At 45.5% G+C, this 71,199-nt stretch overlaps 2 protein-coding genes, 1 long non-coding RNA gene and 1 pseudogene across 5 annotated transcripts in view; 2 read left to right on the forward strand and 2 right to left on the reverse strand.

Annotated features, from left to right (window-relative positions):
* Positions 1-490: 490 nt before the first annotated feature.
* SLC22A4 (solute carrier family 22 member 4) lies at positions 491-49,907 on the reverse strand. 2 transcript variants are annotated; one of them, XM_008014360.3, is made up of 10 exons: positions 48,687-49,907; positions 31,174-31,277; positions 29,671-29,825; positions 21,116-21,287; positions 16,052-16,178; positions 11,841-11,935; positions 8,730-8,944; positions 7,667-7,849; positions 3,996-4,131; positions 491-921 (listed from the first exon to the last, which is right to left on the reverse strand). In XM_008014360.3, exons 1-10 carry the CDS (start codon positions 49,077-49,079, stop codon positions 846-848), a joined length of 1,656 nt encoding a protein of 551 aa, XP_008012551.1. In that variant the 5' UTR covers positions 49,080-49,907; the 3' UTR covers positions 491-845. The 2 variants fall into 2 exon arrangements, with proteins under 2 accessions (XP_008012551.1, XP_008012552.1); XM_008014361.3 differs by lacking the exon at positions 491-921 and adding an exon at positions 4,757-4,886 and having other exon boundaries at positions 3,994-4,131.
* On the forward strand, positions 48,132-57,061 carry LOC140709975 (uncharacterized). The gene is made up of 2 exons (XR_012090862.1): positions 48,132-48,518; positions 55,988-57,061. It is a non-coding gene; the product is annotated as an uncharacterized lncRNA (long non-coding RNA).
* On the forward strand, positions 50,370-57,061 carry LOC140709974 (short transmembrane mitochondrial protein 1-like; annotated as a pseudogene).
* A 13,970-nt stretch (positions 57,062-71,031) lies between these two features.
* The window catches only part of PDLIM4 (PDZ and LIM domain 4), a 14,743-nt gene continuing 14,575 nt past the window's right edge, over positions 71,032-71,199 (reverse strand). For both annotated transcript variants that reach the window (XM_008014358.3, XM_008014357.3), the window contains one exon: positions 71,032-71,199. This exon is cut by the window's right edge and continues 140 nt beyond it. In XM_008014358.3, the coding sequence (XP_008012549.3) occupies positions 71,135-71,199 (65 nt within the window). In that variant the 3' untranslated portion in view covers positions 71,032-71,134.

Below are 71,199 nucleotides of genomic sequence, written 5' to 3' on the forward strand. Positions count from 1 at the left end.
GTTTAGCTGAATTTGGTGAGCCTTTCTAGCAAATTAATTGAACCCAAGAAGGGGGCTATAGAAACCCTGGTTTGTAGCTGGTAGGTCAGAGGTGTGTGTGGCTTGGATGTTCGAATGGCATCTGAAGAGGGACAGAGCACACACCTGTGGGATCTGATACTGTCTCCCGCAGATAGGGTCAGAGCTGAATTCCATTAGAGAGCACCCTGTTGGTATCTGCTGGAGAATTGCTTGGTGTGTGAGGAGCCCCCCACCACATCTGGTCACAGAAGTATTGCGGGTTGAGTGTGACAGTAGAGGGTAAAAAATGGTTTGTTTTTTCCTCTAACAGCCATCAATCCCTCTCAAAGGAGTTTGTAAGGTTTTCTGGATAGGAATGCTGTGTATAATTGTTTGGTTCACTTCAGAAACTACTATAATTTTGAATGTGCTGGTTTGCTTCCAAATGTACACACACACACATACACACACACATTGTTGTCACCTAATATTTGCATTAATACAATGATGTTATTTTTATTTGTATAGTATTTGTATAATTGGAAACGAGTGTTAATCTTTATATATATTTTACCAGTCCTTGACTAACATGTTTTCAAGACCTCTTACCAATCCATTTCATCAAATTAATGAGTAAGGAGACTCTCTAGAAATGGTTGGTTTGCAAAGCAAGGACATTATCTGGAAGAATTGTCCAGAGTTTACTGTATGATGAGCATTTCTTGATAGCAAGGTTCATTTTAGTGTCAATCGTTACAGTCAGTCCATTTCAGCGGGAACAACGGATTTCTCCACAGAGTCTTATTTATCTGTTTTTCACTTCACCAAATGGGGGAGATATTTTTTCAGAATGCAGTTATTAGAACCTTGGGATTTTCTTCTGTCTCCATTGAGTCTCTTGTTTTTTTCCCAGATCTGAACCTGAAAATAAAATAGATGCTAAAGAAAATTAAATATTCAAGACTTTCCTCCTCAAAATGCTCCAAACTGACATTGAAAAATATTTCTCCAATCAATGAACAAGTAACTCTTTGAACTCTAATGAGAACCTCATAGTGTAGATCTAGTATTTTATGCTTTTAAACATCTGAGGCCACTTTCTTAATTAAGTATAGAAGCCAGAATTTAAACTCTTTCACAGTTTTCCCAAGCAAATGATAGAGAGGGAGGCATGAAATTCTTGGCAATTAAAGTCACAGAAGTAGTTCTATCATTAGAACAAAACAACTTATCAAAAATGGGCACTTTTTTGCTGTAAATGTTCTGTCAGGGATCAGAATTAATTCGCATGCAGAGTTAACTTTATGAAGGCCAGGCACTGAGAACACTTTATATTTTATCACCTCAAAATAGCCATATGAAATATCCCATATAGCAGATGGGAATACTGAGGCTTAGTGAATATTAAGTGATATGCCCAAATGTTTGCAGTAGATTTGGGATTTAAAGTCAGGCAGTGTTACTCAAAACCCTAAACTTCTCCTAAATACCACTAATCTTTTAAATGTTGGCTGTGGTGTCATAAAAAGATACTGGTCTTTGCCCCTGGTTCCTGACATGGAGATCCTAAATCTCTTATAATTTCCGGAGTGATGGGGGTGATAAGAGCTTCTGTTGTTCTAATGAGGCAACCCTTGGCAGGGCCCTTAGATAGCTTCAGGGTGGGGGCTGGTCACCAGAAGACCAAGCCTTGATTAGAAACCTGGAACCTCTGGGGAGAGGAGAGAGGCTGGGGATAGACTTAATAATCCATCATGCCAACGTGACTAAACCTCCATGAAAACCTCTAAATGATGGGGTTTGGAGAGCTTCCGAGTTGGTGACCACATCCACGTGCCAGGAGGGCAGTGCACCTTACTTAACTCCAGAGGGACAGAACCTCTGCACTCAGGACCTTTCCAGACCTCTCCGTATGTACCTCTTCATCTGGCTGTTCATTTGTATCCTTTATAAGAAACCAGTGTTTCTTATAAAGTGATCAGTGTTCTGAGTGCTGTAAGTCATTCTAGCAAATAATCAAACCCGAGGAGGGGATTTGTTTGGAACCCCAGATTTGGTAGGAAAGTCAGAGAGAAATGTGGGTAACCTGGGGACCTGACACTTGCAAGTGGCGAGTGAAGCGAGGCAGTATTGTGGGACTGAGTCTTTACACCTATGGAGTCTGATGCTAACTTCAGGTATTGTCAAAATTGAACTGAATTATATAGGACACTCAATAGGTGTCAGAATTGGTTCGCGTCAAGAAGAAAAACCCTTGCACAATCTCATAAGCCAAAAAATTGAGGTTGAACTGTTTTATTTTTGCATTTCCTTATTAATGTGGACAAATAACTTTTTTCATGTGTATATTGGACCTTGAAGTGACTTCTTCTGTAAACTGTCTGTTCTTATCCTTTGCTGGTTTTCCTACCTTACTGTTTGTCTTTTTCTCACTGGTTGCTATGAGCTTTTTGTATATTAGGTATATTAGCCTTATGTCTAGATTTTGTGTAGCAAATATTTTCTCCTGGCTTATTGACTTTTGTCTTTGTGGGTGGTTTCCTTTTGCCTCGCCAATAATTTTAAAAATGTACAATCAGATATATCAATCTGTTCCTTTATGGTTCTTTGATTTTATGTTATGCTTGGTAAGATCTTCTCTAAGGTTATAAAAATGTTAGTTTCCTCCTAGTACATTTATGATTTTACATTTTTAGGCCTAAATTTTTTAACTGTCTGGATTTTATCTTGATGCTTTTTTTTTTTTGGAGACAGAGTCTTGCTCTGTCACCCAGACTGGAGTGCAGTGGCACGATCTTGGCTCACTGCAACCTCCGTCACCCTGGTTCAAGTGATTCTCCTGCCTCAGCCTCCTGAGTAGCTGGGATTACAGGGGTGCACCACCACGCCTGGCTAATTTTTGTATTTTTGGTAGAGATGGGGTTTCATGATGTTGGCCAGGCTGGTCTCGAACTCCTGACCTCAAGCAATCTGCCTGCTTCAATCTCCCTAAGTGCTGGGATTACAGGTGTGAGCCACTGTGCCCAGCCAATGCATTTTTTTAAGATCCAACTTTTTAATTTATTCAGAATGTCTAGCTGAATGTTCTAATACCTTTTACTAAATAACTATTCCCCCTTGACTTTGCTACTTTTTATTACATAGTGAATTTTTTATTTTCTTAGGTTTTATCCTAAACTCTGTCCCATTCCATTGGTTTGTATTCCTATACCATTGTCACACTGTTTTAATTACTATTGCTCAACAATATGCTTTATCATTATTATTATTTTTGAGACAGGGTCTCGCTCTGTTGCCCAGTCTGGAGTGCAGCGGCATGATCTTGGCTCACTGCAACCTCCACCTCCCGGGAGGTATTCAAGCAATTCTCCTGCCTCAGCCTCGTGAGTAGCTGGGACGGCAGGCATGCACCACCACACCCAGCTAATTTTTGTATTTCAGAGACAGAGTTTCACCGTGTTGGCCAGGATGGTCTCGATCTCTTGACCTCGTGACCTGCCCGCCTCGGCCTCCCAAAGTGTTGGGATTACAGGCATGTGCCACCGCGCCCAGCCTATTATTATTTTTATTATTTTTTTGAGATGGAGTTTCGCTCTTGTTGCCCAGGCTGGAGTGCAGTGGTGTGATCTCAGCTCACTGTAACCTCTGCCTCCTGGGTTCAAGCAGTTCTCCTGCCTCAGCGTCCTGAGTAGCTGGGATTACATGTGACTGCCACCACGCCCGGCTAATTTTTTGTATTTTCAGTACAGACGAGGTTTCACTATGTTGGCCAGGCTGGTCTCAAATTCCTGACCTCAGGTGATCCACCTGCCTCTGCCTCCCAAAGTGCTGAGATTACAGGTGTGAGCCACTGTGCCCAGTCAACAATATGCTTTATTATCTGATAGAGCTAGTCTCTGCTTATTACTCTTCTCTTTTAGAAACTTCCTAGCTATTCTTCCATGCATATTCTCCCTAAGGCATTTCGGTATCATTTTGTTAAAAGTTCTACTTACCATTTCACTTTCTGCATCTGCTCTAAGGTTTCGGGAAGAGTCATTCCCAAACTTTCAGGGAAAAAAAGGGTGAGAATTCCAATCAGGACTGTCAGACTACCCGTGACGATGTAGGGCAGCATTCTGTTGTAAGCACCTGTAAAGCACGGGACATAAGAACATCAGTCAGATACAATGACTCTCTGGGCACTCTTGAGCATCATTTTATGAAGGTGGTGAACAGTATAAGAGAATGGATTTAAATCTGAATATTTTCAGAGAAAAAAAGTAAGCAAAATATCAGTTTCTTTTTGGCAGATGACAATATGCATTTCTGTAATCCCTTTGCATTATCATAAGGCTTTTCATTCTCTCCTGTCAACTGGTATCCTCTAAGCTACTACTCAGTCATATGTGACAGATGTTCCTTTGGTAGAGTTCTTTGCTTACCAGAGTTATCTTCTTAAGGTAGAGGTAATTGGAAATGGGGGATAGGAGAACATCAAAGAGAAGGAGGTTAACCAGGATGTTTCAGGGATGGGTTTTGGCCATGATAAGTCTGGCGTGACCTCTGCTTTTGCCCAAACTAGTAGGCTGCAGTGGAAAGTTAGGTCCACAGAGCTATGAGACTCAAAAAAACCAAACCAAACCAAACCAAAACAAACAAAAAACAACAACTAAGTATTATGTTCACACCAGATTAACTCAGTAAACAATAAGTATCAGGCACATTCTGTAAAGGCACTGTGTGCCTGGATTTGGCTTCTTTTTGCAGCACTTACATGTCTTGGGTTAATATGTAATCTCTTCTTTATGAAGCTTTACTCATACAGGAGAACAACAGCTCCTCATCTTGCTTTGCCTCTGTATACATACAGAGCTTACAGAGGAACAGCACACCCATGGATTTCACTTGACCCAAAACATAAGGAAAATATTGTTATTGCAGCTTCTCTGAGGCCTCTGTGTCACTAACAGGAGTAGCTATGTGGAGTAAAAGGCTCTTGGACTCTATCTTATGTACCAGTGTCTGGCCACTGGACCATCTGAGCATAGTATGAAAGTACAGGGAAGGACAAAGGGAAAAATAACAGCACTCTGTATAATCTGCTATCTCAGGTGTGGCACAGGGCAACTGTGCAGAATATGTTTAAGTTAGGAAAATGTTTCTCTTTCTCTATAAGGATTTGGATTATACCTTTCCTGAGAATTCATATATGTTCTCAGGTGTGTGTGTGTGTGTGTGTGTGCATGTGTACCAGTAGTTAACCAATTGTCCAATTCATGAGGTGTGTCTGCATTTCTCACCAGTAGAGTCCTTAATGAGGACCAGGCATGGGGTGTCAGATCCTACATCAGATTGAACATGCTACTGAAACACCTGTGTAGTGTTATTTCAGATTGACACCTTTGAGTATATAAAAACCAAAGTTGTCTTCATTACAAAGATATCATAAAGTCAAAATACAAATGGTAAACTAGAAAAAATATTTACAACATATATACAAAGGGCTAATTTCTTCCATTGCAAAGAGTTTGTACAAATCAAAAAGAAAAAGATGAATACACCATTAAAGAATGGGCAAAGAAGGCCGGGCGCAGTGGTTCGTGTCTGTAATCCCAGCACTTTGGGAGGTCAAGGTGGGTGGATCTCCTGAGGTCAGGGGTTCGAGACCAGTCTGACCAATATGGTGAAACCCCGTCTCTAATAAAAATACAACAACAACAACAAAAAATTAGCCAGGCATAGTGGCATGTGCCTGTAGTCTACTCAGGAGGTTGTAGCTACTCAGGAGGTTGAGACAAGAGAATTGCTTGAACCCGGGCGGCGGAGGTTGCAGTGAGCCAAGATTGTGCCACTGCATTCCAGCCTGGGTGACAGAGTAAGACTTTGTCTCAAACAAAAAAAAAAAAAAAAAAAAAAAAAAGGGCAAAAAACATGAGCAGTCAGTTCACTGAAAAATAAATAGAATGGCCAAAAAATACACAAAAACATGCTCAACCTCATTCATAATTAATAAATAGGAATGAAAGTAACAATGATATCCATTTTTCACATAACAGATAACCAATGATTAAAAAATTCGGTAGGCCAGGTGCTGTGGCTCAAGCCTGTAATCCCAGCACTTTGGGAGGTTGAGGCGGGTGGATCACTTGAGCCCAGGAGTTCAAAACCAGCCTGAGCAACCTGACAAAATCCCATCTCTACCAGAAAAAAAAAAAAAAAAAAAAAATTAGCTGGGCTTGATGATGTGCATGCCTATAGTCTCAGCTAGTTGGGAGGCTGAGGTGGGAAGATCTCTTGAGCCTGGGAGATTGAGGCTGCAGTCAGCTGGGAATCTAGGATGGCACCACTACACTTCAGAGTGAGACCCTGTCTCAATAAAAAAAAAAAAAAAAAAAAATTAGGTAATCTTTATTGTTGGTGAGATTATTGAAAACAACCACTCTTACTTATTAATAATTAAATTATAATTTGGTACAATATGTAGAGTTCAATTTGGGAATATCTATGAAATTTTTAACTGCACTCTTTGCTGCAGGAATTTTACTTCTATGAATCTATCTGTAAATCCAAATATACGTAAGTGAATTCACAAAGGGTGTAGGAGCATAGGAGAATGTTCGTTGTAATGTTATTTGTAATAGCAAAAACCTGGAAATGACCTACATGTCCTCCATTCATTGGAGCCTGGTTAAATAAATTATGTGTTTCAGTATAAAAGTAAGATTTTCATCGTGAAAACGTCAAATAGCATAGAATGTACTGGAAAAAAGTACAAATTCACCTCTCCTCTCCCAGGAAGAACCCTAGAAAACCAACATGAACTGTTTGGTGAGTTGTGCTACAGACATTTTGTTTTGCACATCATGTACACACGTGTGTGTATATATATATACATAAAATTTTTTAATGGCACTCTTTGCTCCAGGAGTTTTACTTGTATGAATCTATCTGTAGATTATACTTAGGTATACTTATTTTAAAATGTACTTATATACATTTTTAAAAGGAGGTACCTATTAAAAAGAAGGTAAAGGAGCAATATGTAACCATTTGGAAGGATATTCTGATACAATGTTAAGTTTAAAAAGTTTCAACATATATAATGTTATTTATGTGTTTATTGTTTTTATTTATTATTATTATTATTATTATTTTGAGACAGAGTTTCACTCTTGTTGCCCAGGTTGGAGTGCAATGGTGCAATCTTGGCTCACTGCAGCTTCTGCCTCCCAGGTTCAAGCAATTCTCTTGCCTCAGCCTCCAGAGTAGCTGGGATTACAGGCAGCTGCCATCACACCTGGCTAATTTTTGTATTTTTAGTAGAGACAGGGTTTCACCATGTTGGCCAGGCTGGTCTCGAACTCCTGGCCTCAGGTGATCCACCCACCTTGGCCTCCCAAAGTGCTGGGATTACATGCATGAGCCACCACGCCCGAACTGCTTGTGTGTTTAAAAAAGTATATACATACATGCGTACATGGTGTTGTGCAAAACAAAATATCTGTAGCGCTACTCATCAAACAGTTTGTGGTTGGCTTTCTAGAGCTCCTCCTGGGAGAGAAGAGGTGAACTTGTACGTTTTTTCCAGTACATTCTATGCTATTTGACATTTTCACAATGAAAATCTTACTTTTATATTGAAAACTAATTTAAAGGAAGAACAAATGCACAAGATGCAGCTCACCGAGGTAAACGAAGTAGGGGGCAATGATGCTGCCCACTCTGGAGGCCATTGATGTGACCCCCACTGCCATGTTCCTGACCAGGGTTGGGTAGAGCTCCGCAGTGAAGACATACAGCATGGAGAAAGCAGAGGTGATTCCAAATTTTCCCAGCATGACCAGACCAATGGATAAGAAGTAATAATCTGGAAAAGAGACCCTGTATAAGCAAGGGTGCTTTTAGAAGTGATACTTTCTTGTATCAGTTGTTTTAATTGTCTTTTTTGCTTCAGTGGGAGTATTTTTATTAACATAAATATATTCCCAAAATAGCATTTTCTCTTCCAGTGTCCTAGTATTTGGGCATGGACAAAGATGGAGCATGAGGGGTGGCTTTGTACTTTGTTCTACTGTTATTCTAGGTCATTAATGCATTCAGTGACCTTTGTTGACTTGTCTTTTGTTTGTTACAACAGTTTCATGGGTAAGCTATTAGCATGTTAATATAGTTAAATTTTATCTTCAAAGAGGAGGACCAATCCTTTCTATCCTGTTTCTTATTACTAAGAAATGTGTATTTCTATTACTATCAATAATTTATTGTCATTTTAATATTATGAGAACATCAGAAACAAGGGGAAAAGGGAAGCATATATCCTTTTGTGCGCTATTTAACTACTTAAAGATTCAGACCAGAAAACCACTGAATGTATCCTGGAACCGACATGTCCTTCTCACTGTAATACTTGAATATACACCCAGGGAAAAGGTTTGAGAGTAGCCAGAAATTAGGAATCATGACTATGAGTTAAAGGGAGATTTTAGGTGAGTCTTTCTGTGAAGGGGGATAACTGGAAGAGTTACTTTTCCTCTTTGGTGCTTTCTGCTTCTCTGAGGCTCTCTTTTGTTTGGAGTAGTTGTTTTGAACACAGGAAACAACATACGTAGTGAGCAATCACCTGTCTAATTGACTTATGAATGGCTTATGATGTAAAGGCTGAATAAACATGGAGCAGTGACTCAGAAGCAGCCTAGTCAATATGTGGGTCTTTTCTGGTAAGCTGTTCATCTTGGTTAACTTCTTACCCACAGGTACCAGTTGAATGAAGAGAAGCACACCTCCTCCCCAGAACAGTACTGCAGCTATGATATAACGCCTGGGCAGGGTTCGCAATAGCAGCCAGGCTGTAATGTAAGCTGGAATTTCAATCAAAGCAGAGAGGAAACAGTTCAGGTAGGCATCTCCATGTAAATTAGGAGTATCCAGAGACAGAGCAAAGTAACCCACTGAGGTCAGCATCCTGAAAGAAAAAGGGATGTTGTGAATTGCTCTAAAATTTTATGATGGTCAAGAAATTCTCTATATCTTGCTGTCCTATAAGTAGCCACAACCTTGTTAGCTACTTAAATTTAAATAAATTAAAATTAAATAAAACCACAAATTCAGTTCCTTAGTTATGCTAGCCACACTTCAAGTGCTCAATAGCCACATGTAACTAGTGGCCACTATACTGAACAACATAGATATGAAACATTTCCGTCACTGCAGAAGGTTCTATTGGATAGTGCTAGTCTAGATATACCAATATTCAACAATAACTTTTCTCAGGTAGTTGATTTCAAGTTTTCCTATTTCCTGAATAGTTTGTACCTCCTCAGTCTCTTAGAGCTATTATTTGAAGAAAAAATATTAGTCACATCAGTGAACATAAAATCCAGATTTCATTCTTTAACAAAAAAGAGATACAAGGGTCATACTGTGGGATTCACTTAGAATAAATTCCGATTCTCTTTAGGGAAAAGAGCGAATGTCCCCTAATGCTTCAAATTATCATAGAGTGCAGCCTGTATATTCTGTCATTATAGTTAACTTTCATGTAGAAGCTTCTCTGTGGGCCGTGTGTGGTGGCTCATGCCTGAAATCCCAGCACTTTGGGAGACCAAGGCAGGCAAATCACCTGAGGTCAGAAGTTTGAGACCAGCCTGGCCAACATGGTGAAACTTTGTCCCTACTTAAAAGACAAAAATTAGCCAGGTGTGGTGGTGGCATGTGCCTATAATCCCAGCTACTTGGGAGGCTGAGACAGGAGAATAACTTGAACTTGGGAGGCGAAGGTTGCAGTGAGCTGAGATCGCGCCATTGCACTCCAGCCTGGGTGACAGAGCTAAACTCCATCTCAAAATAATAGTAATAATAATAATAATAATAAAAGAAGCTTCTCTGTGGAAAAAATAACTATGTAACTGAGTACCCCCATTTTTCTAAGGGATAGTTTATTTTCTCTCTCTCTTCTTTTCTCTTTCCTCCTTTTCCCCACTTTCTACTTACCTCTTTAGAAGTGCAATTATAGCCTTTTAACCTCCTCTTCACTGGACACTCCCTGCAGGGCAAGTTCATCTAACTATGTGCTTAGAAGATCCAGAGTGGAACTCTCACCCCCCAGATTTCCTCAAGCGATATCAGTCAATTTCCAACCTAAAGTATGCCTGCTAGAGTTTTTGGCCACCTATACAACCTGTTTCTGCCCATGAAGGTGCCAACTCAACTGCCCAGTAGATAAAGCAGCAAGCTAGCCCTCTGAGCCCTCACCTGCTTGCATCCTCCTCTGCCTTTTAGAAGTGCCTGCTTTCCACTTCAAAAAGAGAAGCAGTACCCTTTAGGCAGGAAGCCGATACCCTTCTCCCTAAGCTAGATTTGGAATAAAAAGTCACTTTCGTTACATCAGACCTTGCTCTTGTTAATTGGACGCCGCAAGCTATAAGTGACTGAACCTGAGTTTCTGTTACAACTGCACTATGCAGACGCCCCTGTGTAGAAATTTGCTTATTATTAACATGACTGAGAAGCAGAGGATATCTGAAAAATGATTTCAGGAACACTGGTGGATCTTTTTACACATACTAGACCCAAATTAGATAATGCAAGGACTAATTCATAAGCAAAACAAATAATTAAACTTTACTGCCCAAGGGATGTTAGTGATTTTCCCATTTAGTAATAGGAGCAGCTTAGATAGAACTAGTGACTAATTTTTTATTAGTTTAGTAGCATCACTGCCCAAGAGCATTTGCATCAGGGATATATATATGCTGAAATGTCAGAACTAAGAAGGCCATGTACCTAGGACAGACTTGCTTAATTCAGAGGCAGAAGCTCTGTCATTGATCTCTTCTAATTGCCAAGTAAGATGGCCCTTAAAAATAAACTTAGATTAGCTGCAGCCTAAATCTGCCAGTTCTGACGATCATCGTGTGTGCGTGTCTGTGTGTGTGTGTGTGTGTGTGTGTGTGTGTGTGCGCGCGCGCTGCCATCATAGGGTAGGAATTTTCTTTTTTCCTTTTCTTTTTTTTCTTGGCAGATAAATTATTAAATCTAATCTATAAAGCCAATTCACTATTTCTGTGCCTGAAAGCCACTTGTTAGTTTGCTATTGGCACATATAAAAAGCTTATCAAGGCTCCAATCCAGGCAATGGGGATCTAGGTTATTCTAGCCTCACTGTTCAATTGCCAGGTCAGCTTCAGGAAGCAGGAGCTGAATTAGCATCTCTGCCTCAGGCACCAGGGATATCATTAGTCTTAATCTCATAATTTTTGGTGGAGAGGGAACCCTTACCCAGGGACATCAATGATCTCAATCCCATAACTTTAGGAGGGGGAAAGGGAATGCTCTCCCTTTGGGCCCCAGTACTGCAGACTTAAATACTGTACCCTGTGGCTTTTTTTTTTTTTTAAGATGGAGTCTTGCTCTGTTGCCTAGGCTAGAGTGTAGTAGTGTGATCTAGGCTCACTGGAACCTCCACCTCCTGGGTTCAAGTGATTCTCCTGCCTCAGCCTCCCAAGTAGCTGGGATTACAGGTATGCGCCACCATGCCCAGCTAATTTTTGTATTTTTAGTAGAGACAGAGTTTCACCATGTTGGCCAGATTGGTCTTGAACTCCTGACCTCAGGTGATCTGCCCACCTTGGCCTCCCAAAGTGCTGGGATTACAGGCGTGAGCCACTGCACCCAGTGACATTTTTTCAGTATCTAGTCCCGTGAACTGAATCGAGGCATTTCAAAATAATTTAGAATTTTATACTCTTAATTTTTCCCAGGAAAATCCAGGCATTGCCATAATGTTCCTCTGAGTTAAAGAAAATCAGTTGCATACTTATGTGCCAGATGTCTGCATTTCCAGGTCACTTATTACTTACCATAGCAGCAAAGACATAATGGTCATTATGGCAATATTCCAAGTTCTGAATAGGTCCAGAATGAAAGCTTTCTGCTGCTTCAGGGGATTTAGCTCCTGTAAGCAAAATAATGCAAATAACCATGAGATTAAGAGGTAGTAAGGAAGTATCTTTGGCTATGATGCATGGGGAAAACTTATGCATGCAACTCTCACTTCACCTTGACTATGCTTAGAAGTCTGGGAATTGGAGGCAATAGGGCATCTACATATATGATGCTTATTCTGACACTTTAAAATGTTTGCAGCCCATTTTACACAGAAGCCTTTTAAATATATAACACCCCCTTCCCTGTCTCATTATACAAAGCCTGTTGTCTAATATAGCCTTTCTCTGACTGACAGTCAGAGAATGGATGTCCTTTACCACACTGATCTGTGATCCTCAGGACTGCCTATTGAAGGGTAGGGCCATGTAGTCCCTTCCTTGAGGCCACGTCTGCTTTTTACACTTCTCTGTTTATTTGCTTATTTGTTTTTTTTAGATGGAGTCTTGCCCTGTGGCCCAGGCTGGAGTGCAGTGGCGTGATCTCAGCTCACTGCAACCTCCACCTCCCAGGTTCAAGCTATTCTCCTGCCTCTCAGCCTTTAGCTTACTGCTCTATAAAATGGATATATTAATTGGGAGTTGAGAGACTAAATGAGATCATATTTATATATATATAAAATATATGATCCATATATATATGAGCCATATATATATATATATATATATGGCTTAGCACAGTGCTTGAACCATGGTAAATGTCCAATAAATTTAAACTATTATTATTATTATTACTGTATCATTGAGGAAAAGAGGCTAGCCATTAGCGGTCAGTGACAAATCCTTACTGCTATTGATGAGCTTATACTCTTACTTTTATTTATATTTATTTATTTACTTACTTGTTTGTTTTTTGAGAGGGAGTTTCACTCTTGTCGCCCAGGTTGGAGTGCAGTGGCGTGATCTCAGCTCACTGCAACCTCCGCCTCCCAGGTTCAAGCAATTCTCCTACCTCAGCCTTCCGAGTAGCTGGGATTACAGGCACCCACCACCACACCCGACTAATTTTTGTATTTTTAGTAGAGATGGGGTTTCGCCATATTGGCCAGGCTGGTCTCAAACTCCTGACTTTAGGTGATCCATCTACTTCAGCTTCCCAAAGTGCTGGGATTACAGGTGTGAGCAACTGCGCCCGGCCTATTCTTTTGCTTTTAATTTGCTGATATTAACTTGCCATGAGTTATGAATCAAGGTAACCAAGCTGATTAGAATTGAAACTAACATAAAAATTATTAGGCTCTGAGGTGGGGAAATCTCTCAAGGATGAAGTACCAGGACTTTGTGACTTTGTGGCCCTACAGTGCATGTGCAGTAAGAGACTGAGGGAGGAATTTCTATTATGAAGAAGTGAGAGTGCCAGGCCTGCCTTCACAGCAGGTGCTCTCCAAATGTGAGTGTCCTTCTTTCTAGGAATGAGCAGACACTTACACAGCTCACAGCCACATTGCCTTTTCTCTACTGCACTATTTGGATTGTAGAGCCCCAGAACATGGACCCCAGCAGAATAACCCTGGTATTACAACAAAGCAAAGCCCCTGCATAAACTAGTGGGAACTAGACATCCTCTTGGAGGGTTCTGGGGTGGTGCACACAGACAGGACCTGTGGACCAGGCCTGCGCTAACACTTGTTGGTTCCACGGGGCCCTTCTCAAATGCAGGTTGCCAGGTTCCTCCCTGGGCTTGCCTACTTCGACTCTTTTAAACAGAGGCCTGAGAATCTGTATTCTTAAAGCACTTGGGTGATTGTGATGAGCAGCCAGGATTGGAAACCTCAGAACGAGAATATCCTTATATCCAGTGGTTGTCCCTGGCCGGGGTGGAGCCACCAAAATATCTTTGGATCAGGTACCAGGAGCAGGTTGAAGGTGTTTCTTCTGAAGCCAAGGATGCTTGAGATTGCTTTCTAAGACAATGCTCTACTCTATATCTTTTCCTGTCGAAGTTAATGCTACTGCCTCTAACATGAAGTGAAAAATCACAGTTGTTAAGAGCATGTGCTTTGGTGCCTGGGAGAACTAGGTCACACATCCCAGTTTAACATCTGTGTGATCCTGGGCAAGTTCCTTAACTTCACTGTGCCTTAGTTTCTTTTTTTGGAGAAAAAAAAAAAGCATGGGCATTAAATGAGCAGAACACAGTGCCTGGCATTTGGTAGGCTCTTCAATATCATTCTAAATAGGGTGCAATTGCTGGCACAGGGCTCTGCAGATCCTCCTAAAGAGGATCTTACAGGAGGTGAGCAGGGGAGATGACCAGGCCTCAGGAAAGCGCAAGCCCCCTTTCCCTTAATGGGTTTGTCCAGTTCAGGCTAGATGTGCATCATGGCAGGAAGAAAGAAGGCACTGTCAGGCTGAGGATGGTGGCTCACATCTGTAATCCTAGCACTTTGGGAGGCGGAGGCAGGAGGATTGCTTGAGCCCAGGAGTTTGAGACCAGCCTGGGCAACATAGTGAAACCCTGTCTCTACAAAAAAAATACAAAAAGTTAGCTGGGTTTGGTGGCAATTGCCTATAGTCCCAGCTTGGGAGGTTGAGGTGGGAGGATTGCTTGAGCCCAGAAGGTTGAGGCTACAGTGAGCTGTAATTACACTACTGCACTCTAGCCTGGGCAACACAGTGAGACTCAAAAATTTTTTAAAGTGTATATATATATGTATATAGATACACATACACACACACATATGTACATATTTTTATATGTGTATGTGTGTATGTGTATCTATATATATATAAAGGCACTACCAGAACCATATGTTTTAACACTGAACTATATTCTTATTTGTCCATAACTATGTATCTCATATCTATTTTATGATTGCTTTCATCCATGTAGGTAAATCCCTATAACTAGAATGTAAGTTTCACAGATAGGAATCAGGCCACCTAGCTGATAAATACCAATAAACACCCAGCACAGTCCCGAAGGGCAGAAGTGTTAGACACGCTCAATGTTGTTGTTGTTTTATCCATTTAAATTGACTGAGATTTGAAATGGACTTCTTGACTTGAAGGGCAAAGGATTAAGGGATGTTTTGTCCTGGCAGCCCTCTGAGAGCTTGAGTTCATGGCCACTCTAAGCCTCTAGCCATAGCTAGAGTGTCTGCTTCTGGAAAAGGTCCTGAAGGCCAGGGATCGGGGAAGCCCTCAGGGTGAGCAGTGGCATGCCCACCATCCTCTACAGAGTTCTGCTTTCCGCACTACATGCTTTGGTGCAGGGCATGCATAATGCTACTGAAGCCACCATAGTCTTCTTTAGGTGTCCTGAGCAGACTGTTACCTATCTCCTAGCCAGGAATGCTCTGCCCCATCCTCTCCACTCATTTAAATGAGTCCTGCTGTCCTCCCTGGCTTGGACCTGCCTCCAGCCATGGGCCACCCTGCTCTCTTTCTCTGTATTGCTAGCACACAGTGTCTCTTCTTAGATACTTACCCTTTCTTCCCTTATGCCATTCTTTATCTTTTTATCTAATCCTCTTGCCCATCTTAGTTACATTCTATGTTCCTTTAGAATTGGGGCTGTGTCTTATTTTTCTTATTTCCTCTAGGAGCCAGCACAGGGCATGGCACACTGCATATCCTCACGAACTGTCAGGAGGTGTGGCTGCTTCCACAGGATATCAGCTTTTCCTTGTGGTCACCACCTTTCAAGCATGTGCTTTCAGGCCTTAAGGTTCTAGACATGACACAGAGCAAGACTAAAGACATGCATAGCTTCCTCAGCAGTCTGTGGTAAGATTCAGGGTACAGTGGAGAACCCAGAGTGGACTAACCCTGAAACATATTTTTTCCACTTAATCTGGACATTTAAAAATCATCAGTACATAGCTGTGTCAGTGGTTTGGAGCAATGCCAATAGAAAGTTGATGATAAACTTGCAAAATAAAGGGAACTAATATTTAATGAACACTTGCTATTTGCTAAGCAGTTTACATATATTATTGCATTTAATTCTTATAAACAGCCCTTTAAGGTGGATTTTATCTTAGAATTTAATCATGATTGTGTTCCTAAGGCATAATGCAATGCCTGGTACATAGTGGGCACTTAACAAATATTGAATTAAGTTAAATTCCATAAAATCAAGAATGCATAGCTGATCTCAAGAGGAAACCTCTGCAAATGCTTACCTCCACAGAATCAAATATCACTGCTGGTACAGCTATGTTGTTCATTTTTGCAGCTTTTTGGATGATATCTTCAGCCTCTCTAAATCTTCTCTGGGATATCAGCCATCGGGGAGATTCAGGAATGAACCTATAATTTATTTGTAATATTTAATAATTTTTCACAACAGCAGGGTTGGATACTATTAAATCTCAGTTTTCCCCAGATAGTTGTAATTTTGTAGAATTCTAGTTTGTCTTTTTAAAGCGAGTCCACATAAGATTTCTATTGGAGCATAGGAATAAATAAAAGCACCTTCAAGTTTCAAACTTCTGATCAAATTATAAGACTGATCATCAGTTGTGCTTGAGACCAGGACCAGACGATAAGGGGTGACATTAACTATGGGCATGTTTGAGCCAGGACATCTGGAGAAGTTCATCCAAAACTTATAGGCATTGTGGCTCATAAAAGAAATGTAGCTACTAGACTGTAAGTTCCCCTAGAGAAGAGACTGTCTTTGCAGTGGGTCCATCCTAAGGAGAATTGCTGGTGTCCCAGCTGGTGACGTTCACAATTTATTGGGAAAAGGATGGCCAGGGCATCTGTGTTCTTGATCTTTTCCTTTAGTCAAAAGAGAAGGTGGGGGCACTGACACCCGCCTGTGTGGGGTCCCCATGGCTTTCAACACATTCCCAGATCAGCAAGTGCCCAAACCAGTTTTTGCGAGATGAGCCCCAATGTTGTCTTTTTGTTAACGTCTAAAAGCTTGTTGTTTTAAATTACATAGTCTATTCCCATTTATAGCTGATGCTCAAACACAGTTGCAAATAATAGGACTTCTATTCTTTCTAAATTTTTATTTCTCAAAATCTTTTAGCCATTCTCCTGTCAGCTCTCATTTTCCTTACCTATTGTTAGTACAGATGGTCCCTAACTTATGATGGTTTGACTTACGATTTTTCTACTATAGGAGAAAAGTGATATGCATTGAGTAGAAACCTTACTTTGAGTACTCATACATACAGCCATTCTGTTGTTCACTTCCAGTACAGTATTTAATAAATTACATGAAATATTCAACACTTAATTATAAAATAGGTTTTGTGTTAGAAAATGTTGCCCAACTGTAGGCTAATGTTAGTGTTCTGAGCATGTTTAAGGTAGGTTGGGCTGAGCTATGATATTTGGTAGGGATGCAGGGCAGGCAAGCCCCAGAGTGGGGTTTGGCCCATGAGGGTTCTTGGCTTTGCCCAGGAAATAATTCAAGGGCAAACTGGAGTTGGAAGAAAACAGCTTTATTGAAGAGACAATGTTATAGCTCAGTGACTGCTCCTGCAGAGCAGGGCTGCCCCACAGGCAGAGTAGCAGCTCAGGACAGTTTTGCACTCATATTTATAACTACTTTTAATTACATGTAGATGAAAGGGCAGTTTATGCAGAAATTTCTAGGGAAAGGGTAGTAATTTTTGGGTCATTGGGTCATTGCCATGGAAAGGGGCAATAAAGCCTGAGTGTTGTCATGGCAACAGTAAACTGACATGGCACACTGGTGGGCGTGTCTTATGGAAAGCATCTTCTGCCCTGGCTCTGTTTTAGCTGGTCCTCAGTTTGGTCCGGTGTCCAAGCCCTGGCTCTGGAGTCATGTCTGGCTTCCTACCTCAGTAGGTTAGATGTATTGACCTAGAATATTCTCAATTTACAATCAGCTTATTGGGATGTAACCCCATTATAAGTCGAAGAGCATCTGTACTTACTTAGCCTAGAAAACAAATTATAAGTAGCAGACACAGAGTCCTCTATAATTAATTGGCCCAAATCCACACTAGGAATAAGCTCAGAGCAAAACAAATGACGAACTAGCAGGTCCCCTCTCCAGCTTACTAGCACATGAGTTGAAAAATGAGCTCAGTTTGCATTTTTCAGAATATGTCTTTAGTTGGTCCCTATAGGAACTACAATAATATTAGGTCACCGACTTCCAGTAATTAGAACTGTGTTGTCCAATAGAAACTTCTGAAATGTTCTGTATCTGTGCTAAGACAGCACCCACTAACCTCATGTAGCTATTGAGCTAGTGTGATTGAAGAAACGAAAATTTAATTTTATTTACTTTTAATTAATTTTAATTTAAATAGCTGCATGTGACTGGTGGCTACTATATTAGTGCAGAATTGGAGATCTTACTACACAGCCACGATATACCTCATGGATAGATGCTTCTACTTTGGGCCAGTATCTTTCTCCAACCAGATTATGCTTAGAAATATCCTACCTTTTTTTCTACAGATCACTGGCCTCAGATTCTTAATGTTTAATCAGCTAGAAATTGCATAGCTTTCCTCATGTTTCATCTATGGCCTGCTTCCCTACCCCATCCCCACCCCCTATACATATACTCCATTCACACCTGTGGCCACTTACTGCCAAGCCTTTTAAAGGAAACTTGGGACATAAAAAGTTCCCCAAACCACCAGCAATGCCTCTATGTAAGTTTATCTCCCATTTCTAGCCCACTGTACTCAGGGCCACTGGTATCTCTAGTTTTGAATTGCTTTGATATTTTTTTGTGTGTGCACATTATCTCAAATCTAGCTGATCATTTCAAGAGTCAATGGAGTGCCAAATGAAGTTGCACACTATAATCTTTCTGTAGATTTAATTCAGACTAAACAGGAGTGAGGTGTTGCTGGAGAGCTTGTCTCATACTGAGCAGGCGGCAGGGTCCATGTCAGCTCTAAGCGTCCCCCCATATTCCAACCACTAGACTGATGAGCATCCCTTTGGGAAGCCCCACCTGCAAGGATGGGATGTTCAGAAGAAAGCTATTTTCTTCTACAGGAAAATGATAAGACCACGGATAAACGTTCAGGGGGAGCACTCAGCTTTTCAGTGCTGGTCCCGGGCTGGCCTCTATCTGGGTCAAGTCCTGTCCCTGGTACAGTATGCCCATAGCCAGGAGCACTCATGGACTGGCCCCTGGGAAACAGAAGAAAGAGCTCTCCTTAGGGCAGAGTAAGCAGGCTCCCTGTGGGATGGACCTTCTCGCTGGAAACTCTGGAGGCTAACTCTGGAGGGCTAATGGATCAGAGCTGTTCATTCCTCGCTGTGACATATGGTCCTGAGGCAAATCCCATCCCTACTAATCTCTGTACAGCCAATCAGGGGCCTTACATTGTTATTCTCTCTCTCTGTCTCTCTTTCTCTCTGATAGAGTCATACATTAATAAGATTGATTACAACTTTTTTCGAGACAGCATCTCATTCTATCCAGGCTGGAGTGCAGTGGCATGATCATATAGCTCACTGTAATCTTGAACTCCCAGGCTCAAGGGACCCTCCCACCTCCACCTCCTAAGTAGCTGGGACTACAGGCACTCACCACTGCACCCAGCTAATTTTTTATTTTTAGTACAGACAGGGTTTTGACATGTTGCCCAGGCTGGTTTTGAACTGCTGGGCTAAAGTGATCCTCCCAGCTTGGCCTCCCAAAGTGCTGGGATTACAGGTGTGAACCACCATACCTGGCTAATTATAACACTTTGAAAGTACTGGTCCCTTAGGTCAAAATGACAACTAGAGCCAGAGCACATAGTTTATTAAAATCATTCAGCTGAAGAGGCAGAAAAAAACCTTTGAATAATCTTGTCTTGTGTCTTGAGAGAACCTCTAGTCACTAACATCTTTTCCAATAAATTCAGTTAGCAAGCGAGTTGTGGAGAGAGGGACAGATGATGATGATGATAATTACTCTCATTCAGAAAATTGCTCTGCTCTTGTAAATCTGGGATGCTTTCCTTGGAGGCACAGCTATGTAGATAATGGCCAACCCTTATTCACTGCTCCTCAGGCCGGGTTTCCTGGTCCTCAGACAGGGTTCCAGAGGAGTGTTGCAAATCAGAATAATTCCTAACCTTTAACAAACTATCAACTCCACCTGCACACTTCATGCCAAGAATTTACACTGGTAAATCACAGCACTCTTACAGATCGTGAGAATACAGGGGCTTAGAGTGAGCCTACCTGACCTGCGCTGTCTAGTCAGACAGGTGGCCTGCCTGTCAACCTCTATGACTGCCTAACAGATGCAGTAAGATAAAGGCCTAGACAGCTTCCCAGTCAGGAGGTGTCCAAAGGACAGGGCAACCATGAGGTCTAGTCTAAAATGTGAGTTCCGAAAAATGATCAAAGAAGCTGGTGTTATGTGTAAGCAGGTAGAAGTTATGCAGTTCAGTGAAACTAGTCAGTGCTGGAGGATTTGACTTTGATATAATGAAATCAAACCAAGAAGAATTAATGAGAGAGAAAGAGAATGAGAGACAGAACCAGACCCACCAATGGAAGGAATCCCTTTCCTCTTGCTTAAATATGAAAAAGCAAGGAAACAGGAAATCCCCAAAAAGAGGGTATGTCTGACACCTTATTCCATGATTTTTAATTTATTCTTTCACCTGAAATCTCCCAGATAGTCATACTGGGTAAGACTGCGGCCAGAATCTTCAAACTTTGTTATTCCTATAACTGTTGTGTTATACTGAGTTGAAATTGAGTTGGGAGGTTGTGGGAGGAGAGAAGAGAACATTTCTCTAACAATTTATTAAATAAAAAGTAATTTTCTCACTCTTCAAGACATAGCAGATAAATAGGCACACTACCATAAGTGCTAATAAATAGGCTTCCCTTTCATAGATGCTAATCATTATATGGTAGGGAAGCTTGAAGAATTACATTAGTAGGATAGAGTGAGATTTTTCTAGAGAGAGAAAAGTGATGAAAGAGCAGGGGGCAGAGTTAAAAACAACAACATCCAACACCACCAGCGCCACAAATAAGTAGCAACAGACAAGAGTGGCTGGTGTCAAGGAAGAGATTGGAATCCTGAGAATGTGCTTTTTAGGACAATGGAGACTCAAACTCCAGCACACAGGCCCACCCACAATGAGGCAAAAACTCCCAGCTTGGAAACTGGCCTCTGCGAGTTCCGTGGAGGTCATACAAGCCCAAGCTAGGTCAGCACCAGGCTCCAGGTGTGTTCCAGGTGTACTGACCCGCAGCAGAGGGCCTGTCTGGGGACGAGTCACACTCACCACCACAGCGGGACGCACAGCACTCCCGGCACCGTCAGCGCCAGCAGCAGCATCCGCCAGTCTCTGATGAAGTAAGCAAACAGTGGCAGCAGCATATAGCCAACTGCAAAAAATGTGCACACTCCTAATGTAGAGAATATAATACGAACTGACTTGCCAAGAATTTCTGTTCCTGTTCAAAACAAGGGAGGAGTATTAGCATATTATCTCACTTTAATATTTGCTTTTTATATCATTATGTGGCAGTTAGAGTTCAAACTATCACCAATTAGAAAAGGGGAAAGGCATTTGCCTCATTGCCCAGAGCAGGCATGGTCAGGGTAGAGGAAGGTGGGAAGTGATCCAAGACTTGGCAACTTACAGAAGGCTGAATTTCCATGAGATTTTAACGGAGCCATAGATTTATTTATTTTTAATTAACTTATTATTATTATTATTATTATTATTATTATTATTTTGAGACAAAGTCTCCCTCTGTTGCCCAGGCTGCAGTGCAGTGGCGCGATCTCAGCTCACTGCAACCTCTGCCTCCCAAGCTCAAGTGACCTTCCCACTTCGGCCTTTCGAATAGCTGGGACTACAGGCGCACACCACCAGGCCTGGCTAATTTTCGTATTTTTGGTAGAGACAGGGTTTTGCCATGTTGGCCAGGCTGGTCTCGAACTCCTGATCCACCTGCCTTGGCCTCCCAAAATGTTGGGATTACAGGCGTGAGCCACCATGCCTGGCCAATTTATTTTAAGGCCATTCCATGTCATAAAAATATGCCCAGCCCCAAGAGCTAATCCCTTCTGAGAATGCCACATTTCCAAAATAAGAGCCCCAACATGAGAAGCAGAGAGAACGTTTCAGGAGACAAACAGTGGCTCTTCTGAGGGGCCATGTGGGGTCACGGTGTGTGTAGCCTTTCCAACAGTTCTGAACTGCAAATAAACAGACATTGGCCCATCAGGAAGCAGTGGAGAGTTCACCGTTTCCAAGACCTCAGGACACACTTACCCATACCTGAGCCCTGAGAAATCAGCTGGAGTGAGCTGGCTCTGGAGGTGCACAGACAGGCCTTCAGCACCCAGGACTGAATTCCCTGCAGCCATGCTGTGCCCAGAGATCAGCCCAGGCAGACACAGTCCATTTGGGCCAAGGAAAGAAAAGCAGGAGCTGTTCTGCCGCCCCTGCAGGCAGCAGCCCTAGACCTGGCCACACACCCATTGAACTCCACAGAGCTTTCCCTGAACAGCAGAAAGGCCCATGACTGCTTGGTGCGGGCACTGCTTTTTGGGAAAGGACATGCAGGCGACTGTTGGCCTCTGCTCAGTGCCACAGTGGATCACTCAGCACCAGATGGGAGTCCAAGAACAAAGCTCCTTCTCTTGTCACGGAGCTGCGGGCCCTTTCCAGAGTCTGCCCTTGGTTCTCTACACCTAGGGCGGAGATTTGACCAATGGCAATGGCTCTGCCTTTTGTTGGGGATCTGCCCACACTACAGAGAAGTGACCCGGAAGATACAAAACAGATAATTCAAAGGTCATTCATGCTTGCCTTTCAAGAGAGATTTTCTCAATCATGTTTATATGTTCTAGGCACAGGTGAAGGGATTAAGAGCTCATTCCAGAGAAGCAGCAAAATTACTACGTTGGCTGGTTTCTCATTTTACCACCTACCTGTTCCCATCCCACCCCACTCATTCTCCCTCACTGTTCATAATTGAGAGATCTGCCTTAGTGGGTCCCTCTCGAGAGGCCATTTAAAAACCCGGACTGATAGAAACAGCCAGTACTTTGTGCCTCCTGCATCCCATGTTGGAGACAATTGTCCTAACCACCCAGAGCATTGCTCAGCCTATAAACCCATTTCCAAGGATAGGGCCTGACTTCTTTGAGGATCATGAGTATGATTTCCAGGTCTTTTCTGACCTCATTAATGACCTTCCTGCTATGCACTGGTTTCTAAACCCTTTGGCTGTGATTATGATGTGGAAATAAATAGAGGGTGCTTTATTCCTAAGCAGAGATTCAGAAGTGAAGCAGCAGAGGGTTTGATTTTGGAAAAGAGAGAGTGTGCAGGATCAAGTGAGAATCTTGTAGAATTGTGAGGCCAGAGGAGCTTTATCCTACCTTCATGACCTTGTTAAGAAAAGAGAAGTTACACTACTGGGTTCCTGGATAATTTCCCTCTCTAAGCGTGAGTCTCAGACCAGAACAGTTATATAACTTTGCAGAGTGCGTGTTGGGGACAGAGACTTTATGGGTCTCTCTCTTTGCCTTCCTGTGGACAGCATGGATGGTACAAATTGAAACAATTCCTTTTTAGCCCTACTTTCTGCTCTCTGACTTTTAGGCAGTCACCTTTCCTTAAACAGGATCACCATCTTCACAGCTAGCATTTTTTTGAGTAGGTACTTTGAGACAGGTTCCAGGCTAAGTGTTTACATACATTATCTCTTTGACCCTTCACACCAGTTATGTAAAAACTAATATTCCAGGCGAGGCACAGTGGCTTATGCCTGTAATCCCAGCACTTTGGGAGGCCGAGGCACGCAGATCACCTGAGGTCAGGAGTTTGAAACCAGCCTGACCAATACGATGAAACCCGTCTCTACTAAGAAAACAAAAATTAGCCAGGCATGGTGGCATGGGCCTGTAATCCCAGCTACTCGGGAGGCTGAGACAGGATAATCACTTGAACCCAGGAGGCAGAGGTTGCAGTGAGCCGAGATCATGCCACTGCACTCCAGCCTGGGCAACAAGAGCAAAACTCCATCTCAAACAAAAACAAAAATAAAAACTAATGTTCCTCCTACTTTACACATAATTAGCTGAGACTTCAGAGTTAAAGCCAGTTGCCTAAATTCATGCACGTAATAAGTGGTGCACCAGGATTCAAGCCTTATTTGCTCTATGGATACTGGTCTACCTTCCAAAAAAAAATTACTGGGGGCATGACTTGGCCTTATAACGCAGTTCTTCAACTGAGATTCCAATAGAGACATGAAGGGAAATGGGTAAGGCCATATCCTGATTTCACTTTTACAATTTTCTTTTCTTTCTTTCTTTCTTTCTTTTTTTTTTTTTTTGAGATAGACTTGTGCTCTGTCGCCTAGGCCAGAGTTCAGTGGTGCAATCTCAGCTCACTATAACCTCTGCCTCCTGGGTTCAAGCGATTTTCCTGCCTCAGCCTCCCAAGTAGCTGGGACTACAGGCGCTTGCCACCACGCCTGGCTAATTTTTGTATTTTTAGTAGAGATGGGGTGTTGCCATGTTGGCCAGGCTGGTCTTGAACTCCTGACCTCAGGTGATCCACCCACCTTATCCCCCTTTCAGAAGTGGAGTTGCCTTTTCCCTTCCTGGGCTTGTCACTGGAGGCCAGCCAGCCCCCTCTGAGGAATGCTAGGAGAGAAGCCTGATTACACAGATCTTTCATGGCCTGCAGCTGCCACGAGCTTTCCATGTGGCAGTGAAACAGATGACAGTGGTGACTCCTGCTGTGCTGACTGGGGATCCCTGTCCTGGCCCCCTGTGCTCTGTCTGCCTCTTCTGTCTGCTTTGCTTCTAGGGCAAAGCCTGGTTGGTCTTGGTCTGGCTGGGCCTCTGAGTTTCTCCTGGGAGTGAAACATTGACATCTAAGCCAAAGGGACATGACCTGGCTAGGATGAGGACCAGGATAGCCTTAGGAGTATTGCCCACCACCTGTCACACCCATCTGAATCTGAGCACTCTCTCCAAGAGGGGGTGACTTAGAGAGGGCCAGGCTGCCTTCCGTGTAGAGCAGTACCTGCCCCAGGAACTGCCGGGCCCATTCCATACAGAGGCAAGACGTGCACCTTCATAAATGACCAACATAGGCTCTGAGTAGACCCCAGCTCAAGAAACGAGACTGTAGTGCAGCTGCCAGGATATGAGGTAAGAGCCAGGAACCCTGGGCTAGGAGCGTCCTCCATCTGGCAAGGGGAGAGCCTGGGTTCCTTGATGCTAAGTTGCTACTAGAGTGACTGTGATAAACCCTCCTTTGTGGAGATATTATTATGAAGACTGAGACCATGTATGTAAAGTGCCTAGGAGGGTATCTGGCATGTGGCAGGTGCTCAGTAATAATTATTCTTTATCCTGGTCAAGCAGTTGAAATGTGCTACATGTCAGGAGAATGATGGAAAGTACAATGCCTTTGATGCAAAAAGGCCCAGTGAAGACAGCAGAACCCCTCTTCAAGGCTTAACAGATGTTCCCCTGCTCAGGGCTTCCCCTCTCTCTACACCAATCACTCTAGTCAAAAGTAACATTTCCTATCTCTGTGTATACCCAGTAATATGTGCCCCACTCCCTTGACCCATGTACCCATGTCCCCATGTCCACAGTGACAGCTGCATTGGCTGCAGAGGCACAACCAGGCAGTAAGCTCCTTGTGAATAGACAGCCGTGAGTTCTTGCTCTTCCCTGGATCCTCCCAGTTCTTCCCTCTCATGGTGCAATGCAAATAAGGTATGCCAACAAATTTCTGCATCATGTTTATGGATTTATATGCCAGCTCATCCCTTGGAAATTTTGAGGCAACTTCAAATTTAAATACAATAAAATAATGGTAACATTAAAGTAAGATATAAAGAAAAATAAAAAGTTGTGCCTTGCTGAAAAGAACAAAAATATGCAGGTGACTATTTTGAAAACAGTTTGGCAGTTCATCAAAAGGTTAAATATAGAATCAGCATAGGGCCTAGCAGAGGTCCTACCTTATACCCAAGAGAATTAAAAACATATATCCACAAAAATACTTATTCTCCAATGTTCATAGCATTATTCATAACAGCCGCAAAGTAGAAACACCCAGATGTTCAATGACTGATGAATGGATGACCAAAATGTATTGTCTTCATCCAGTGGAATACTAATTCATGCTACAACATGGATCAACCTTGAAAACAAGTTAATTCAGTCACAAAGGCCACATAATATATGATTCTCTTTATATCAAATGTGCGGAATAGGGAAATCCATTAAAAGCAGAATGTAAATTAGTGGTTGCCAGGGGCATAGGGAAGAGGGAAATGACTGCTAATTCGTATAGGGTTTCTTTTCAGGGTGATGAGGAGTTAGATAGTGTTGCTGGCTGTACAACTTTGTGAATATACTAAAAAACACTGAATTATACACTTTAAAAGTATGAATATCATGGTATGCAAATCTGTCATGAACTGAATGTTTGTGTCCCTCCATTATTCATACATTGATCCCCTGACCTGATAGGATATAGGATTAGTGTCCTTACAAGAAGAGACACCAGAGAGTGAGCTCTCTATGGCTTGCTCTCTCTTGCTTTCCCTCTCTGAGCACTTGCGCAGAAGAAAGACTTAGAGAGAAGGCAGCTATCTGCAACCCAATGGGAGAACTCTCACCAGACACTAACCCTGCTGGCACTTTGATCTTGGACTTCTACACTCCACAACTGTGGGAAATAAATTTCGGTTGTTTAAACCACCCAGTCTACAGGATTTTGTTATGGCATCCCAAACAAGCTAAGACAAAATTATATTTCAACTTTTCAATTTAAAAACAGTAAAAAAATATATATATATGGCTGGTAAAAGCTGCATCATTGATGTAGTTACATTTCAAATTTGCCCGAGCTTCCTGGTAGCCAGAGTTGTAAAGGAAGATGCCATCACTTACATACCTATCAAAAGGAGGAACCTCTAGACATCAGAGGAAGCAAAGCTTTAAATGGTTCAGCATGCCCAAAGACATGTCACATGAGAGGTTGATGTTAGAAGTACTGAAAAATACTGAATTAATGAATCAGTCAGGACAGGAGGTAATTAACTTTTTGTGTTTAAGCAGCTAGTTATGGGGGATAAGAGGGGCTACTGATGGTATTCTACCCAGAAGGCCGTTGACAGGTGGAGGGCATTATTTCTGGGCAATAGTAGGAGATTGTGAGGGGAGCTACAGCGTGGGTAAGGTTAGTGTCCTTGGTCCCAAGTGGTCATTTCCGCCTAAACCAGCATCATTCCGGCAACACCATCACGTCCAGGCATGTCTGCTTTATGCCGTGTTGGGTAGCACTGTTCTGTCTTTCTCTTTTCTAGCTATGACTCTGGCAGCCTTGATCATTTTTAAAAAGCAGCACAAAACAAGGACTCATTTCTGCACTGCTTTGACAGTGAGAGGAATTTGGCTTCCCAAGTTAATGTGAAATTATCATGCAGGGTTTTGCCAACACTTCCTTAGGGCCAGAGGGCGGAAGCGAAGGCACTTACCAAACTCCTCAGCCCAGACCACACCCTTTGGTTTATTTTAGTCACGTACAACCTGGAATTAGGCTATTTTATCCCAGAAACACCAGAGAGCGCTGCTGCACTGTAGGGAAGCTAGCAGCCACTTTGTCTTTGTACTGTGTCCCCCAACCCCAGGCGCGGACTGGGGTGTCCAGCCATTCCAAAGCAGGCTGGTTTTTGGGGACAGTTAAACTTTCAGACCTGAGAACCCAACACAGTGAGTCTCATACCAGGACACAAAAGCCAGCAATTTCTTGCAGAGCACAATGGAGTAAAACTATCACCGGAGAGGCTCCCATAGCACCCTACAACAGGCCTGGCCCCAGGCTGATAGCAAGCCCTCAGAGGCCTGGATCCCGGCTGATAGCGAGGCTGCTGCACCCAGGGTCTTACGTACTGACTGCTGGCTTGACTGATCTTCCATGGCCTTACTTTCCCCTTGGCCCTCTTACCATTCTTCACCCTGCATGTGGGACCACACGCTGCATGGGGAGCTGGGAGGAGAGTAGATGATAGTGTCAGAGCCAGGGGGCAGCCCTTTCCTGTAGGAAGCCTGGGGTATGCTCTCCCTGCTTCACCCACTCACATAGGGGAGGCTTGGAGGCCCCAGAAGCACACTGTGCCACCAAAAAGGCAGATCTCAATGCTGCCCATTCTATAGAACTGGGGATGCCACCACCTGGCACAAGTCCCACCTTGTTCCCATTCCCACAGAGAGAGCTTCTCTGGCTTCACCGTGACTCTCTGCCCTTTTGTTCTAGATGGTCCTTCAGGTCCTCCTGGGATATCGGCCTGCTGGTCACAGTCTTCTGTTTTGGGGAGGCCTGTTTGGTTTTTGGTATGTGTCTGGCCCAAGCAGAGCCACATGTTGGGTTTTTCAGGCTTAGGGAGGATCATCACACGGAAGATGGATTCTGGGGACTTTGAACATGAAGACAATAGGCTTTGCCTTGTGTTCTTGGAGCCACTGGGGACTAGGAGGTTGTAATTCCTGTCCTAAGATCCTCCAACCTCCAGTTTCCAACAACACTGGCCTGAAGCTCCCTGTGCCCTCTACACAAAAGATCTTCAAGAAAATCTTACCCCGCTCCTTCCCCCTGCAGGAAGGGGAGCAGCCTCCTCCTGCTGGGGCCTGCTGAAGAGTGTGCTATCTGCTGGGACCATGTGGCTCCAGCATGTTCTTCCCACCTTCTCTCCTCCCTCCTCCCCTCTGCAGACACTGAGGCTGAGCCCATGGCACGGGGCTCTTTGCAAATAATTAAGGGAGTAGAGTTGGAATATTTCCATCCTGGCAACTTGACAGAAGGTATACACACCATCAGTTAAGACAGCACAGCATCTCCAAAGCCAATGAGTCCTTCAGACTCTTAAGAAGCAATCAGAGTCACCTAACCAGATTCGGACTTTTGAGGCAAGAAGAATCATTAGACTTCTATTAAAGGAGTATTAATAATGATGCTGTGACAATAGGGACAAATTGGGATGGTATTGAGCCACCTAGAATATATTATCACCCTAGAGATGATGGGAACTGGTGTCTACTATCCCAGAGATACCCCTCACCTCTGCTTCTCTCATTTGCCCATTTGCTGGGCTCAGAGAACACACTCTTTCACTCCTGTGGATGACCCTCATCAACTTGCCTGGAGCTCACCTAACTCCCTCCCAGGAAAAGCTGCTGAGGGCCCCAGGGACCTCCTCATGACCTTGTAGCTGATGAGTCTTCCTCATGCAGCCTGACAGCAGATGGGGCTACTATCAGTGCAGGGAGGCTTGTCCTGTGCTTAGCTGATAGACTCTGGGGTGGGCTCTGACTCAGAGTGAGGCCAGATCGGCCCAGTGATGGCGGGCTGGCACTGAACTCCCCCTGTCTGCAGGAGCCTCCCCACCTGTGTACTGGCCACAGTGACTACCCTAAGTCCCTTCACAGGCAACCAGGAAGAAGTCTCAAGCCTATACAACTCAGATCAAAGACATCCTCAGGCTGCCCTTCCCCTAAAATGTCCTCCTCTGTGCCTCTCTTAAGCCCTGTGCTCCTGAGAATATGTCTCAGCTGTTGTGCAGCTGGTTCTTAATGGCTCCAGCTCTTCCTCACCATATTTCAGGGCTCAGCACAGAGGTGGCTCCCTGTGAGTGCCTGCCTTGCCCCTGACTTGCTCCAAGAGCTCCCTCCCAACACACATATATCCAAAGGCTTTGGAAGCACAGCCCAATGGCCCAATGACTTCCTCTTTCTGGGCCTTTCAGAGGGTTGGAGGGAAGTACCCCGTGTCCCAGAAGCCATTCCTACCTAGTATGAAGGCTACCACATAGTTGGAGATCTGGCCCATGCCCACGATGAGAAATAACACAGTGAACATCTCCCAGCTGATGGAGAAAATCTGCAGGAAGCTGAAGCCAGTCTGTACAGCCATGGTTGCGAAGAGAACGTTCTTCCTGCCAAACCTAGAGAATGCAGTATAACCAAAAACATGAGATGTATAGGTTGCCAAGGTGTGTTGCAAGCCCTGAGTCAGGCATCAATGCAGACTTAGTGTTTTTTCAGGACTCTGGCAGACTTTTTTCCCTGTCACACCCTCCCATCTTCCTCCTTGGTGAGGTCTCAGGCATCTGTCTGCTCAGGAGATAGCTTTTGAGATTCTCAGCTTCCTGTGGAGTCACCATGCCTCAAAAGCACGGAGCAGCATACGCAAGGACCATGTGGAAATATGCTCTTTAGAAAGAGCCACAGATAGACGCTACCAGCACATTTCTGGAAAGTGGGTACAGCACAGATTGCAGATATTTCTTGAATCAGCAACATGAAAATTCTGTAAATCCAGAACTAAGAGTCACTCTGCAAGTGGTTTTTAACCTTGGCTGCACTTGAAATCACCTGGAGAGCTTGGAAAAAATACTGATGCCAGCACCCCACCTCCCAAGATTTTAGGATACAGTTTGGGTATTAGGATTTTGGAGTTTCCCAGATGAGTAGCACACAACCAAAATTGCAAACCACTGCTCTGTGGGAAGGTGTAGCTTTCAGCAATGTCTTTCAGTGACACTGAAGTTGGTTTAAGTGTTACCTTCACATTCTGGTAGTGATCAGTGGGTAGAATGGAGCACAGGTGTGAGCAAAACAGCTTTTCCTGCCCCATTTTCCAAACTCAGGTCTTTGGCTGTTGGCTTGGGCTGGGAAGCTTTCCCCAACACTGCTATTTAGCACCCCCAACTTCCTGCACTGGTCACCACAGCACATCCAGGGGCCTGTGGAACACTGTCTCCCGGGGCTGTGATGTTGCCTCCTCAGGCCCTGTAAGCTCTATGAGGCCCAGAGCCAGCGTCAGCTCTGTGGTCTCAGTGTCCAGACAGGGTCCAAGCCATAGCAGCAGTGTGTGCACAATTGGGGCTCACTGTCTGGCTGCTGGCTGTTTGCAGACAGATCCTGTGCCATCCACCCCTGCCCCTGAGGTGGTGGTGGAGCAGGGAGGGCAGTGGTAATGGCAGCGTCATGTTTTGTCAAGGAGTCTGTGGTATGAGGACCCCACTTTCCAGTGGGGTCAGTGGCCCCTCCTCACCACTGGCCAAAGCCCTGGGAGTATGAGGCTGAGGGAATGGAACAAAAGTGTGTCCAGGTGAAGGGGACTGAGGGCAGGGTGAATAGGAGACATCAGGGCTACTCCTATCACTGAATCAGTGGCCTGAGGGTCCTCCCTTTCTCTGGGTAGAAATACCTTGAATTCAGTCCAGCCCCAAGATAGGCAGTGATCGACAAGGGACACCATCCCACCTTCCTCCCCTCCCATGTCCTTACCTGTCTGACAGTTGCCCGGAAACGAAGGAGCCGAGGAGCACTCCTACGAAGAACAGGGAGGTGGTGAGGGGCACCTTCCAGTTGTCCTCACACACCAGATTCCACTGCCAAGGAAGACAGCATGAAGCGTGAGCCCAGCCCCAAGGCAGACCTCAACCCCAGCCCAGCTCCGAGGGAATGTTAGTACGGCTGCCAGGCAGACTCTCCTCCCCTGTGCCAGGATATTGCCTTCGTGCAAAGGGCATAGGCCTTGCAGCCCTGGGTTTGACTGGCCTGTGCTGGGACTGTGGTGAGTAACATGGGGCAGGTCACTGCCCTCCCTGAAACTCAGGATCCTCTTCGGAAAGGGAGGGTGATGCTCCTACTCTGCTCGTGTTACATAGCAAGAAGCCAGCCGAGGCCATGGCTGTGACTGGTGACCCCTCAGCTGTGAGGCAGTCCAAAGTAAAGGTGGCACTGCATCTTCAGAAGCCAGCCTAGTGCAGAGGGGAGGTGTTTGAAAAGCCCGAAGGGCAGGGCAGAGGGCACGGCCACTTAGTCCAGGAGTAAAATTTATTTTCCCCTGTTGAAAAGTGCAAGTTGTTCCAGGAGCTCTGTGACTTTATTTTCTGAGCAGACCCCTCCAAAAAATCATGTGGTCTCTGGTCCACTCATGCCTAGAGCAAGCTTGTGACCTAATTCAGGGCCCCATCATTCTGGGGCCTACTTATTCCTCTCCAGGGCTCCCTGGCTCCCCCTCTACATCCCTACACCCTCCTTCCCATCCGGCCTTTCCAGAAGTATGGTCCCTCCCATTCCCTAGGGCCTGTGGGCTGCCGCTGCCCTAACAAGTCCCTGCCAGTGCATCTACAAAATGAGAGTTTCAGTCAGAGTTTCAGTTTGACTTAAGTTAATTAAGCAAAATCAAGGGAGGTGACAAACATTTCAAAGTGTGTTTAGTGACCTTTCATTTATTAATAAATAAATAAATAAACAGATGCCAATGAGCACTTCGGGCTTGGGTTCTGGGGCTGCTGTCTGTGGCAAGCTGATCCAGTCTGGAGAAAGACCCCTGCCTCCCACCCAGCCCTAGTTCCATCTTGGGTGGGGCTGCTTTTATAGCGTTCGCCAAACAATTCCTTCTGAATCCTCATAACTCCCTTGAAAGTGTGGATTTAAGCACAAACTCACATATTTATATCACACCTCATTCTGCAGCACACAGAGGCGTTTATAAAGACACATACAAGAGAAAAATGTAAAACAAAAAGCTAAGGGAATTGGGGCAAATGGAAAATAAAGAGGGGGGAAGTTGTAAAAACCAAGCCTGGGGTAAGACTGACCCTAGATTATCCTGTCCACAGGCCTGCCTGCTTGCCAGACGGGGCTCCAAAACTGGCTCTGTGTATCCCAGCAGCTCAGTTCTCAGAAGGGTTACAGTATCTGAAGTAGTTCACTTATTCGCAGAAGCACAGTTGTAAAGAATACTGAGATCCGAAAGAAGTCTCTCCTATGTACTTCTTCCACAAAGGAGTCACTCTGTGATGCCGAGGATAATGTCCTCGAGAATAGCCCTGTCCTAGAGACAATAGCAGGATTCATGAGGCCGCCTCTCACAGGGCTCACAATGCTGGCCACGGGCAACGCCCAACACAGCTCTGCAGAAGAAAAATAAGTTGGGCCAGGAACTCAGCACTCTGCCATTCAGGCACAATCCAAGGATAAATCTGAGACTGTACCCAGAGTAGGATTGCCTCACCTGGGGCTCCTGCATGGGCTTCAGGAGAAAGGGAAATGAATCCTCTAAAACTGTATAGCCAGATTAATGTGTTCTGCCAGTGCATAGACCAGAAGTGGTAAACAAGACGTGTGCCTGCATTCGTGGCCATCTACCTCCAAAAATAACTGTCCAAAGTTTCATTTAAAAGCTTGGGATCTGCTTCTGACTTAGAGAGATGAGCAGTTGAGGCCCCAAAGCCTCATGATGTGGTGTGACCCATTTTGCAGAAGATTAAACTGAGACTGTGAGAATGGGATTTGTCTGAAGTCACAGCAAGTAAATCAGCATGATAGATACCTCTTTAGGCCTCAGAACCCAATCTTGTACCAGTGTCCTGCTTGGACCTGTACTCTCTAAGGCAGGACAAAATGAGCTTATTAAATATGATGCCCTACACTTCTTCAAAGAATGTGACACCAGGAGACAATTACCCAGGACTAGGAGTAGAAGGCCTCCATCACAGCCTTTAGCCTTGGACAGAGCCAAGAAGAACTCAAGATTGGTAGAGGTATTAACATGCCAACCATCATCATTCCATCTGCAGTTAAGCAGAAAAGCTCTTTCAAATATAATGTGCTCTCCTTTGTAGTTTTTCAAATATTTCTCTGTCTGGACTTTGCCTTAGGGCAGGATAGATAGGATTTAGAGACAGAAAGGAAAGGAAGGCTGTTAGATGTGGAGCCAGGCATTGCATGAGCAAAGGGTGGGACTGGGAACTGACTACTTAATTTGCAAGGTCCAGGGCAAACTGAAAATGCAGAACTCCTTGGTCAAAAATTATTAAGAATTTCAATACAGCAATGGCAAAGCACTGAAATCAAGTGTGGGGCTCTGTGTGACTGCACAGTTGCATGCCCATGAAGCTGGCCCTGGTAGGGGGTCAAACCCGTTCTCCAGGAAATGAAGCAGAGGCAGGAGTTCTGAATGGGGACACTGGGAAGAGGGGTGAGGTGAGGGCCAGCTCCCATCATTCTCCTTCCTGTAGGCTCTGCATTGATGGCTTTCAATCCCATTCCCTCCCTGAAGAGGGGCCCAAGAAGCCCTGTTTGCATCATGCAGCACAGGAAGAGCCATGCACACGCAGTGGCCGTTTGCCCCAAGCCCATGCAGGGTGCTATCTGCCTTTGGAGACCCTGCTTACAACCAGCAGGGGAAGGCAGCTAGACTGCATGGCTGCCCATGGTTGACTCTAGGGCAGGGCTCTCCTTTGGGAAGTTATGGTGCCGAAAGTGTCTTTTTGGAAAGCTGTGAGGGGCCTGGTATTAGGACACAGGATTGGCAGACGAAGTTCTACCTGGAGCAAAGGGCTAGAGTCCAGTAAATCAGCTGCCGGTCCTAAGAGGGGCCCTTTAGAAAGGGCTTTTCTTGGAAACCAGGCCCTGCTTGCCCCTGGGCCCTTCAGATTTGAGGGATATGTCCTGGGTCCCCACTAGCCAGGGCCACAAAACCTCCCTGTGGTTAACAGTGACATGGTGGGCCCAGTGGGAGACAATGTCTTCCTTGATGGGAACAGAACTGTCCCTGTGGGTCCCTGCACAAGTTTGTACATACATGCACACACACACATACATACACATGACCAGCGCAGAGGCTAATGGCGGATGTCCTGGTGAGCAACTGGCTGGCATTGCTTTGGGGCTGTGCTTTCAAGTCAAACCCTAACATTTCTGAAACATAGCTTACCTCCCCTCTCCCTGTCCCTCTGATGGGGCCTCCCAGGGTTACTATGTCTGTCCCATCAGCAGGGTCCCAGACCAAGTTTCTTACAACAGAGCAGAGTAAGCTCCGTGTAACTGGGCCACGTGGCCTTTAGCTCTAATTTAAGAAACAAAAATCCAGGGGACAAGGTAATAGGGGATGGGAGGTCACTCTTGGCATAGAGGGATGTGCCACCCCCATGCCTCCCTGTAGTAAAGGGAGTAATGGGAAAGACAATAACAGTGTGTGGAGTGCTCACTGAGTGCCATGTATTATCTCAGGGGATCTCAGGGTTGCCATGTGACATGGGTACTCTTTTTATCCTCGTTTTACAAATGAGGAAATGAAGACACAGAGCAATAAAGCAACCAGCCCAAGTTCTCCTAGTGAATTGGTAAAAAACAAAACAAAACAAAACAAAAAATGCTTAATCATTGATTCAACTGACATTGAGCACCTGCTCCAGGCCAGGCTCTGTGTGGGGCACAAGAAAGACAAGGTCCCGGCCCTCACAAAGCTCAAGGTCAAGCATACTTTACAGGACAGATGTGCACAAGTGCATGCATGAGACCAGCAGCCCTGGGTGGAGTGGGCCCTGTTCTGGACCACTTCACCCTTGCTCTTTGACTAGAGAGGAAAGAGGCACCCCCTCCTCACCACCCTCCAGCAGAAGGACAGAGTTCTAAAACTTGAATAATCTGTATAATCACATTTTAGATGACTTGTGTTTGCATAGTGCTAGGCACGCAGTGGGCACGCAATTAGCAAATTGTTGAATGAATATTGAACAATTAATTAGGAGTCATAGAAAATCAGCCTGGAAAATGTGGTTCTTGGGCTGAGGAGTATCACACACTGCACTTGGAAAATCACCCTCAGCCTTGAACTAACTCTCCAAGTAGCCGAAGTCCGGCAGTTTTAGCTTTTACCAGAGCTATAAAGGACCATAAAGATAAGTGAACCCCATCTGACCTGCACGGAACTGAGAACGCTGGAAGGTGGACTGGTGTTCAGCAAAGAACACAGGCTTTCTCAGGGTCTGCAACTTTGGACAGTGTGATGTTGGGCAATCCATTCACCTCTATTAGCCTGCTTCTTCACCTTCAAAAAGATGACAATAATACCTGCTCCTGGGTTTGCTGTGTGCATTGGATGGGAAATGTCAGTGGGGCATCAGACACATTACAGGCCTCATTAAATGGTAGTTCCCCTTCTACCAGCCTCATACTAGTAGAGTATTTTATTTGTCCTGAGCAAAATCATGACTTGGAACACATGGGTGAATAAGCAAAGCGGGTTACACTTAAATCTGACTAAGAGAAAGAAATTCGAAGAAATAAAAATTATTCCAGCCCATTACTAAAAGCTAGAAAAGCTCTTGTAAAAGGGATTTTATGAATGGAATTCAATCCCAGAGATGACTGTAAGTGAAAAATTAGCAATGGTCCTTTTAAGAATAAAAAATTGATTTCTATAGTATCCTCTCATAGTTATCCTTTATTCCAGAGAAAAGTAAGAAGTAGTAGTTAATAATGGACTACACATCCACCCCAGTTCTATCTTTGTCACTTGATTTTGACTTAAAGCTGGGAATTCCTTGACCATCTGAAAAAACAAAACAAAGGAAAAAAAAAAAAACAAACCTGGTTAGTTAATTACTTTTTTGTAACAACTTTATTGAGATATAATTTATACACTATAACATTTACTCTTATAAAGTATACAATTCAGTCATTTTTAGTATATTCACAGACTTGTGCAACCATCAGCAATGATCTGATTTTAGAATTTTCGTCACCCTTGAAAGAAAACCCATACCTGTTAGCAGTCACTCCTCATTCTCTTCTTCTTCTAGCCCCTGGAAACCACTAATCTACTTTCTGTCTCTATGAATTTGCCTATTCTGGACATTTCATATAAATGGAATCATACAATATATAGTCTTTTGTGACTGGTTTCTTTTACTTAGCTTATTTTCTAAGTCCATCTGTGTCATTGTGCAGTGTATCAGTACTTCATTACTTTTTATGGTTTAATAATATTCCATGGTTTGGGCTGGGTGCGGTGGATCACACCTGCAATCCCAGCACTTTGGGAGGCCAAGGTGGGTGAATCACCTGAGGTCAGGAGTTCAAGACCAGCCTGGGTAACATGGTGAAACCCTGTCTCTACTAAAAATGCAAAAATTAGCTGGGCACGGTAGCATGTGCCTGTGATCCTAGCTACTTGGGAGGCTGAGGCAGGAGAGTTGCTTGAGCCCAGGAGGTGGAGGTTGCACTGAGCTGAGATCACACCACTGCACTCCAGCCTAGGCAACAGAGCAAGACTCTGTCTCAACAACAACAACCATATATATATATATGTTATTTCACGGTTTGGGTCTACCACATTTTCAATGATCCATTCATCAGTTGATAAGTATTTGGGTTGTTTCTACTTTTTGGCTACTATGAATAATGCTGCTGTGAACATTCACATACAACTTTTTGTGTGTACATATTTTCATTGCTTTGGCGTATATACATAGCAGTGAAATTGTTGGGTCATATGGTAAGTATATACTTAACCTTTTGCAGAACTCCTAATCTGCTTTCCAAAGTGGCTACACCATTTTACAATCCCAATAGCAATGAATGAGGGTTTCAATTTCTCCACATTCCTACCAGTACTTGTTATTGTATGTCTTTAATTTTCGTCATCGTAGTGGGTGTAAAGAGGTATCTCATTGTGGTTTTGATTGCATTTCTCTAATTACTAATATTGAACATCTTTTGCATTGACTCTATTGATCAATTTGGAGAGCACTGCCATACTAACAATCAGTCTTCTGCTCCATGAACAGAACATGGGATGCTCTTCCACAGTTTTTTTTTTTTGTTTTTTTGGAGATGGAGTCTTGCTCTGTGGCCCAGGCTGGAGTGCAGTGATCTCAGCTCACTGCAAACTCCACCTCCCAGGTTCATGCCATTCTCCTGCCTCAGCCTCCCGAGTAGCTGGAACTACAGGCACCCGCCACCACGCCCGGCTAATTTTTTGTATTTTTTGGTAGAGATGGGTTTCACCATGTTAGCCAGGATGGTCTCGATCTCCTGACTTCGTGATCCACCAGCCTCGGCCTCCCAAAGTGCTGGGATTACAGGCATGAGCCACCACGCCTGGCCGCTTTCCCACTTTTTAAGGGCTTCTGAAATCTCTTTCAATGACATTTTATAGTTTTTAAAGTATACATTTTGCAAATTTTTGGTTAAATTTATTCCTGAAGTGCCTCCTTTAATATTTTTTGTAAGACATCACTGCTAGAAACAATTCTCTCGAGTTTTGTGTGTTTTTGAATTTTTTTTATCTCATTTTTGAAAGACAGTTTTGTTGGATGCATGATTCTTGGTTGATAGTTTATTTTTCCTTCAGCACTTAGAATATGCCACTCCACTGCCTTCTGTCCTTTATTGTTTCTGATGAGAAGTCAAACGTTGATCTTACTGGAGTTCTCTTGTATGTACCTAGTCAAATATTTGCTGCTTTCAAAATTTTCCCTTTGTTTTTGTCCTTTTTTTTTTTTTTTTGAGCAGTTTTACCATGATGTATCAGGGTGTGGATCTCTTTGTGATTATTCTATTTGGAGTTTGTTGAGCTTCTGAAATGTGTAGATTAATGTTTTCCATGAAATTTGGGAAGTTTTCAGTCATTATTTCTTTGAGCATTTTTTTCTGACCTTTTCTCTCTCTCTCCTCTCTGAGTATTTCTATTATGCATATATTGCTATATTTAATGGTGTTCCTCATTTCTCTGAGACTCTATACATTTTCTTCATTCCCTTTTCCTCTGTTTTTTGGATTGCATAATTTCCAATCCTCTGTCTTCAAGTTTGCTGATTCTTTCTTTTGCCTGTTCAAATCTTCTGTTAAGGCCCTTGAGTTACTTTTTAATTTCAATTATTGTACATTTTTACTCCAGAATTTCTATTCAGTTCTTTTGTTTGTTTGTTTGTTTAAGAGACAAGGTTTCTTTCTGTTGCCCAGGCTGGGGTTGAACTCCTGGGCTTAAGCAATCCTCCTACCTCAGCCTCCTGAGTAACTGGGACTATAGGCACATGCCATCATGTCTGTCTCAGCTTTGAAAATATAAATGTAATTTTTCTCTCTTTATTGCTATTCTCTATTTGATGCAATATTATCATCATACTTTTAAAAGCATGACTTCCTTTCATTCTTTGAACATATTTATAATGGTTGCTTTAAAGTCTGTTAAAATCTGACATGTGGACCCTCTCAGGTAGTTACTGTTGCCCACATTTTCCCCTCATGTATAGGTCATATTTTTCTGTTTCTCTGCATATCTTGTAATTTTTTTGTTAAAAACTGGACATTTTAAATAATATCTTGTAGAAATTAGGTACCGTCACATTCTTCCACCCCCATTTCCCTGATCTTTCTTCTTCTTTTTTTTTTTTTCTGAGATGAAGTCACATTCTATTGCCCAAGCTAGAGTATAGTGGCATGATATCGGTTCACTGCAACCTCCACCTCCTGGGTTCAAGCAATTCTCCTGCCTCGGCCTCCTGAGTAGCTGGGATTACAGGCACCTGCCACCACGCCCAGCTAATTTTTGTATTTTTAGTAGAGATGGGGTTTCCCCGTGTTAGCCAGGCTGGTCTCGAACTCTGGCCTCAGATGATCCACCTGCCTTGGCCTCCCAAAGTGCTAGGATTACAGGTGTGAGTCAGTGAGCCACCCAGCCCAGCCTGATCTTTCTGTTAAGCTGTCTGTCTCTGCTGGTATCACACCCAGCTGTTAGCTTCACTAATTGCTAGCCAATTGCCTTATTCATTTCAATAATGCCCGGGGGGGGGCATATATTGTCCCACAGTCTAATCCAATTGACGTCAAGCCCCTTTACAGTGGTAGTTTTTGAGGCAAGTCTATAAGGTTTGAAGGGCTGCTCTTAGCGGTCTCTTTCTCGTTTTGTTTGTTTGTTTTCTGTTTTTTGCTGGTAAATTAGCTGCATTATGGGTTCACTTATTGCTCTAATGGAGTTACCAGAATCCTCTTAGTTGCTTACCACTAAATTCTCCATTGTTCTTGAGAGCAATCTTAGGCTGTCCTTTCACACACTCTATTTCAAATAAAGTTCGTTCCTGTGGGGACAGCTTTAGAACTCCGTTCTTTTGGAGTAGCTCTCTCTTCTGGGCAAAATCTCTGAGTTTCTGTTGTAGAGAAGTAGGAAGGGAAAGTGGCCCGTTTATCTCAGAATGACAACCCTACGTTATGAGTAGGACACTGAGTGGAAGTGGGAGCTTGGTGTTGAACCTCTGCCCTATGAATGACCTGGGATAAGGGCAATCAAGACTCTAATATTCTCAACTTGTGGCACCTGGATTAGAGTCTCTACTATACGAATAGGGGGTGGGTGGAGGATGGGAACCTATGATCCCCTGGTTGCACTCACGAGGATTTTTGCTTCTGTGGTTTGGAGTTAAGAGAATACAGGGATGGGGTGGGGGATGGGCACTGGTTGTCCCTCTTAGTGGGATGCTGTAGCCCTTCACTGGAAGCTGATGGGAGAGAGAACTCTATTTTCTTGGCCATACCCACCTAGGGTGGAACTTCCATTTTTCTTGTGCTGGGAGGAAGGGGAAGGGGAAAGGGGAAAGGAAGGGGTTGTGACTCAAATATCATAGACTTCCACTGTTCTTGCAAGGTATAGTCGACTTTCTTGAATAAATGTATGCCCTTAGGACAACTTCTAGAGACTGTAAATGTGTGTGTGTGTGTGTGTGTGTGTGTGTGTGTGTGTGTGTGTATTTTCACCAGCTATGGCTGTTTCACTGGGGAGCTGGTCTATGGCGCTGGCGCTCCTCACACTGCTATCTTCTAAGTCTGAGAATCTTTTCATGTGCTGATTGATTTGTATTTCTTTGGGAAAGTGTCTATTCTCCAAAATGGGCAAATGATTTAATCCATTTTTAAATCAGGTTGTCTTTTTTATTGCTGAGTTGTAAGAGTTCTTTTTATATTCTACATACAAATCCTTTATCAGATATATGATTTGCCATTATTTTCTCCCATTTTGTGGTTTATCTAATTCTTCTACTCATATTTTCACTTACAAATAACTAAGACAGAAGGCTGCTAAACCTTAAAATGTTCTCAGTATCTTTCTTTCTTTAGATTAGAGGTAAAGAAAAAGCTACTACAGATGGAAAAGCCTAACTGACAAGTTCTGTGATCATTGGAGGCTAAACCAATGCAGAACCACCAGTGAGTTTGAGTGGGAAGATAAGGATGGGAGTGGAGGGGCTGTGGGAGGGAGAAGGGTCACTCAGGGATGTGGCTGTGCCCCTTGCATCCTGACAATGGATCCACCACTGCTCTACCAGTCTGTATTAGGGAAACATGAGCAAATGGCATCGTGTCTGTGCCAGTCACCAAGCACTGAGGAGAAGCTCTGGAAGGTGCTGCCTGAACCTGCCCTCTAGTCTTGCAAACGCTGAGGAGGAGCCACCAGCCTTGGACTATCTGTACTTCTTGCTAGAGCATGTGGGTCATTCCAGCCCTTCCCCAGAATGTCCATTCTCTCCACACCTTCTCCATTCCAAATGGGGATCCTTTGCCTCTCTTTTAGACTCCAGAGACATGCATAAAACCACAACACAGCTTTAGAAAACAAGGCAGACCTGTATTAGCCTAACACCTAAATTGAATGCAGCCTGCCATAAAGGAGGAATTACAGTCCTTCTAGAGGCCCAAGGTACCTGCAGCTCCCCATGACCAGTCCTGCCAAAGCCTTGTTTTTGTCAAAATGCCACCTTGGACTCTGCCTGAGAGTTCTGCTGCCCACCAAGAGGGATGGACAAAGTCTGTTTATCCAGAAACTTGGCAGGAGGTGTGGGTGAAGCAGCCTCTGAACAAAAGCATATTCTGAGATCCTGGTGGCTGTTGTCAGAGGAACACAGCAGAGAGGCAAACAGTTTGGGGTGAGGCAGCTGATAAACAAACAGGGAAGCACATTCAGGCCAGAGCAAGGGGAAGCCCCTGAGTCTCCTCTATCTGCTCTCTGGCAAGATCTACTTTCTGAAGCATTGACTGGAAATAGAAGTCTCGCTGGGCTGGCTGGAGCCAGAGGCCCCCACACCTTATCCCTTTTGGAATCTGCCAGAGGACAGTTCCAAGTATGGACTTGGATGATTAACTTGGTTAATATTCAGGCTATCTTGACAGTCTCCATGACTGCAAGCAATGTCCCAGGGCAGCCTGCAGGCCTGGTAGAAACAAACTCCACAAACCTGCCTATCACGAAAGGTTTTCCCCTTTTGTCCAGGCCTACCCAGACCCCAAGGGAGGTGCATCCTTGAGAGCCGCTAAGTGGCTAAGTGAAGTCCCACATAGTGGCAGCCACACGTGAGGGTTAGTCTGTTTCATATTCCCTTGCTTGCTGTTCTCAATGCCTCCCAGAAGCTCCCTGTTAGCAGGGGAAGAGGCCCTATCTTCCTCCACATAACCTGGCTCGCCTCTGGGCTATGGGTGGGGAATCAGTAAGTCCTACTGCTGTTCAGGCCCTGACCCCAGTTCCCAGGAAAGCACAAGGCTAGTGCCACCAGAGGTCCAGGCCCTTTGCTGGAGGCTCCATAGCCCCACTACCAGTGGGCTACCAGCAGCTCCACTCATGGGCTCCTACAGGGTGCAGCCCAGCTGCCGAAGAGGACAGGAGGCTCTACGGTGTGGCAGCAGCCCCGTCTTAGATCACTGGTGGCCTGCAAAGAAGGCTGGTCCTTAATATACAAGGTTCCCCCAGGGCCTCTGGAGCACAAGACCTGGCAGAAGTGGTATCCAGCTTAGAGGTGATTGCCTCAGTTTTCCTAGCCCATGGACTGATGGGAAGGTCAATATCCTAATGATGTTCCATGGAAGAAGAGGACAAGCTTGAGGCAAAGGCCAGCCCATGCTTAGCCCCTGGCCACCAGCCAGGATTACCTCTGCTGCTTGCCCTGTGGCCCTGCAGATGAACTTAGGCCCTCTCCAGAGCAGGGCATTTGTTGCCCTTCCTGCTCCTTTAGCCTCAGGGCAGGAGGCTGCTGGGCTTCCTCACACGCAGGGCCTCTTCTCTCTGAGGTCTTGGCCCTGAGGGCTATATATGAAGGGCCATGCCCATGGAGACTGAGATCTGACCCCTGCAGTAGGTCTCAGGGACGAAGACCCCAGCATCAGACACTCTGGGTTGCTTGGGGCCCCTCTTTCCCCAACAGAAGCTTCAGTCCCAACCCAGGTCGCACCAGTCCCTGCTTGTGTTCCTGCTCAACTGCTGCCCAATAGAAAACTTAGCAACGAGCTATGACTGGCACTCCTCCCGCAGGGGCAAACACAGACGCCTCTAGCCCTGACTCCAGAGACAGACAAAGGCCCTTACCCTGGATATCTACATTCTTTATCCTTAAAGTGAAAAAAACTTGGTTTGAGCTAGAATAACTGGAGCAACAAAATAAAGACCGATAGCATTAGTTTATAACTGATGAAATAAAATAAGTATGTATGAACCTGTACTGATATAAGTTAACAATTGCGTACATTAATAAATAGATGTGGAGGGGAAGCTCTTCTTCTTGGAAGAGTTCCAGTTAATAAATGTTGAAGGAATCAGAAAATGCAAAATCATCACTAGGCAAACTGCAGTAATAGTTGTTTCAGTCAAGGCCTAGTGATGAATGCTAAAATCAGTGGATAGAAATTTGAGGAGACACAGGATTTTGTATAATCTCGAAGTACCTCCCTTAAGATATTTATTAGTGACAGAGGAAAAAATAGTACCTTTACAGCAGAGAAATTCCATAGACACCAACTTGACAAATGATCAAGGTTAATATCACCAGTAATAAGACACATCAGCATCATGTACCCACTGGCACGATGCCCAGAGAATGCATCACTTCTATGGTATCATTACCAAAAAGTGTATAACGCAATCTAATTGTGAGAAAAATCATGCCAACCCAAACTGAGGAGCATTCATCAAAATACTCAGAAAAATGTCAAGATCATGAAAGATAAGGAAAGACTGAGGAACAGTCACAGATTGGAGACTGAGACATGACAACTAAATACAACATGGGATTTTGGATGGGATCCTACAATAGAAAAAGGGCAGTAGTAGAAAAACTGGTGAAATTCAAACAAAGTCTGTAGTCCAATTATTACTATTGTAACTAATGTTAATTTCCTGGTTTGGATAAATGCATAATGCGTATTTAAATTGTTAACATCAGAGAAAGCTGGATAAAGGGTATATATGAAATCTCTGTACTATTTTCAAACTTCTCTCTAAATCTAAAGTTATTTCAAAATAAAGTTAAAAAATAATGGCCAGGTGCGGTGGCTCACGCCTGTAATCCCAGCACTTTGGGAGGCAGAGGTGGGTGGATCGCTTTAGGTCAGGAGTTAGAGACCAGCCTGGCCAACATGGTGAAACCCCATCTCTACTAAAAATACAAAATCAAACAAACAAACAAACAAACAAACAAAGAACTAGCCGGGCATGGTGGTGAGCCCCTGTAATCCCAGCTACTTGGGAGGCTGAGGCAGGAGAATTGCTTGAACCCGGGAGGCAAAGGTTGCAGTGAGCCAAGACGGCACCATTGCACTCCTCCACCGCGGGCAACAAGAATGAAACTCATCTAAAAAAATAATAATAATAATAATAATAATAATAATAATAATAATAATAATTTGACTCTTAGTAACTGCACAGGATGAAAAACTTGGACTTCACAATCAACCCCTGAAGAAGGAAACTACCTTATACACATGCACACACACAGACGAATGCACTCATGCAAACCCCAACTCAGACACCTTATTGCTACCTCCTGGCATACTATGAAAGGCATTTCTACAGCAGAGCATGCCATCCTTGGTTCCTGGCTAACCCTGTCTGCCTGTGAAGAGGTGTTGGGGGGCAGTTCAGGCAGACTTGTCTGTCCCTAAGGATATGCCCATTGGGAGATCCTGGCACGGCGGTGGAAGGCAGAGACACAATCTGAGGACAGTCCCACTACCTGTGTTGTGCCAATTGGGATGCAGAGAACCTGCTCAGGGGCCCTGGGCTTGACCCTGTCCACTGGCACTGGCCAAGTCAGTATGGGTTTGGACTTGTGTTCTGTTCTCTGAGCCTTGGAACTGCCACTGTGGGGAGAGGGGCTTGGCCTCCAGCAAGTCCCATCACCTGTTACAGAGGCCACAACCTGGACTTTAGAACAGCTCCCACCATGCCCACTGTGCCCAGCCAGTGCAGAAGGCAAAGAGGGTGCTGAGGTCCTGCCCTTACCACTCCTTACTACCCACCTAGGAAGCCCATTTGCTGGTGCCATACTCTGTGCTGGCCACCGCCAGATGGGGCGTGGGGCATTCTCTCACTGAGTCCTCCCAACAACTCAGCTAAGGCGGCTTCGCTTATTATCCCCGTTTTGAAAACTGAGATAAAGTACACATAATATACAATTTACCATCTTAGCCATTTTTAAGTGTACAGTTCAGAAGCGTTCGCACTGTTGTGCAATCAATCTCCAACACTATTTTCATCTCACAAAACTGAAACTCTATACCCACGAAACAACTCCCTACTCCTTCCTTCTTCCAGTCCCTGGCAACCACCATTTACTTTCTGTTTCTGTGAGTGTGACTGCTCTTGAAGTGAAATCAGACAATAGTTTGGCTTATTTCACTAAGTGTAGTCTCCTCAAGGTTCATCCATGTTGTAGCATGTATCAGAATTTCCTTCCTTTTTAAAGCTGAATAATCGTCCTTTGTGCGCATATACCACATTATGTTTATCCATTTGTCTGTGGAAGGACACTTGGGTTGCTTTCACCTTTTGACTATTGTGAATAATGCTACCATAGACATGGTGCGCAAATGTCTCTTTGAGGCCCTGTTTCCATTATTTTGGACATATATCCAAAATTAGTTTTTTAATTTTTAATTTTTTTAGGGACCACCATATTATTTTCCGTAGTGGCTGCACCATTTTACACTCCCACTAGGAATGAACAAGGGTTCCAATTTCTCTACATCCTCACTAACACTTGTTATTTTCTGTGTTTAAAAAAACAACAACAACAACACTTTTTTAGAGGTGGGGTCACCCAGGCTGGAGTGCAGAGGTATGGTCATAGCTCACTGCAACCTCGAACTCTTGGGCCCAGGTGATCCTCCTGCCCCAGCCTCCTGAGAAGCTGGAACTACAGTCGCATGCCCTCATGCCTGGCTAATTTTTTTTTTTTTTTTTTAGAGATGGGGTCTTGCTATGTTGCCCAGGGCTGTCTTGAACTCCTGGCCTCAAGCAATCCTCCTGCCTTGGCTTCCCAAAGTGGATTTCTGGTGTTTTTTTTTTCTTTTTGTTTGTTTGTTTATTTTGTAGTAGCTATCTTAAAGGGTACAAAGTGGTACCTCATTATGGTTTTCATTCGCATTTCCCTATAGCGATGAGTGATGTTGAGCCTCTTTTCATCTGCTTGTACCCCTGATTTATAGACATGGAAACTGAGGTTTTCATCAGTGAAGTAACCTGCCTGGAGTCAGCCAGGTGGTTGGCAGTGGAGTCAAAACTGGCCCTCTATTGAGTCTGACTCCAGAACTCTGTGTGCCGCCGCTCCTCTGGGCAGAGCCATTCATCCATCCTGCTCACCCTGGTACTTGCTTCCTTCCCCCCTCCTCCCAACCACCAGAGCCCACAGAGCCCAGTTTTTTTTTTTTTTTTTTTTTTGAGACAGAGTCTGGCTCTGTCACCCAGGCTGGAGTGCTGTGGTGCGATCTCAGCTCACTGCAACCTCTGCCTCCCAGGTTCAAGTGATTCTCCTGCCTCAGCCTCCCGAGTAGCTGGGACTGCAGGGGTGCACCACCACTCCCAGATAATTTTTGTATTTTTAGTAAAGACAGGATTTCACCATGTTGGCCAGGCTAGTCTCAAACTCCTGACCTCAAGTAATCTGCTCGTCTCGGCCTCCCAAAGTACTGGGATTACAGGCATGAGCCACTGCGCCCGCCCCCTAGTTGCTTTTTATTTTACTCCCACCACTCAAAAAGGAAGCCAGGAAGGGAAAAGCTGCCGAAAAAAGCAAATCCTGGTGCATGCGTGTGAATGTGTGATGATGCACATCCTTAGAGGTCCCTGTGAACAGGGCACAACATGGGTAGCTATGGACTTGGAGGCCAGCAGATACCCACCCCTCACACCCTACAGTGAACAAAACCAGTGAGCAATGGAAAAGCAGACAGGTCAGCCCAGCTGCCAGGGAAGGCTGCCGCTTGTGGACCCAGCCTCCATAACAGGCACTGATAACACTTTCAGGAATCGACGTGGGATGGGCTGGCCCCAGTCTTAGCTGCTCCCAGGCCATGCTGTGGGCAGGGAGTGGGCAAGCACTACAGCCCTTGCTAGGGAAGCAAAGCCAGAGAGGCATGGCCACCTTAGGGCCCAGGGTAGGTATGGTGCCAGTGCTGGGGGGTCCAAAGGCAGTCCCTGGGCTGAGCCCACTTCCCACAGGTATCACAGATTCCACAGCCACCACGCCTAGCTGGCCACCATTCTCTTGCAGAGGAGAGTTTCACAACTTCCTCACTGGTCTTGTTTATCATAGCAGCTAGAGTGAGCTCTTTCCAAAAGCACGAACCTGGCCTTAGAATGCTTACTATTTCCTCACTGTCCTCCGAATAAAGTCAGCTCTTCAGTATATGTAGAAGGCCACTATGAACTAGTCCCTGTGGCCATTTCTAGTCTTATCTGTCGTATCTGTCATCCCTGGAGTTCCAGCCACTCTGATGTATGAGAATTCCATTCCCTGAATTTCCCATATTCTTGCCTAGACAGGCCTTGCTCACATTTTTGGACTCAGCTAAAATCGTATCACCCCTTCTTAGAGTATTTCCTCTGCTTATTGTCCCACAGAGAGGGTGATTTATTTATCCCAGGTCATATAGCAAGCAAGGCAGGACTTGAATTTGGGTTCCAGAACCCTATTGCTAACCAGGGTTAATGTTAGCCTTCTCAGTAACACAGCCAGTGTGTCCCATGGGCATCTGAAGGCAGGCTCCACACCCCAGATATCCACACCTTAGTGCCCAGCACAAGGCCAGACACAATGTCTGATGACTGCTATACTGTGCTGAGGGAAAGGGATAAGGGACTAGCAGAGGCCACTCAGGTTTTTCTTGGGAGGAGCACAAGGCGGAGGAGGGACTTAGCAGCAGGGAAATCCTGCCTGCCTGACCAATAGCAGGCAATGGCTCCATGAGGATGCTCTCCTCAGAAGGAAGGTGTTTCCTGGACCCAGGTCCTTACCAGATGTGAAGCAGGAGAAGCAGGGAAGTGTGTGTACATCCTCATTCCTGGAGCTTAGAAAACCTGCCACTAACCACGCAGGGTACTGAGGGGCTACAGCCCCTGCCTGCCAACTGACCCTGTGCTCAGAGAGGTCCCTGAGTGCCAGGGCTTCCAGCTGGGGTTTCGCCTTCTCTGTTTCCTTGCACCCAATGAGCCTCGGGAGGTCATCTGCTGTCTTAGAGAAACTGGGGCCTCAGGACAGGACCCCAAACCTCACAAGTATGTGGTACAGCAGTACACCTCCTGATGCCTCCAGAAGTCTATGGCCAATGAACAGACAAGATTTGGCCCCGCCCTGCCCAGTAACAAGGTCCCTCACACCCCTCCTCCCATGCCTGGCAGGAAGGTGACTCAAGCAGTGCGTCTGGGTAGCCTGGGGCTGCGCTTCCCCCAAGGCCACATCTAGGTTCTTGGGGAACTTCATTTGTTGTGAAAATCGGAAATGAAAAGACAGTTGGTGACAAACTCCCTTCTCCATCACCTCCTTATTGGACAGAAACGACCCAGGAATGCGCCTCATGTGAGTCCTATTCTTTCTTGGGGTGCACACCCGCTGCTGGAAGTATGAACAGCAGGTTTGAAGGGGAGGGGAGCGCTGACCCGGGCAGTGCGCAGGGAGTCTCAAGGGGGGCTGACGCAGAGGGAGGGTCAGGCACTCCCGGGTCCCCGGTCTCGGCCTGGCACCCACCTCAGTCACGACGGTGGACCAGTAGACGTCTTGGCTGAACTCCCAGCCATCCAGGCAGCTCTCCTGCTCCAGCTGTCCCAGGTCCACGTCGCGCCCCGGCTCTAGCCCGAGCGCCGAGAAGTTGGCGATGGTGGCGAGCCGGTAGCGGCGGCAGCTGTGGAGCACCTCGCGGCCGTCCCGCAGCCGCAGCGGCACACTGTTGTTGCGCCAGGCGCTGCTCAGGTTCGCGGCGTCAGGCACCCGGCAGCGGTGCTCTGGGGTCCCCGCCAGGAACACGACTGACATACCATTGAAGCCATTGGGGATGATGCTGGCGCTGAGCAGGAAGAAGATGAGCCGCTGGAAGGGCCCCCACTCGCCCAGGAAGGCGATCGCCTCGTCGTAGTCCCGCATGCTTCCCACTGCCGCTCCGAAACTTGCAACTACGGATGATGAGAGCGTTCTCGGGACAGTGTCGCGTAGCTGGGGGCTCCCCAAGGATGTCAGAACGTTCCCGGGGACAGGCAGGCTGTTGGAAATTGGGGCGCGCAGCCGGGGACCGGTCCTGGGAAACAGGCTGAGGGCGCTGGAGCGTTCCGGGAGCGGAGCTTGATGCCACTGTACACTTGGGACCGCACCCCCATCCCTGGCCCGGCGCTGGGAAGGGGAGGGCGCTGGGAAGGGGCTGGACTCCCGGCTGTCTCCGCCCAGTGCTCCGCGCGCCCGCCCGCCCTCAAGGACCTGACGGGGGCTTTCACGCTGGGCTCAGCCATTCCGCCCGCGTGCTGGGTGAGAAGCTCGCTCTCGGTTGTCCCCAGCCACCCCCGAGCGCTGATTCCTAGACCTGGGCCCCACGTGGGAGGGCGGGCGCAAGCGAGGAGCCGAGGCCGGAGAGCAAGGTCTCGGAGAGGTCGGCTCTCAACCTGCTGGGGTCGCGTCGCCCCGGGCCCAGACTCCGGCAGGGTTCCCTCCGCGGTCTCCTCTAATCTGGAGGCTGAGCTTAGGCGGCCACGCGGGGGGCGCGGAGGGGCGAGTCGGTGGAGTCCGTTCCCGGGAAACTTCTGCGGGCGGCGGAGCTGCAGGAGCGCGCCCTGTTCTGTGGCGCCCGGCGCAGGCAGCAGGCACACGCCGACAGGGAGCTCTTTTCCCACGAGTCCTAGGAGAGCTCCATTCGGTCACCCCTGGCGGCGCCCGGACAGCCAGGACCCTCACCTTGCACAGGGAAAACAGGCCCACAGCCTGGAAGGGATGAGCAAGGTCACACTACGTCAGAGATGGGCCCGGACCGGAGGGAGGGCGGGGGCAGGAGAAAACCGAGTGCCCGGGAGGCGAGTTTCCTCCCCCGCACGCCGGCGGAATGGCTGAGCCCAGCCTGGAAGCCCTCGCCGGGTCCATGGGCGGGCGGGCGCCAGGACATGGAGCCTGCCCATTGCGGGAGCACAGTCATGGAGGCACTGTCATCACTCTGGGTTCTGATTTTGAGCCCTTGCTCTCCTCACGCCCCCAGGGCGCTTTATCTTGTCAGGTTGCCAGAGCTTTCTCTGACTGGAAGGCTTTTGTTTGCAGAAGGGCCTGCTCCAGTCCAGGAACAGAGGGAGGGAGGGAGGGAAAGAGAAGGAGGAGATCCGATTTGGCGCTCAGACCCAGCAGGGTAACCAAAGCAGGGACCACGGCCTCCTTTTTTTTTTTTTTTTTTTTTTTTTTGCTCAGTGCCCAGACCTAAGGCCCGTCTGCTGTTGTGTGAGCTAGCCCAAGGCTGGAGCCTGAGCCCTGGGGTTCACGAGGCAGATAAAACTGACAGGGTGAAGAGCTCACCTCTCGGAGATTTTGCACAAGTGTGTTTGTTTCTTCAGGCCCCGTTTAAGAGGCGGAGGGACATTTCTGCCTCTTTTTGTGTAGCTTCCAGTCTGACCCCTCCTCTTAGGAGGACTTCCCACGCCCTTGGAACCTCAGTTTCCTACCTGTAATAAGACTATACATCCTGATGTGCTAGGACAGCTCTGATTTATGCCTATTAATCCAGTGAAATTATTAATAGAGCCTCCTGTATTTTCACAAGTATCCTTCTTCAAATGATATATTATGATCATTATCTTACTTAGCTTGGGTTTCATCTCCCTACTCTACCCCAAATAATAGAGCAAAGTTGGAGACAAGAACTTACATAAGGTCGTTTATTTTGAGTAGTGATACCATAAAACAGAAGCGAGGGACTAGGGAGGAGAGTGAACAGGGAGGGAGGTAAAGCCCACATAGACTGAAATTGAGATGGTTATTGGTGATGACCAGGATCAGTAAGAGTACTGTGTGAAGCCCTAGTGGAGCCTAAGAATAAAGGGAAAATTAGCAATACTGAGCCTGTCTTTACTTAAAATTTTGATATTGTGTTCATCATGGGTATTTGCATTAATTTCTATTTTTAAAAAATATTGCATTAAAGTATCTTGGTTACTGAATTTCTTGGTGCCTCCTTAAATTTGCACCAGAGACAACTGCCTTGCTCTTTTTCCTCCCCTCAGCCTTGTCTCAATCCCCATTGCTATGGGTTACTGAGGTTTAATCCCACTGGGGACTTCTAAAGAGCCATATAGAATGAGGAGGTATTTGTTTCCTAGTTCTGTCTCCATTGGTCAACTCCTTGCACTTCCAGGTTGTACATACGTGAGTGCTGAACAGATACCACTCAACTATTTGCCATTGCTCACAAGTGTATGTAAACCTCTATGTGGAATTGTTTTGTCCTCCATACAAAATGAATGAATAGGTATACTGCTTACAGCTTAGCTCACTGGGGGAATTTCCCTTCAAAGTTATTTAGGGCTACCCACTAAATGGAGCTATGTTAGAGGAACGATTTTTTTTTTTTTTTTTTTTAACTACTATCAATGTCTAAAGCTAATCCGTCTGTGAGTCAGGGCTGTTTTTCCCTTCATCAACTGGTTACAGAGAACTACCCACTAAGGCTGTAGGTCTGAGCTAAGACAGAAGGGTTGGTATAGCCGATAGCCGAGGTAGGTGTCATAGGAGTCTAAGCCACCTTTTGTTGACTTAAATGCACCCTATTGACCTGCTTAGTCCTGATCCTGAATTTACCATTCCTATTATATGATGGATTGCTGATAAGTCTGTTTTTTTTGTTGTTGTTGTTTTTTTTTTTTTTTTTTTTTTTTTTTGAGAGGGTCTCACTCTGTCACCCAGGCTGGAGTGCAGTGGCAAGATCACAGCTCACTGCAGCCTCAACCTCCCTAGGCTCAAGCGATCCTTCTACTTCAGCCTCCCAGGTTGCTGGGACTATAGGCAAACACCACCACGCCCAGCTAATTTTTTTTTTTTTTCTGTATTTTTTAGAGATGGGGTTTTGCCGTGTTGCCTCCTGGGCTCCTAGGCTCCTGGGCTCAAGTAATTCTCTGGCCTCAGCATCCTCCCAAAGTGCTGGGATTACAGGTGTGAGCCACCATGTCTGGCTTAAACCTGCCTAATCTTATGACATGATAGACTCTGACAATTCCTGGCTTACAATGGGTATCTCTGATTGCATAGACCCTTGATGTCCCATTGCTAGGCTCTCGGTTTTTATTGGGGCCAAACAGCTGTTTTTCGAAAGTCAGATAACTCTGCTGCATGGCCTTTCTCCAGAACTTTAGAGATCTGTGCTGAAACTCTTTTATTAGGGCATGTCAGAGACTCTGCATCGCAGCCTTATTCATCATGTATGCCTCTAGCCCCATTGTATAAGATGGATTATATGAACCAAATGGTAGAGAAGCTTGTACTCTAGTTGGACACACTGTACAGCTCCCTCCTGCTCTGGTTTTCACCTGAAACTGAGAGTCTTCAGGGGCACCCAATAGATGGGTCAGAAGAATACTCCACCAAGCACTATGCCTTAGTGCTGGAGGATACAGAGCTCAACAACTTGCCTTTACTTTACAGGGGATAACCTGGTATGACTACTGATCCCTGATAACTTTACCCATTTGTTTCAAAATAATATGGGATAGAAGAAGTTGGTGGGGATATAGATGAAATAATATGGGCTATGAATAGTGGTTCTAGGGATTCGTTTTACTAGTTTGTCTACTTTTACATCCATTTAACTTATTGTAGAACAAAAAGGTAAGAAAAAATTTGAACAATATGAATGCCCTGTATCTTCATATTTTTGTCTTCTATCCTTTGGCATGCACATGTCTTTACTAGGACATCTAGAGTTCTTGCTTCTTCTTGCTTACTAGGTCAAATTAGCATTAGGTCATCAACACAGTGGACTACCATGATGTTTAATGGAATATTGAGACAATCAAAGTTGCTAGATACTGTATTGTGACAGAGAGGAGAATTAACATAGCCCAGAGGCAAGAGAGTGAATATGTACTGCTATTATTCCCACATAAAAGCAAAGAGTTTTTCATCCTCCTGACTGAAGGATATTAAGAAGAAAATATTTGATGTTGAAATTAATCTCTGCAATACCACCCAGGATGTGGTTTTACTTCTCATTTAGTAAATTAGTAAGAAAGGTCAGGGTAAGTGTCAGGGGCTTTCATTTGGCCCTTCTTACCTTAATGGCTCTTAATAAAATAGGGAGTAAATGTTAGGGTACTGCCAGTTGCTAGAGTATCTGTCCCAGTTATTTACTTTGAGATAAGGAAATTAGTACAGTGTGAATCTTCAGACTTCTTGGATCTGTTTGCATGAGTACTCCATTTACCTGGCTTTCACGAGACTCTATCATGGGGGGACCATGATAGTGTTTCCCCTCAGCATTGATGCCAGCTCATACTCTGTACCTTTGAAAGTCTGGTTCTTTTTCTTCTCCCTGACCAGAGTTACTCTGGTAAAAGGCCACAGATCCCTCATGTGGAAAGACTGGGGAAATAATTATCTTGTCTACTTTTGGCAGCATTGGAGGGCTCTTCTATAAAAAGACTTGACCATTCCTTAAATCAATAGGCTCTGAGCCTGAGAACTGGCCTACATCGAGGAAATTTATGAGGAAATACTATTTCCCATTATGGCAGCTGGCATCTGCCTTCTGCTCAGGAGCTCTTGATTTTGGGGATTGCTGTTGTTATAGTCATGTAACACCCAGTCATCTGCCAATTTAGTTAACTCCTAGGGACACTATGGTCTATTAGCTATTGCCACAGATAGACCCTATAGGTGAAAGCATTCTGGTTGCCATTTGGTTTTATGGTAATTATTATATCTACCCTGCCTCTGTTGATTGTTACCCATCTGGTCTCTGCAATTCCAGAGTCCTACCATCCCCACTGACACTAAGGATTCCTCACTTTTACATGTTGTGTTACCTCAGTGAAAAGAGTGGCCTCTGGACTTCCCATGGGAATATAGTCTTCTAGTAGGTTCTCTGGTCTTGCATAATAACTACAATCTAACATGCTTATCCCTCTGAGCCTTCTGACTTCTTCGGTATTCTGCCAAGGAAGTTCTGGCGTCTCTACTTCATTTCCGAAGGTTGTAATTGTGTCCAAGTTTCAAAGAAGTGTCTCAGAAGCATGTCAGAATGGTTTTATGTATCCTTGCTTGGATGTTAATCCCTGAATAATGAGAGTGCCCCCAGATTGATACATTCTTACACCCCTCTCCTCATACCCCTGTTATCCCAGTTCCTGCCAGAACATAGGTCCTGTAATTTTTTCAGTGTATATGCTATTTGCTTATAAGTCAGATACTGTATTTCTCCACTTAGGCTGTGCTGAGACCTAACCCTGGTTATTGGTCTGCAGACAATGAAGGGAAGTAGGGGATATCAAGGAGAATAAGCATCACTTTGGGGCCACTTGCCTTAGGAGGAGTCTTGGCAGGATTCCAGGCAAGGAGAGGCTTGTCTCCTATAGCAGGAGAAAGATACCTGCTTCTACTGGCCTTGAAGGTTGAGGGGAATCCAGGAATTCAAAATTCTCACATTAATCTACTCAAATGTTCCCATTCTGTGTTCCAGGGTTCCATATGTTTCCTATGAGGGCCATGACTCCATTGTAGAAAGTAGAGCCATCACAGCTGTGAATCCCTTCCTTGCAGGTCTGCCTTCTAGGACCACTCTTATGTCGACTGTCTTAGCCCAGGTTTCCTCCTGAAAGCAAAGCCTGAGTCAAGAGTTTTTGTGTATATGATTTATTTGGGAATGGATCCAAAGGAACAGGAATAAGTGACTGGGGAGAGTAAAACAGGAAAGAAGGGAAGCCAATGTAAGAGTGCAGAGGCTGGGTGCAGTGGCTCACGCCTGTAATCCTAGCACTTTGGGAGGCCGAGGTGGGGGGATCATGAAGTGAGGAGTTCAAGACCAGCCTGGCCAAGATGGTGAAACCCCGTCTCTACTAAAAATACAAAAATTAGCCAGGCATGGTGGCGTGCACCTGTAATCCTAGCTACTCGGGAGGCTGAGGCAGAGAATTGCTTAAACCCGGGAGGCGGAGGTTGCAATGAGCCAAGATCGCGCCACTGCACTCCAGCCTGGGCAACAGAGTGAGACTCTGTCTCAAAAAAAAAAAAAGTGCAGAATCTCAGACCAGCCCGAAGAGCTGCAGCTGCCTTTTGCGCCCTCCCTGCGTTCCTCATCCTCCCTGCCGACATCATGCTCCAGTTCCTGCTTGAATTTACTTTGGCAATGTGATTGAAATGTATCCGGCTCAGAACTATGCCACGCCAAACCTGGGTAAAACACTTGAAGAAATGAAAAGGGGAATGCCAAGAAGAAACCCCCTAGTTCATGAGGCCGACTCCAGCACTGCCTTCTGGTTACACTGATTCCACCACTCTTAAGGGCCTCCTTTACCATCTCAACCAAAGCCTTTTGTTTTCATCTCCAACCTCAGCGATTTTCGTCTTGGCTAGACTCTGTGCTGCCTTAGGGCAGAAATGGGGCCACAAGTTGAGAACTACCTATGCAGTGTGACAGGTCCCCTGCCAGGTTATTTAAGGGTACATGTCCACTGCCTGAACCCTGAAGGCCAGTTCCACTTCCTTCCCTGAAGGAAGGCCAAGGCCATGGTGTCTAGCTGAGGAATAGATGTCCCTGAGAACCCAAACATCCTGGAGAATAGCTGAGAACCTACCAAGGGAAACAGTCCCAACACACACACATTGTAGGTAAAGAGACAGAAAATTAGCTTAGAGATGGAGGTGGCACAGATCTCTAAAGCTGTCCCGCTGCCATTCAGGAGTGCCTCATGCATAAATCCCAATAAACTCATCTACTAGCCAAGCTGAACTTGTCCCAGACATGCTTGGTCTCTTTGCTCCCTCCCAGTTTGGGGTAAGGTTTTTAAAAATACAATTCCAGGATTTTCTCATTACAGTTGGCGTCATGAGCAGGATCTGAGAAACCAATGGATGAATTAGGAAGGCGCATCTGCGGGGAGAATCCTAGGGCGATTGGCAATATGCGTGTGGGGTGGAGTTGCCTGACTGCTCAACCTTCACGGGCCACTGTGGACTCTGGGAAAACACTGGCAGAAACTGAATCACCTATTGTAAGAAGCTAAGATATTAAAATACGATAAAGATAATAAATGTGCTGTTGTTGCAATAAGGGTAGCTACTGAGAAATCATGAGAGCAGGAAAGGGAGAAAGGGTAAAAACTCCTGCAGAGGGGCAAAGGCATGCCAGGTTTTCTAGGACACCAGCAGGTTACATATTATGGCCTATTCTTGTGCATGTTCTAAAACTGATGGGCAAATAACAAAAACAAAAAATTCAGAGCTCAAATGGTTAACCTGCAACTATATATAGAGTTAAATAGTATCTTCGGATGCTCTCTGTTTCTCTTTCCTTTTCCACATGCTTTGAATCTGCTGTTATTAAGCCACCAGTGTTGAGATAAAACTCACGGTTTATGGTAACACTAATTCAAGGTTATTTGGAGATTTTGTTTTTCTTATACAATTAAGCCAGTTCTAGTTAAAATATGAACAATAAAACTCATTCGAAACCAAAAAAAAAAAAAAAAAAAAAGGAAAAAACAGGTTTTTAAAAGTCAAGCTGCTATGGAAACTGCTTTACCCCAAATTTTGATCCACAGCTTTCCTTGGATTACCTATTGGGGAAAATAGAGTTTAGTCATAACAGGTCCCAATTTTGTCAAAAGTAATTTGGGTCCAACAGTCTTTTGTAAAAATAACAAATTTATTATACAGTCTCATGGCTAGAGTTCTGAAGTAAAAGTATCAGATCTTTGTGTATGTATATATACACATGTTTAAATACATTATATATGTGCATGTATTATATGTCCTAACATGCTACCAAATAAAATTATAAATAAATGGGTATAAAGTCCAAATGCTTTTCAAGTTCACATGAATTCAACAATCTGTGGTAAATAAGTTGGCTTTTAAATTATTGGTAAATAAAAATAAAGATATCTTCAAAAGTGTCAGCATACATTTTTTCTGAGTCTACTGATAAAAAACATTTTATATTTGCCTCTGCTAGATACTTGAAGGTGTCAGGGTTTTACATGAAAGTTAGAAGACTGTAAACCCAGCCAAAAATAAAATGATCTTTGTATGACTTTTTTGATAAGCAAGACTAATTTGATATTGTTGGTTTAATGAAAACAACTTAATTTTCTGAGTTATCAGCAAGAATCCCCATGTGTTTAACTTTAAGGCTCTTGTTTAGATGAACACCTGATATTCACAAGCTATGAAAATGGTTAACAGGGAGATAACTTGCAATGATGATTAGCTTTGTTGACTCTCTTGGTTCTCACAAGTAATGTAGATAAACTACTAAAAATGAATAAACTGAGTAAATGAGATAAATGTGTGTAGGTTAAACTTCTGTATAGTTTAAAATCTTAAAATTATTTTAGGTCCTCAATGAATGTCTAAGGCATTTCCAATTTGAAAAGGGTTATGATATGGGGGAGGTATTTGTGGACCTTAACGAGCTAGATAAAAACAAGGACCGGCCAGGTGCAGTGGCTCACACCTGTAATCCCAGCTTTTTGGGAGTCTGAGGCGGGCGAATCACGAGGTCAAGAGATCAAGACCATCCTGGCCAACATGGTGAACCCCCATCTCTACTAAAAATACAAAAATTAGCTGGGCGTGGTGGTGCGTGCCTATAGTCCCAGCTGCTCGGGAGGCTGAGGCAAGAGAACCTCTTGAACCTGGGAGCCAGAGGTTGCAGTGAGCCGAGATCATGCCACTGCACTCCAGGGTGGTGACAGAGTGAGACTCTTTCAAAAAAACAAAACAAAACAAAACAAGGACCAAGTCCAGAAAATATCAAAGAACAAAAAGGGGATGGGCCAACTGAATGCCTGTACACTTGCCCTGGTATAGGCAGGCAATTAACATGAAACAATACCACCTGCCAGGGATGCTTTGAAATCGCCTGAACAATCCAGGAATTACATAAGGCACAAATAGTTCGGAGCACCTACAACAGCCCTATGTGGCCTGCGAAGAAGCCAGATGATGCCTAGAAGCCAGATGATGCCTAGAAAATGACAGTAAACTACCATGAGCTAAACAGCTAAACAGAGAGATGCCACCTGTATCACAAACAGAGTGATGTACCCAGTATTGCTCAACTGCTAAAGCAAAATGGTCCTTAAGCTGGGAAATGTCCATGCTGTGATTAATTTGGCTAATGCCTTTTAAAGTATTTCTTCAGCAGAAGATTCACAGGAGCAGTTTGCCTTCATTTGGGAGGGTGTACAATGGACTTTCCGGGTGCTACCACAAGAGTATCTGTGCAGCCCCACCATCTTTCATGATATGATTGCACAGGACCTATCTAGACTTTTTTGCCTACCTCAGTCTTCCTGTTTTACCATACCGATAATATAATGTTAACCCCAGAATCTCTTACAAATCTGGAGACTGCCCTGCCTACCATCTTAGACAGCCTAAAGGACAGGGAATGGGAAGTCAACCCCCCAAAGATACAAGGGCCCAGTGTAGCCATCAAATTCCTAGGAATTACCTGGCTGGGTAAGACACAAAACATACCCAGAGCTGTTACTGATAAGATAGCACAGCAGCCTATTCCTCAGACAATAAAGCAACTTCATATTTTCCTCGGTTTATTAGGCTACTGGAAAATATTCATCCCTTATTTAACACAAACCCTCCGGCCTTTACACACCCTAGTAAAAGGGATGCAAAGTGGGACTGGACACATATAGAGCAAGAGGCATTTGACAAAGCGAAAATGTTGGTAAAACAAGCCCAAGCCTTAGGTGCCCCACAGCCACAGCACCCTTTTGTATTAGAAGTCACTAGAGATACCACAGGGATGAAATGGTGTCTGTGGCAAAAGCAACCAACAGTAATGGTACTTGTAAGGTTTGGTCTCAATTATGGAAGGGAGCAGAATCCCACTCTATAGTCCCAGAGCAACAACTCTGGCTGTATATAGGGCATTGCAACAAATGGAGGCCATCACCAGAAAGCAAACCATCACAATAAAAAGTGCCACTCCTATAAAAGGGGAGATGGAGGGCCTTCTAGCCAAGCCCACCCCTGGGTTAATACAATCACACACTCTGCTGAAGTGGCATGCCTATCTACAACAGGGGGTGTCTTGTCCATGAGTCCTAGTCTAAGTCAGGCACCACAGAAAATGCTCAGACTCATCCACTTTGAACAAGTGGAAGGGGCCGACATGACAATGAATCTACCTACTAGGCCAACCACCATATATGAAGGGATCCCATTGATAACTACTAGGGTCTAATACACTGATGGGTCTAGCAAAGGCACCCAACACCAATGGTTGGCAATCATGGTGAAAATGGACACTGACAATTTATGGTTTGAATGGGAATTAGGAAAAAGCAGTCAATGGGCCATGCTACAGGGAGTTTGGATACTCATCACCCACCAACCCTGGCCATCCGTCATTTCCACAGATAATTGGATTACATACAGAGGCCTTACCATGTGGATCAATCAGTGTGCCACAGACAACTGGCAAGTTTGGGGCAGGCTCCTCTGGGGAATGTCCATGTGGCAAGACATCCACATCAGGTTACAGGAAAGGGATATCCATCTTGTGATGTACCATATGGATGCACATAACCCCAAACCACCTCCTGGAAATCAAAAGGTGAATGCCCTTACTCACTCACATGCAGGCAATTTGCCCAAGCCCATCCGAGGAAACTCCCGTATGTGTACATCATAAAAATGACCACCAGGGGCAATCACAGAGTGGCCCATAGCAAAGGCAGCAGACATCCCTATCCAATATGCAAATGTTTTGGCAGCTGTTCAGACCATGAGATCTGCTCACAACTGCCACCTAGAAAGATTCCCTCCACACCAGGTCACATACATCAAGCCATACAAACTATGTAAGCCTGGCAAGTCAATTATATTGGTCCCCTGCCCCAGAATAGAAAGAAAAGATATGCCTTAACTTGTACGAACACAACGGGGCTGCTACAGGCCTTCCCAATAAAATGTGCCACTCAACTGGAGATCATCAAATGTCTCACTGCTCTTTTTTTTTTTTTTTTGAGACAGAGTCTTGCTCTGTCCCCCAGGCTGGGGTGCAGTGGCACAATCTTGGCTCACTGCAACCTCCGCCTCTCAAGTAGCTGGGATTACAGGTACCCACCACCATGCCTGGCTAATTTTTGTATTTTTAGTAGAGATAGGTGTTCACCATGTTGGCCAGGTTGGTCTCGAACTCCTGACCTCAAGTTATCCACCCACCTCAGCCTCCTAAAGTGCTGGGATTACAAGCATGAACTACCATGCCCAGCCCTCACTGCTCTTAACGTCATGTGTGGCATACCAAAAAGGATAGATAATAATCGAGGCCCCAATTCACAGGTCATAATATCAAGCACTGGGCATCAGAACAAAATATAGACTGAAAGTTCCACTTACCATATAACCCAACAGGGGCAGGCCTTACATGCATTGTCTTAGGACTGGACTAAGAATCTCCCTGAAGCTATGCAAATTTTAAATGTCACCCACTACCATGCATGGCATCACTTCCTGTGAATGGTTGGCAAGGTCTGTAAAACAGGCCTCACAAACTCTTGGGGTTACCTATGAGACTCAGAGCCATGATCCTGAAACAAATGGCCAGACTTTGCCCCTGAGCACATCAGTGGATCTACCAAGTGGTGATGGCTACATGGACCCAAAGTCGAGCTGGAAAATGCCCCCATACTGGATCGATTTTATAGCACTGGAGGATACCATAAAGACTGACAGAGGGGAAATGATCCCATCTGTGCTCCTTGACGGAGATCCGAGAGACTGACGTTATCAACATGCAGCAACACCAATACCTGCTAGATGTGTTATAATGTGGATAGCACAGGCAAGGTAGAAACTTGCCAATGGACTTTATACCCACTCCTGTGGAGGGAAATCCTATATAGTACTGTAAGCCAGGCTCGAGGCCCAGGGCAGTGGCCCCAATAGGGCCAATGGGAAAAATCATTATATTAGCAAGAATTATGTTACAAGGAATAGATACACCTATGAGGGTTTCTACTAAACGTCTGTGTTTATGCCCAAAGGCTACGGCTTCTTCTACCCATGGTAGCTAATAATGTCTTCCTGGACTGGGCTGCAGCTACAGCAACGGTCAACAACCAGCCCAGTTACAGGCTATAGGGATACCTCCCCCTGTCAATGATAATGGTATGCCTTGGAATATTCTGCCTTTCTCCCAACAGAACTGGAATGATTTGTTCAACAGCATCAATAAGGCAATCGGGGTCACTGGGGATTGCCTCCACCTGGAGGCCAAATTGCCAACATGACAGAGATCCAACAACATATGTCCTTATAGGCACTACCTGTTATTTCTCTGATAAAGAGAATCATGTCACAGATGCTTTAAATCATTTGTCAACTCAGATCCATGATATAGCTCAATCACGTTACTTTGACTCATTCTTAAATTAGGTACATACCTTACCTACTTGCTGGAATTATGTTTTGCTAATAGGCATCATAATTATAGTTAGCTTCTGCTTTTTATGCTGTTATGTATACCATGGAAGTGGCCTGTATCCACAAACTGTGGCTATACATTATAGACCCCTATAGCTCTTCCCCTCGTTTCCTACTCAGGGATTCTCGAGCAAGACTGGTGGAAAGAATATAAGAGCTGGGGAATGGGATAAATTGAAGTATGACAGTTTCCCCAACCAGGTTACTTAAGGGTGATGTCCGCTGCCTGACTCTGAAGACCAGATGATGACCCAGGGCCATGGTACCCAGCCAAGGAGCAAATGACCCCGAGGACCCAAACATCCTAGAGAATAGCTGAGAACCTACCAAGGGAAACAATCCCATCACACACACAGAGGACGCAAAGAACCAGAAAATTAGCTTAAAAGCAGCTTAGGGATGGGAGGCGGCACAGATCTCTAAAGCTGTCCCGCTGCCATCCAGGAATGCCTCATGTGTAAGTCCTCATAAACTCATTTGCTTACCAAGCTGGACTTGTCTGAGGCACTCTGGTCTCTTGGCTCCCTCTCAGTTTGGGGGAAGGTTTTTGTTTTTTTTTTTTAAATACAATTCTGGGTTTTTCTCGTTACATTACCCTTATATTTCCGACATCCTTCTCTCTTTCCACATCTTCCTTTCAGCAGCTTGGGAGGTTCTAAGACTGGAATTACAGTGCTAGATTAGTGAACATGACCTTTAATGAGTAGTTTTTCCTTTATTCTTTGGGATTTTGACTACCTTTTGTCAGATGAAAAATTGGTGAGTTTTGTGTAGCTGACTGGATACAAATAATGCAGATTTCACATTTTAGCAAAGATGCTTATTAAACAGTTGGTACTAAATTGTGTTGTTTCTAAGTAATTAAAATTAATATTCAGAAGCCGAAGAAGAAGAGGAGGAGGAAGAAGGAGAAGGAGAAGGAGAAGGAAGAAGGAAGAAGGAAGAAGGAAGGAAGACGGAAGACAGAAGAAGGAAGAAGAAAGAAGGAAGAAGGAAAAGAAGAATAAGAATGCAGCCGTAGGTTGTTTACAGATGTAAGACATTGGGGGATGGGTCTCAGAAATGTCTGTGTTTAAGGTTTGGAAGTAGGGAATATTTAGATCTGGGCTGGAGTTACCTATTTGGGAGTGGTCATAACTGCAGAGTTCCTGAGGCCCTTGCTGCGACAGCAGAGCCAGCCAGGGTTCCTGGTTGCAGGCATGCTCACAGAATTGGTGGGAAAGCTGACGTCCTGCTGAGATAAGCAGAAATCAGCTGTTGGAGATGGCACCTGCCTGGGAATTAGACAGACCAGAGTGGAGCCCTGACAGGGAAGCCTGCTTCAGACTGAGCCTGTAGGGGAGGAGTGGCTCCTTGACTGGGCCAGGTGGCCTCTGATCACTGTCCTCCCAGAATAAGTCCAGTGGGGCTGGGGTGAGACCACAAAAGGAGGGTAGGGACAGTTTAGAAGGGATGTGGTTATTAGCGCACACAGCACCAACCACCCTAGACAATGAGCATCTGGGGAGGAATGGAGGAGCTAGGACAGAGCCGTGAGGGGTGGTGCCTCAGGGGCAGGCAAGCGAGTGGACAGGAACACTGGCTGGGAAGGCACAGGGTGACAGGACTGAGGAGTAAGGGACTGCTTCTACCCAGAAATCTCTTTCTGGGTGATGAGAGAGTCTCCAGCAATTGGAGAAAGAGCCCTGGGAGTTGGGAAGGGGCCAGTCCAGGCTGTCCCTCAGCAAGCTCCTGGAACTATGGAGGTTCGGTGAATAGTGGGGATGACCCATTTAGCCGGGATCAAGACCAGAGGAGTGAGTTGAGCAGGTGTGGTGGTGGGTTCAGGCATATCAGAGTTGGTGATCAGGTGCTGTGGCACCAGCCTTGTCCACACTCAGATCCAAAGCTTCAGGGGTCACCTTTACTCTGCCCAGCTTCCACCATTCCATGCCCCATGCAAAAAGTTGGTAAGTATGAGCCTACACTCTGGGCTGTTCTGGGGACCCTGCCAAGCGGAAACAGATCAGCACCCTTCAGAAATGGCTTGGTCAGAGTCACTAAACCACTGGTAGGCATGCAACACTCTCCAGGGAAGACTGGTATGTGCCACTGCTTTGGTTGCCCTTGCCATGGAGATTTGCTAGGGCGCGTGTGACCTTGGCAAGTTTCTTAACCTTTCTGAGCTCATCCATAAAATGGGGATAATAACCATACTTCCTTTCTGGTTGGTATGAGGATTAAAAACAATCATATCATTCACTAAGGGCTTGGAGATGAAGGCCTGGGACACATTAACTCCCAAAATAGTTATTATCCAACTCCCTTCCCTTCTCCTGAGACTGTGGGTGTGCTCCAGCTTCCCATGAAAATGCAACTACAGACCAAGAACACCCTGGATGGCAGCGCAGTTTTCTTGCACTGCAGTCATTGTCAGTGAAGAAGCTGGGGTGTGTGTGTGTGTGTGTGTGTGTGTGTGTTGGGTGTTAGGGGCAGTGCATCAGCCTCTGAGCTTGGCTCACCAGGTCTGACAGACACACTTAAGGGCTGGTTAATGGGGTTTCTGAGCCCACATGACTGAGACTAACCCCAGACCCTGCAGGACCCAGTGAGGTCTCTAGCAACCTCTCCTGGGATTTCTAGTCTCTGCATTCCAGCCACAAATGGATCTATGTCAGACACTTGCAAAGTCGAGGTTTGGTTTCTGTGGGGACCCAAATAGTTTCCCACTTGTGGTAGAGGGGACGCAGGAGGACAGTGCTGCTTACTAGAGTGGCCTCTTCACTACCGTTAAACCTTTTGAGAGGTTCCACCTCCATTCAGAGGTGCTGAGGGAATGTTGTCAGAAAGATAGATTGTTCTGTGAGAAAATGCTAAACCAGAAAGTTACGTGAAAAGCAAGTCAGGGGTCGGCCTGGGGTGCAAGACAAGAAGTTGGGTAAGAATGAGTGTCCAGAATAGCACTGGAGTGCACATAGATGGGCGGGGGCACCCGGAGGTGGAGGGGAGGTGGGGCACTCCCTAGGTGGGGCAGAGGGACTCAGGGCCCACAGCCCAGGCTTCTAGGCATCATGGTGTGGTGCAAGTCACAACACTGCCCCCACCCATCCAACTCAGCAGTTCAAGGGCTGTGAGCCCAGGGCCAAGCTAGCGCACCCCCTAGAGGGGCTGAGTCCTTGGCCATGAAGGGAGGGCTGGCTTGAAGCTGCATCTGGGCTCCGCCTACCTTCACCCCTTTCTTTGGTTCTCTAGGAGGAAGGTAGCAAATAACAAAGCTTGTCACTCAGAGAACCAGAAAGGACTCCATTTGTGTTTCAACCTCCTTGGAGGGTCAAGGAAGCCCGCAAGAGTCTTGAGGAGAGTTTGATGGGGCTGAACTTACAGCTTAGCACCATGAGAGCTACAGAGGCACGAGTTGTCCACAGAGGCCAGCAGTGGCTGTGTACTTCATGCAGCCTTGTGAGCTGGGATTTGGAATTTAGACTGTGTCCTAAGAGCAGTGAGGAGCCATGGAAACTATAACAGACAAGATTGACAGGGAATTGCACTTGAAAAACCTCCTTTAGCTGTTATGTAGAGAAAGGATTAAGGGAGGGGCCAAGCAGGAGACAGGGAGGCAAAGCAGAGGCTGTTACACTGTTCAGCATGAGACAGTGGCACCTGGACTGGGGAGAGTGGGCTGGTTTGGAATTGATTAGGGATGAACGCAGTCATGCTTGCTAACTGGTTTCACTGCATTTACCTTTGCCCCTTAGGGCCTATTCTCCATACAGCAGACAATGTGATCCTAGTTAAAACATAATTCCAGGTCATGCTGCTTCTCTGGCTTCCCATCGCAGAGTAAAAGTCAAAGTCCTTACCATGACTGTAGGAGAACAGCCTGTTGTGTGGTAAGAATGGTGTTTTTTTTTTTGTTTTTTTTTTGTTTTTTTTTAAAAAAAACCAGGGTCTCATTCTGTTGCCTAGGCTCGAGTGCAGTGGCAAGATCATAGTTCACTATAGCCTCGAACTCCTGGGCTCAAGGGGTCCTCCCACCTCCGTCTTCTGAGTAGTTTGGACTATAGGTGCATGCCACCACATCTGGCTATTTTTACTATTACTCTTATTCTTCTTCTTCTTATTATTCTGTAGAGAGGGGGATCTCTCTATGTTGCCCAGGATAGTCTCGAACTCCTGGCCTCAAAAGATTCTCCTGCCTTGGCCTCCCAAAGTGCTGGGATTACAGGTGTGGGCCACTGTTCCAGGCCATGACACCATCTTGATCCAAAGCCACCAAAATGACGAATGTTTGACCCCTAGATACCAAGATATTCATCAGCAAGCTCTTTAAACAATGCCTGTAGAACAGAAAACTCTTCATAAAGATGCTTATCTAACCTCTCCAGTGGTCACAAGTCTTGGCAAGAAAGTCTGAAGACGGGACCAGCTGCACATGTTTTACCCTAAGAGTTTGCTATATAAAGGATACTTTCTGGATGGCTGGTGTCAGGATTCAGTCTTGCAGCCACCCAAGACATCACTTCTGTTCGTAAGTCCCTCTTATATATTTCTCTCTGAGAAACTGGATTTGTTAACCTCTTTCTTTGGCTTCTCAGCTCCCTCAGTCTTTGGGTTTGCATAGTCCTGCTATCCATGGAACAGTGGCTCACAAGGGCCAACACAGCCTTCTCTCTCTCACATCTCTCTGATGACCTCATCTACTACTTCCAGCTACCTCACTTACACCACTTCAATCACTGCTTGCCCAGGGCCTTAGGGTTTCCTGTGCCCTCTGCCTGGAATGTAATCCCCCCGGATATACCTGCACAGATGCTATCTTACCACCTCAGTCCTCTGCCCAAATGTTACCTTATCTGTGAGGCCTTTCCAGATTCCATATATGAAGAGAATCCCTTATGCTCTACGGTAATGCCTTTTTTATTTCCTTGATAGTACCGCTTATAGCCTGTAGTTATTTTACATGTTCGTTCAAAATGTGTTCCTAGTGTACAACACAATGCCTGGCATATAGAAGGTTCTTAATAGGTATTTTTGTTTCTTGAGACAGAGTCTTGCTCTGTCACCCAGGGTGGAGTGCAGTGGCATGATCTTGGCTCACTGCAACCTCCACCTCTTGGGTTCAAGCAAGTCTCCTGCCTCAGCCTCCTGAGCAGCTGGGACTACAGGTGAATGCCACCACACCGGGATAATTTTTGTATTTTTAGTAGAGATGGGGTTTTGCCATGTTGGCCAGGCTGGTCTTGAACTCCTGGCCTCAAGTGATCCCCCCACCTTGGCCTCCCAAAGTGCTAGGATTACAGGCCTGAGCCACTGTGCATGACCTTTTATAAATATTTAGTTGACTGAGTGAGTTGAGGTTGAGGATGCAGGAGGGAGCAGGTGCCCTCCAGGACAGCAGTCCCCAACCTTTTTGGCACCAGGGACTGGTTTTGTGGAAGACAATTTTTCCATGTATGGAGGGCAGGGATGGTTTCAGGATGATTCAAGCACATTACACTTATTGTGCACTTTATTCCTATTATTATTACATTGTAATATATAATAAAATAATTATACGACTCACCATAGTGTATTGTGAAGGAAGCCCTGAGCTTGTTTTCCTGCAACTAGATGGTCCCATCTGGGGGTGATGGGAGACAGTGACAGATCATCAGACATTAGATTCTCATAAGGAATGTACAGCCTAGATCTCTTGCTTGTACAGCTCACAATAGGGTTCATACTCCTGGAGTCCTAGAATCCTAGAATTCCTACTCCTAGAATCCTAGAATTCGAGAATCTAATGCCACTGCTGATCTGACAGGAGGTGGAGCTCAGGCAGTAATGCAAGCAATGGTGAGCGGCTGTAAATACAGATGAAGCGTCACTCACTTGTAAGCCACTCACCTGCTGTGCAACCCAATTTCTAGCAGGCCATGGGCTGGGGCCTGGGGATTGAAGACCCCTGCTCCAAGACTTACCTCCCACTGAGAACTTAGGTGGGATGCTTGCAGAAACCTGATGTGGGAGGTGAGGTGAAAGGTAGTGGGAGGAAGGGAAGCCCAGTGTATGTGTGAGTGGATGTGTGTGCTTGTGTGCCTGAGTGAGGGTGGGTGCTTCTCCAGGACCCCTTTACCTCCAAGTTCCTGGCCTGGGTGGAGTCTGGGCAGGACAGAGGTAAATCTGAGTCAGGGTCTGACCAAGGAGATAACAGGTTGTGCCAGAGGCGCCAGGCAAAACTGGAAGGGATGGGATGGAGGGTGTGTGGATGGGAACTATTAACTCTCCCTAGGGATGGGAGGGCCAAGGCTTTCCTCTAGGGGAGGGGGCAGTAGAGTTGGGCCTTGAAGAGTGAGTGCGAGTTTGCTGAGCCATGACAAAACAAGAAAGGCATTTTGAGCTTGAGAGAAGGTCTGAGGGCTATGAAAAGGTGGACCAGCTCAGAAGATGCTGGACTGGACTGTCTGCTGTAGCAGAGGAGGTGAGACAAAGCAGTCAGCAGCCTGAGGTCAGAGAGGCTTTAAATGCTAGGCGGAGGACCAGGGACTCCATCCTGAGGGCCCTGGAAGAGTTGAAGCAAGGGAGTGAGATATTCCTTCAACTGCCCTGAAATGGGTCTAAAAATGCTTGGGAGGCAAAATCCTAGACACAGTGCTGGGTAGGATGTGATGGCTGGTATGAGGGTGTAGAGGATGATATCCGTGTCTCTGGTTTGAAAGCCCCTGAGGTAAAGAACTGGGCCCTGGGGTTGGAGGGATGTAGCAGGTTTGGGGACAGCAATGAAAGTTGGTTCTAGCCAGGTAGGCTGGAGCCTGGAGCACTCTGAATTGGGGATCCTGGATCTGGTTCCCCCTCTTGGAGAGAAACTCTGATGTCCCGTGTCTCAGTACTGGGACCCTGGGCCATACATACCTTGTCCCATGAGGACCCTGTCCCAAACTTTTCACGGTCTACTACACTCAGGGGCCCTGGGCAGAAGAGGTGGGCTGGGGGACTGGGTAGAGGCTGGGCCTTGAAGCTGGGGAAAGGACAAATGAGGCTGTCAGCTTTGAATGTCACTCCCCTTAGCTGCCCTCCAAGACACCCCCAACCAGGATGCCCAGGCAGGGGCTGCTGTAGTTGCTGCAACCCTTCAGGGGTGGAGCTGTTGATCTCGGGGTAGCCTACGGTGGCAGGGAGCCTCTGAGTGGGTAGGTCCTGCAGGGGGAAGGGGTTATTGCGTGTCCTGGGATTAAGGTGAGTACCAGCGGCTAGTGGATCTGTGGTAGCCAGTGGGAGAGTCGAGTTTCTGCGGGTGAGTGGGAATGAGAGGTGGGGGCTGGGGCCCATGGCTCCCGGTATTTTTCCACCCTCTCCTGTGCCTAATAATGCTTCCCTACTTTCCAGGGTGCCAGTCATCCTCTCCTCTCCCACTTATGACTGGGTGGGGCTGGGATCAAGTCTGCCGAGGCAGGGTGGGGAGGCAAGGGCAGACTCCTCCACTGCCCCACCCTATTTGGGTATGGCTGCAGGGAGCATGTGTGTACTGTGTGTGCGCGCACGCCTATGCAGCGCCACGGTGGGGCGCCCTCAGGGCCTCGCTGCACACATTCTGACCCCTTCGGAAGCAAAAAGAGACAAGGACCGGACATGGTCTGGGGTCACCTGCAGGACCAGGACCCCACCTTGCCTCACTGCTCTATCAGCACCTGCCCATTGCCCTGAACTGTGCTCCTTCAGCGAACGGAGGAGGCAAAAGGAGCCTTTAGAAGGGATCTTTAGCACAAATTTAACCATGAACAGAAGATCTATGAGAAGAAAGGAAAATAAAAATTTAAGCGAACACAGACATGATATCTGAATAAATGCACAGTAAGTGCAGATCACAGTCCTCTCTAGAGGAAAAGACTAATGCCAGTTCTTCCCAAGTGAGTCTCTAGATTCAGGGCAACCTGGTCACAGTTCAAAGAGGTTTGTTTTTCCAGAACCTGAAGCATGCAGTCTCAAATTCTGGCAACTGGAAATGTACAAGTATAGCTTTGATAAGTTTGTAAATGACCAACAAGGAGGACAGATTGGCTATTAAACTCCAACACAGTAGTAATTACATAGGAACAGGGAATTAGATGACCAGAATCCAGTAACAAAGATTCGTACAAAATTAGGAAAAGTTCCTACCAATCATTAAGAAGAAGTTAAATAAGCCTCGGAAAAAAATTGTGAAGGGTTTGGGGTAACTTACACAGGAACTGCTCTTTTGAGAGTGAGGACCATTCTGTTCCCTTAGTGCTAGGCACCCAGCAAACACACGATAAATGCTCAAAGACTGAATGCTCATCACTGGTAATCAGAGAAATGCAAATTAAAACAACCGCATATGATATTTTACTTAACAGACTGGCAAAAATGAAAAAAGAAACGTAATATCCTGAGTTGGCAGGAGCACAAGGAAACGTCTCCTGCTGATGATGAATGTGAATTGGTAAGTTTTTTTGTGGTTTGCAATAGCACAAAATTGAAAACAGCACAAATGTATGTTACTCTGGGCTCGCTAAACAGGCACTAAATAAAACGAATCAGTTTCTTGTCCCGAGCAAGTAAACTAGAGGGTAGATCCACGCGACCCGGAGTCTAGGACTCATCCTCGGGAGTGAACAAGCCACAATTCACAGACGATGTGTGCAGCCGGGACATGAAAGGTCCAAGGCAAACCCACCACGCGGTAAACGCCAGGACTCCGAGAAGGGGTGGAAGCCGGGACTCCAAGGAGGGGTGGAATTGACTTAGAGACAGGAGGTAGCCTCTTGGAGGGCAAAGCTGCCTTGGGCAAGTATTCTTTTCTTTCTAAACCTTCCTTCTGGTCTCCGTCTGGAAATTTAAGCGCGCCCCCTGGTGGGAGAGAGAGGAAGGGGAAGAAAAGGGGGTCTCCGGGTAGAATAAAGTGCTCCTGGGTGAAAGAAACCTGGAAGAGAGAATGCCAGGAAGTGCAGACCGCCTGCGGCGGCCCAGGTGATCTCCACGCTCAATCACGCTCTCCAGGGGAGCGATCGCTCCAGAGGCTGCCAGCACCCCCACCCCCACCCCGCTAGTGTCGATGTGGGCCACAGGGGCCTTTCTCACCCCCCTGCTCACCTTTGCACACACAGTTCCCCCCGTCACCCGTGTGGAGTTCGTGCCTCCTTCATCTCTTAGTTCTCAGCTAACACCTTCCCTGACCCCACCCAGGTCATACCTCCTGTCGTCGCGCCGCACGCAGCATCCCAGACCTCACCTTCCTATTACTAGAGCTGCCCCGTTGTGATTGAGGTCTGCCTTCCACCCAGGCTGTGGCCCCCTTCCGGGCAGCATAGTACCCATCCTGCTCACCACTGCACCGAGAGCCTAGGACATTCCTGGCATCTGAGCATATGCTACTGCACTCGGGAGCCATGCATGGCCTACGCAGCAGGGTGGCAGGCCAGGTGACAGGTTCAAGGTGGAGCAGAGGAACTTTATTAGAGGGACAGGGCGAAACATATTTACACCGGCCGAGTAGGGACCTTAAGAAGCAGGGGCGGGAGCAGGGGCCCAGCTCAGACGAGTTCCACCTTGGCGTTGGGGTACACCGCCACCACGTCATAGCCCTCGGGCGGCTTCA

This window comes from Chlorocebus sabaeus, chromosome 23 (genome assembly GCF_047675955.1).
Source record: "Chlorocebus sabaeus isolate Y175 chromosome 23, mChlSab1.0.hap1, whole genome shotgun sequence".
NCBI classification, from domain to species: Eukaryota; Metazoa; Chordata; class Mammalia; order Primates; family Cercopithecidae; genus Chlorocebus; species Chlorocebus sabaeus.

Bases quoted from the DNA above. Each gene is read 5' to 3' on its own strand.
- SLC22A4 (XM_008014360.3), bottom strand. From the start codon at position 49,079: ATGCGGGACTACGACGAGGCGATCGCCTTCCTGGGCGAGTGGGGGCCC. The intron at 16,179-21,115 runs GTGAGTGTGACT...AATAAATTATAG, and splicing joins CTGTGCGTCCCGCTGTGGTG to GTTCATTCCTGAATCTCCCC. The intron at 7,850-8,729 runs GTAAGAAGTTAA...TCTCTTTTCCAG, and splicing joins CATTCAACTGGTACCTGTGG to ATTATTACTTCTTATCCATT.